The sequence below is a fragment of the Carassius auratus genome, unplaced genomic scaffold, assembly GCF_003368295.1.
Source record: "Carassius auratus strain Wakin unplaced genomic scaffold, ASM336829v1 scaf_tig00021918, whole genome shotgun sequence".
NCBI lineage: Eukaryota > Metazoa > Chordata > Actinopteri > Cypriniformes > Cyprinidae > Carassius > Carassius auratus.
In genome coordinates, this window is record NW_020525144.1 from 443,742 (window position 1) to 515,830 (window position 72,089).

General features: G+C 39.5%; 1 protein-coding gene across 1 annotated transcript; it reads right to left on the reverse strand.

Moving 5' to 3' along the window:
- Positions 1-12,594: 12,594 nt before the first annotated feature.
- Positions 12,595-41,145, reverse strand: LOC113077177 (zinc finger protein 525-like). The gene is made up of 2 exons (XM_026249639.1): positions 40,489-41,145; positions 12,595-13,916 (listed from the first exon to the last, which is right to left on the reverse strand). The coding sequence occupies exons 1-2, from the start codon at positions 40,736-40,738 to the stop codon at positions 13,027-13,029; spliced, it is 1,140 nt and encodes a 379-aa protein (XP_026105424.1). The 5' UTR covers positions 40,739-41,145; the 3' UTR covers positions 12,595-13,026.
- Positions 41,146-72,089: the final 30,944 nt, after the last annotated feature.

A 72,089-nucleotide genomic window follows, 5' to 3' on the forward strand; every position in this document is an offset into this window, starting at 1 on the left:
GTCTAGGCTCAACGTGAACGCGTCTATATGAATAGAGAGAGTGGATTATTTACTTTATGGCGCATTTGTTATCATCTGTACATTAGCACTTATTTGCATTGTAAATGCTCCATTTCTAGCAATCTCAGGAATTTCTGTAATTGGAATATAAAGTTAAATCTTTTTTTTTTTATTAATATTATTTTCCTTATATTATTCTTATTGTATTTTTGTAGTGCTCAATTAAATCGCTTATATGATGTCCAAGTTTCTATCTAGGGTTTTATAATTGAAAAAACAACAACTACGCAGTGGTGTGTTTAATGACAAAATAATTTGTAGAAGCCTTATGGACATAGTCTCATAAAAATAATTGCAGGAGCCACATTTTTCATGATATCATATTCAGATTTGAAATAGAAACTCATGAGACATGTGACTTTAAACCCATAACTTTTCAAAGATTGCTCCAGGACTGATTTAATGTATTTTTATATCAAATAAAACAATATTTAAGTGTGGTAAAAAAAAATTCAACATTTAACATTTTAATATATTTGAACATTATCAAAACTGGTTGATGAAAAGTAAAGCCCAAGGATCTTCTTTCCAAAGACACCAAAATTATGTTTGTAACACACTGAAGTAGGAAACTGTTACAATTATAAGTTAGGTAGAGCACTTTCAGTCAGGTCAAGTCAAGTCACCTTTATTTATATAGCGCTTTAAACAAAATACATTGCGTTTGAGCTACTGAACAACTTTCTTTAGGAAAATGCAAATAATAATGCAAAATGATAGTTAAAGGCAGTTCATCATTGAATTCAGTGATGTCATCTCTGTTCAGTTAAATAGTGTCTGTGCATTTATTTGCAATCAAGTCAACGATATCGCTGTAGATGAAGTGAACCCAACTAAGCAAGCCAGAGGCGACAGCGGCAAGGAACCGAAACTCCATCGGTGACAGAATGGAGAAAAAAATCTTGGGAGAAACCAGGCTCAGTTGGGGAGGCCAGTTCTCCTCTGACCAGACGAAACCAGTAGTTCAATTTCAGGCTGCAGCAAAGTCAGATTGTGCAGAAGAATCATCTGTTTCCTGTGGTCTTGTCCTGGTGCTCCTCTGAGACAAGGTCTTTACAGGGGATCTGTATCTGGGGCTCTAGTTGTCCTGGTCTCCGCCGTCTTTCAGGGCAGTAGAGGTCCTTTCTAGGTGCTGATCCACCATCTGGATACGTACTGGATCCGGGTGACTGCAGTGACCCTCTGATCTGGATACAGACTGGATCTGGTGGCTACGGTGACCTCGAAATAAGAGAGAAACAGACAAATATTAGCATAGATGCCATTCTTCTAATGATGTAGCAAGTGCATAGGGTGTTAAGGGAAGTGTTCCTGGTTCAGGTTTACCGAATTAATGCAGCCTAAAAATCCTTTAACAGATTTGGATATTAAAAGCATATTAGTATGTTATGTGTAAGCCAGGTTAAAGAGATGGGACTTTAATCTAGATTTAAACTGCAAGAGTGTGTCTGCCTCCCAAACAATGTTAGGTAGGTTATTCCAGAGTTTAGGCACCAAATAGGAAAAGGATCTGCCGCCTGCAGTTGATTTTGATATTGAGTCTTGAGAACGTAGCGGACAGAGGATTATAATGTAAAAGGAGCTCATTCAAATACTGATTGTTCAAGTCTATGCAAAAGAATGTTGTGGTCAATTGTGTCAAACGCAACACTAAGATCCAATAAAACTAATAGAGAAATACACCCACGATCAGATGATAAGAGCAGATCATTTGTAACTCTAAGGAGAGCATTCTCAGTACTATACAGATACGGTCTAAATCCTGACTGGAAATCCTCAAAGATACCGTTTTTCTCTAAGAAGGAATATAATTGTGAGGATACCACCTTTTCTAGTATCTTGGACAGAAAAGGGAGATTCGAGATTGGTCTATAATTTACTAGTTCTTTGGGTTCAAGTTGTGGTTTTTTGGTGAGAGGCTTAATAACAGCCAGTTTGAAGGTTTTGGGGACATATCCTTATGGCAATGAGGAATTATTAATAGTCAGAAGAGGATCTATGACTTTTGGAAGCACCTCTTTTAAGAGCTTAGATGGTATAGGGTCTAACATACATGTTGTTGGTTTAGATGATTTAACAAGTTAATACAATTTTTTCTCTCCTATAGTAGAGAATGAGTGGAACTGTTCCTATAGGGAGGTCTATAGTGCACTGATGCGATGCTGTAGCTGAGGCTGAATGGTTGCAATTTTATCTCTAATAGTATCAATTTTAGAAGTAAAGTAGTTCATAAAGTCATTATTGCTGTGGTGTTGGGAAATGTCAACACTTGTTGAGGCTTTATTTTTCATTAATTTAGCCACTGTATTGAATAAATACCTGGGGTTATGTTTGTTTTCTTCTAAAATAAGAAAAAGTAATCGGATCTAGCAGTTTTTAATGCTTTTCTGTTGGATAGGTTACTTTCCCGCCAAGCAATACGAAATACCTCTAGTTTTGTTTTCCTCCAGCTGTGCTCCATTTTTCGGGCTGCTCTCTTTAGGGTGCGAGTATGCTCATTATACCATGGTGTCAAACTGTTTTCCTTAACCTTCCTTAAGCGTAAAGGAGCAACTGTATTTAAAGTGCAAGAAAAGAGAGAGTCCACAGTGTCTGTTACTACAAGTTGTTCTGAGGTTTTGGATATGCTAAGGAATTTGGATACATCAGGAAGATAACTTAAAAAGCAGTCTTTTGTGGTAGAAGTGATGGTTCTTCCATACTTGTAACTAGAAGTAGAATTTACAATTTTGGCTGTATGAAGTTTACACAAAACCAAAAAATGATCTGAGATATCATCACTTGGCTGCGTAATTTCAACACTATCAACATCAATTCCATGTGTATAAAATCTAGATTATGATTTCGACAATGAGTAGGTCCTGAAACGTGTTGTCTAACCCCAATAGAGTTCAGAACGTCTATAAATGCTGATACCAATGCATCTTTTTCATTATCAACATGGATATTAAAATCACCAACTATTAAAACTTTATCTGCAGCCAGAACTAACTCGGATGTAAAATCACCAAACTCAGTGGCCAGTACAAACATAACGGGATTTATCATTAACATTTGTTTCTCTGGATAATGTTATATGAAGCACCATTACTTCAAATGAGTTATACTTGAAGCCTGCCCTCTGAGAAATCCTGAAAACGTTGTCATAAATTGAAGAAACACCTCCCCCTTTACCTTTTAGCCGAGGCTCATGTTTATAACAGTAATCTTGGGGGGTGGACTCAATTAAAATAATGTAATCATCAGGTTTTAACCAGGTTTCCGTCAAACAGAGCTCATCTATACTATGATCGGTGATCATATTATTTACAAAAAGTGTTTTCTTAGAAAGGGATCCGATATTCAAGAAGCCAAGCTTTATCATTTGTTTATCCATATTGCATCTGTTTTTTATTTGTTGAACCTCAATTAAATTTTTAATCTTAACTTGGTTTGGACGTTTTTTGTATTTTCTAGTTCGGGGAACAGACAGTCTCTATAGTGTGATATCTAGGTGAAAGAGTCTCTAAGTGCTGACCTCTGTGATGTGAGGCAGCTAGCAGACGGTCGGTTTAGCCAGTCTGTCTGCTTCCTGACCTGCGCCCCAGTTAGCCAAGTATAAACACTAAGACTATTTGCCATATTTCTAGAGAGAGGAGCGGTGCCACCCCAGGAGGGATGAAGACCATCTCTTTTCAACTGGTCAGGTCTGCCCTAAAAGCTCGTCCAATTGTCTATGAAACCTATGTTATTCTGTGGGCACCACTTAGACATCCAGCCATTGAGTGATAACAATCTGCTATGCATCTCGTCACCACAGTAAGCAGAGAGGTGACCAGAGCATATTACAGTGTCTGACACTGTACCTCTAAATACCTCTTACTGTATTTACGTATAGCATTAGTCAGCACTTTTAAATTTGCCAAGATGTCAGTCGATCTGGCTCCCAGTAAACATTTGACTATGGTGGCTGGTGTCTCTATATTCACGTTCTGTACAATAGAATCACCAATAACTAGAGCACTTTCATCAGATTTCTCAGTGGGTGCATCACTGAGTGGGGAGAACCTGTTTAAGGTTTTGATTGGAACAGAAGAGCGGTGTTTTGACCCACGACTACACTGCCTCAATAGCCGCATTTCCACTGTCAGGCCAGTGCGAGCCAGGGCTTAAAGTGGCCTGGGCCGGCCAGTAGCACAGAGGCCAGAATAGCGCAGGGTTTCCACAGTGGAGCCTGAAGCTCCGCTGCACGTCACTAAACACGCCCTTTACACGCCTCTCAGAACAACGTCATGCAACCTCAGCATTTCACAAACAAAGAGAAGTTATCAGAAAACTAAGAAATAAGTCACTGGAACATGCGCTATCGCAAAACAAACATGATAAAAGCAGCCGTTTGTTTGCATGCTTTGTTAAAGCTATATTCAAATTCAAAAGCATCGATGTTTTAACTATAGAATTGATTTAATTTATCACGACTCAAAATTAATCACACATAAATACACTTATTTCTATTTCATTTATTTATTTTTAACGCTCATGAAAATAGCATGCTCAGTAGCCGTCATATTTAGAATGAATGATAATATCTCTATTTTTATAAAAGCTCCTGAACAAAAAACATTATTAGGCTATATTCTTTTATGATAGGCAACGTGAGATAAACTCTCAAAAGGCTTGTGACAGATAATAGAAGTTACTTAATAAATACACGATTGTGATAGAGAATAAGAAGCTGACGTCTGATTTCTTCAAGCGGTCATATTTTACCATGTTTACTATGGTAACATGTTTAGCGTGCATATCTTTTTCATCGCTTATAAATATTTCTGCCTTGTATGGTGATTATAATCCACATTGGATTAAGTTATTTCAAACACTCGCTGCTGACTGAAAGAGAGTTTTTAGCTCGACTTATTAAAAAAAAAAGTGTTTAATGCTGGTGTTAAAGCTGTTATCTTTCTGAAATGATCCGCAGGGCAGACTCGCTATTTTTATAAAAGCTCCCGAACAAAAATCATTATTATATTTTGATGATATGCAACGTGGAGCTAAACTCACGAAACGAAACGACAGATAAAATGTTACTTAATAAATGCACAATTGTGATAGAGAATAAGAAGCTGACGTCTGATTTCTCCAAGCGGTCATATTTACCATGTTTACTATGGTAACGTTAATGTTTAGCGTGCATAGTCTTTTACATCGCTTATAAATATTTCTGCCTTGTTAAGTGATTATAATCCACATTGGATCAAGTTATTTCAAACACTTGCTGCTAACTAAGAGTAAGTTTTGAGCTTGACTTATTTTAAAACGTTGCTGCTGTTAAAGCTGTTATCTTTCTGAAATGATCCTCGCTGACGATCTCCAGACACGGAGAAACTCCACCTTTGTTCATAACCCCTCCTCTAGCCCCAGCTGGCCCGCTTTGGCCCAAGGTTTTCGTTGGGCCAAAAAACCCTGGCCGTTGGCCCCGAGGAAGCCCCGGCGAGGCACGATCAAGCCCCGGAAGTGACAGTGGAAACGCGACTGGCCCTGGCATGCACTAGCACGCCCGGTCTTAGCTCGATAGTGGAAACACGGCTACTTGCCCTGCTGCAGGGGCTCTGTTGCCGGAACCGAACAATGTACAGGACAATGTACAGGAATCCCTGAGCTAGACGCATCCAAAGCCGTATCTAGAGCCCTAACATTCTTACTGTCCTCAAAGTTTGGATGCGTGTCTCTAATTCTGAAATCTTCTCTGTCAGCCTAACTATTTCCCTGCATTTATCACATGTGAATCCCTCATCTGCGACAGAGATAGATAAACTGTACATGTGGAAAGAGGTGCAAATAACAATAGCAGGAGAAGCCATTACTCACCGTGCTTGATGAAATATTCTTACTGCGGTTGTTTGATGAACTTGTGAAAAACTGGAGCGTGAGAGAGGAGAGGAGAAAAGAAAACCACGATAGGTTCGAATGAAAACGCTAATGACAAGCTAACGAGTGCTAACGCTTTGCAGGTGTACTGCACTCAGGAATATAAAAGTGAATGATCAAAATTAATCTGATAAGATTGATCGATAATATCAGAAATATGGTGTGAATTAAGGATATTATATCAATATCCTGTTAATCTTGAGTACCTATAGAGTAGTACTGCATCCTTCATAACTCCAAAAAGTCTTTAGTTTTATTATATTCATAAGAGAAAGATAGTCTGTACCAATTTTTCCCGGAAAAACACGAGCGCCTAGAGGCGTGACGTGTGGGCGGAGCTAAAGAATCACGCATCCAAACTTTAATCGAGGATAGTAAGAATGTTAGGGCTCAAGACTTTGGATGCATCTAGCTCAAGGAGTCTTGTACATTATTCGGTTCCGGCAACAGAGCCCCTGCAGCAGGGAAACTGGGTGACAGTGAGGCGACATAGTCGCGAGTTAAAACACCACTCATCTGTTCTGATCAAAACATCAAACAGGTTCTCTCCACTCAGTGATGCACCCACTGAGAAACCTGATGAAATTGCTCTAGTTAATAATAATAATAATACATTTTATTTAAAGGAGCCTTCCTCAAGGACACCATACAGGAATGAAACAGAATTTGACATCACTGAATTCAAAGATGTACTGCCTATGACTGTCACTAATCAACCTCAAAATAGAATATAAAAATTTTTGAGATACTGAATTTGTTTATTTTCTTAAGATGTAAGTCGTAACAATGAGATATTAAAACAAAATATTTTTGAAATATTTCAGATTGTGTGCAATTAATCTAGAATATAAGAAAATGTGCTTTTTTTAATTGTTACAAAAATAAAGACCTTGTCTATGACTGAGCTGATGATTTTTCTGGACTGAAAAAATTTGGCTGCTGGACAGCTTGGTCCCCCCCAGTTAAAAAATCCCATCTGCGCCCCTGGTCTTGAAGGAGTTCCCCGAGAGATGCTTAGCACTTGTTGGCCCTTTTGCCTTCTGTCTGCGGTCCAGCTCACCCCTAAACCATCTCGATTGCGTTCAGGTCCGCTGACTGTGGAGGCCAGGTCATCTGGCGTAGCACCCCATCACTCTCATTCTTGGTCAAATAGCACTTGATGCCCTTCAGTGTGACTCTACAATTTCATAGTCAGGAAAATAAAGAAAACTCTTTGAATGAGAAGGTGTGTTCAAACTTTTGATCTGTACTGTATATATATATATATATCATTTCTGTCCCCCTCACTTCTGAAAAGATGGCTACGCCCCTGCACTGAAGCATTAGAGACAGGACCAGCTGGATGATAACAAGCCTCATGAGACAAGACGCAAGTCAGAGCAACAGTCAAAAAGAACTAGCCAAGATCACCAGCTCCTTAAGCCACACACTCATCACCACCCACAAGCTGTGCGCAATGATCAAGGAGGAACATATAGTTTGTTGTAAACAACCCCTACATATACTCCTCCACAGCACTACTAGGACCAAACCCTAGTGGAGAGGAGTTGCTCAACACATGCAACACATCGGTCACTGTTGGACAGTGTTTTTTCTTTGCTTCCTGCTGGCCTTGCTGCTTCTAATAGTAGCTCCGTGTATTTTTATCTTACAATAACTCTCTGTTGTTTAGTGATAAAATATAACTTTATTCCCACCACATTTCTCATATTATTGATCAATCTTATCAGATTACTTATTTTAAATCTGTGAGGGCAGTGCACCTCAGCCCCTGCAGCAGGGAAACTGGGTGACAGTGAGGCGACATAGTCGCGGGTCAAAACACCGCTCTTCTGTTCTGATCAAAACATCAAACAGGTTCTCCCCACTCAGTGATGCACCCACTGAGAAGCCTGATGAAAGTGCTCTAGTTAATAATAATAATAATAATAATAATACATTTTATTTAAAGGCGCCTTCCTCGGTATTCAAGGACACCATCCAGGAATACATAAAACATAAGTCAGAAAAAAAAACATATACAGAGATATCATTGACTTGATTGCAAATGAATGCACAGACACTATTTAAACTTAACAGAGATGCCATCACGCAGAACCTGATTTTACCAAGTGAGACATGTTCCTGGGACAACATCGTTGTTGACCCTGGAACAACATTGTGATTAACCAATCAGATTTGAGAACCAGTTTATAGATTTTGTGAAGTTTATGCTTAAAATCAGTGTTTGGTGCTTGTACATCAGAGTCATTCATCTATCATTTCCTCTGATTTTAGGGATTACTCATGGTTAAGGTTAGGTTTAGGTGTAGGGATATGGTTAAGAATATATTTTTGGAGTAAAATGTTGTTCCAGGGTCAACAAAATATGTTGACCTAGGAACACATCGAACTTGGCAAAATCAGGACGTGCATGACATCACTTCAACGGTGAACTGCCTATAACGGTCATTTTGCATTATTGACGCACTGTTTTCCTAATGAATGTTCAATTAATTCAATTCAAGTTTATTTGTATAGCGCTTTTTACAATACAAATCATTACAAAGCAACTTTACAGAAAATTATGTTTCTACAATATTTAGTAATAGCTGATAAGTGGTGATTGTCATGCTGTGTTCACACCAAACGCGAATAGAGCATCTGGCGCGAATGATTTCAATGTTAAGTCAATGCAAAAGCGCGTTTACGTGCGTCTTGAGGTCTCGCGGCGCGAATGAACCGTTTGGCGCGGCGCGGAAGACGTGAATTTGCCTCACTCGCGCATCTAGTTCGTAAATTGTGCTTTTGTGCATTTATGTGTTTGACACGAATTCACGTCTGCCGCCCGAGTTAAATTTTTTTAAATTTGGCATCAATTCACGCCACGTTAAACAATCAGGAGCATGCCCAGGAGTCACTCATTCAACATGTAGGAACGACTGATGTTGTCAGTGAGCAGTCAACCGGAGCTTTATGACACAAGTATCACACACAAGTTCATATTTCAGGAATAAAAAGGACCTCGCTTGGAAGAGTGTGTTGTAATACACATTTAACTTTTGAGTCACGTACTCAAAAAAATGTTGTCACGTTTTTTTTTTTACAACTATTTTCCCCCTACAGCTACTTTTTCGCTAACAAGATAATGCGTTTATTCAGAGGACGTGTGCAGGAAAAAGTGGAAAAGACCTGAGTGCTCGATCAACATCAGCCATCTTGCGAACAGACAACCGCTAGCACGCGAATGCATTCAAAATGTTCAAGCGGCAAACTAGACGTGGTAGGTGCGAATTTGACTCTCTATTCGCATTTGGTGTGAACACAGCATCAGTTTGTGCATGTATGACAGGATTTTTTTTAAATTAATACAAGAAGTAGACAGCCAGACGATGAACATTATCAATATTATTAATAATTATTATATGATGCAGTCACAATTGTAGCAATATTTGTTGGTTCTGTTTGTTGATTCAGGGATAGCATCATCTGTGGTCCTCTGAGGGTCAGCATCATCTCTTCTCAGGTGTTCTGGATCCAGACTGGAGCTTGTGTAAATCGTAGTGGCAAACATAGAAACAAATAGAGACATCATTAGCATAGCTGCTGATCCAACAAAGTAAAATTAATTAGTTTAACCCAAGCTAAAGAATAAAATGTGCATTTGATCAGATGCAACTACACTCACAATTTAAGATACATTATTCAAATGCTTGGCGAAAGAAATGCGTTTTTAATCTAGATTTAAACAGAGAGAGTGTGTCTGAACCCCGAACATTATCAGGAAGGCTGTTCCAGAGTTTGGGAGCCAAATGTGAAAAAGCTCTACCTCCTTTAGTGGACTTTGCTCTCCTAGGAACTACCAAAAGTCTGGCATTTTGTGACCTTAGGGAGCGGGATGGATTGTAACGTGGTAGAAGGCTAGTTAGGTACGCAAGAGCTAAACCATTTAGGGCCTTATAAGTAATGATAATTTGTAACTGATACGGAACTTAATAGGTAGCCAGTGCAGAGACTGTAAAATTGGGGTAATATGATCATATTTTCTTGACCTGGTAAGGACTCTAGCTGCTGCATTTTAGACTACCTGTAGCTTGTTTATTGAAGAAGCAGGACTACCACCTAGAAGTGCGTTACAATAGTCCAGCCTAGAGGTCATAAATGCGTGAACTAGCTTTTCTGCATCAGAAACATAACATATTTCATAGCTTGAGAATGTTTCTAAGATGGAAGAATGCAGTTTTCATAACATGGGAAATATGATTTTCAAAAGACAAGTTGCTGCCTAATATAACACCCAGATTTTTGACTGTAGAGGAAGCAACAGTACAAGGAAGTAACAGTACAACAGTACATAACAGTACAACACTGAATGTTGTTCAGTTGCTTTGACACAATGTATTTTGTTTAAAGCGCTATATAAATAAAGGTGATTTTACACTAGGGGTTGTTAACGACTAGTGATTTTTTAAAATCAACTTTTAGGTGATGAAAGTCAAGTCGAAGTCGACTAGTCGCTGATGAGATAAGCTTGGAGCTGTAAAAATTATCTTTACACAGCTATGGTATTTGACACAGAGCTGCATACATGGTTATTTCTCTTATAACAGCTCATTTTTATCAGTTCATTTGTCTTTTGAGTGGTTATATTTCTCACAGATTTCTACTCATTCTAAATCAGATACAGAAAGTAGCACAGTAAAGATCATTCATATGAATGCATTAGTAAGAGCAATTGTGTGTGTGAATTCATTCTACCTGGCAGTGTCTCTCTACTAGTGAAGTTGTGGGATTTAGTTGAGACATAAATTCAGAAATTTTCAGTTTCTAAACTATTTTATTGAGCAATCATAGAACAGTGTTTACAGTACATTTCCACACTGAATGATTATGTGCGCGAGCGATCTGTGCGTGACGTATGAGCTACTGTCTGTAGCCTATGTGTGTGCGTAACAGTGCAGCAGCATATTCGATTAGAACAGCAATTAACTTACCTTTATGATAAGCGGTTTAGAATGTGTGTTCTCCCGTTCAATTTCCAGTGTCCAGTAATATAATCAAACATGCATGTGGAGTGCTTTCATAGTATGTATGTATTTGTTATTTTAACTGTTTGTAAATGGAGCATAAATGTGGAAGTCCTTAGAAGATTTATCCTGTTGCGCCCTCTATAGGACCGGCGACTAGTCGACGTCAAGTTTAAAGCGTCATGGCAGACTATTGAAGTCAACTAGTGGACTAATCGAATTGTCGGCGCAAACCCTAATACACACACACACACGTACATACAGATATGCATTCTCCCCCCACCCCTCGCTTTTGCCGCTTTGTGCCGTCAGTCTGAGAAGCGGGTCTGTGACCAGCGCTGTAATGGCAAATGGCTGATTGCCTGCGCTGGATTACCTCGACCCCCCAATTTCCGTCTCCAGTTGTAAAATTGTGTGTTTAAGGTGTATTGATTATGTGCTTTTGTGCTGCGGTGTTTTACCTGTTCTCACACTGCTCCCAAAGGAGCATAGTGTGGGTATTGTTTTTATTCTCCTCTCTTTTCTGTTATGATGTATCACTTTTCCCCTGTACTACTGTACTTCATTGCCTTGTACCCACGTGCAATGACAATAAAGTTGAATCTAGTCTAATCTAATAAAAATATGCATAATGAATCTACATTTTCCCCTTACTTCAAATGAAGTCTTAGTTTGTGGCTCATTATTAGCCCATTATATTTAATAACAAAACATGCTAAAACAGTACGATGACAAATTCTCTTTTATTAAATTTAGAACTTTTATTAATATTATAAGGAAAATGTTTTATTTGCATTGTAACACTCAAAAAAAGTATTTGGGTTTCCCTTTTCTTTAAAACTATAGTAGTATGTGGTTCATTATTAGTCTATTAATTAAAACACAATCCATAAAAAGTACAATGGTACAAATTCACATTGGCATTTAAACATTTGAATTTTATTAACAAAAACTAATAAGATGGATATTGTAACCAAAATAAATAAGGTATTTTCCCCCTTTTAAAACAAATGCTTAGTTTGTTGTTCAATGTTTTATTTATTTTAAATGGAAACAGCAACAATAATGAAAAACTCGCTTAGCCTATATTACAGGAAGAAATTAAACTTATTAACAAAACTTGTGCTTTTGGATCAGTATCTCGCATCAGTCTCATCATGCAACAAACTAATCCTTGTTAAAGCCTAAATAGAAGCTCTGCATATGCTTGCACCTGTTAATCGTTTATGTTTCATAGTTTATTTTGCTTTGGTGCAATAGATAAATAATTTATTTGTTTTAGATTTTTTATGTTTAGATATTTTTTTTTTTTTTCCTGTGTCCTGCACACACAAGTCTTGTCCTGCGCCGCTCTCTGTTGCATCGACTTGACTTGACAGTGCGTGAGCTACATCCTCTTTACGATCTCTAGATTATAAACACTGCATTCTGTCAGCAATGTAACGCAGCAGTTATGTATTAGACTTTACTGTAACAGACAGTAACAGTTGGTCTTACCTGAAGAATACAAAGCATTTTTTTGTTTAATTCGTATAATTTATCTATTATATTTATCTGTTTGTAATTTTGCCTATTTTCTTAGCTGATTTATTCACCTACAAAATCACCCCAACCAAATAGAGCAGTTCAAGTCATCTGTTTATTTTTTTTTCCATATTGCAATATACATCGTTAAAACAAATAATGACAATGTGAGTTTTTTTTTCCAATATCAGGCTCAGTAGTTTCTGCAGCATGAACACAAACATGTAGTTCTCCATTGTTGTTGGTGTTACATGATGTAGCGGTGTCTGACAATAGTAGAGAAGTGGGGTGATGACATTGTTTCACAAAATATATGGATTGGCAGAACACAAAAGACGGTGTCAAAGGTGTCATTTTCAGATTTATCCACTCTGGGACCCAAAGAAATAGTGAATTCATTCTCCCAAAATGCTGGATCCGTCTGGACGAAACACATATACCTAACAAAATATTTACATAAACATCTAAATGCATCTCCGCGTGTACGGGCCAATGTACGCTTCCCACGTACATTGCGGTGATGTGCTTTCTATCCAGTGTGAAATCTCTCATGTGTTTTGAGATTTGCTAAATGACGGAATCTCCTGTCACAGTGTGAACACTTGTAAGGTTTCTCTCCAGTGTGGATCCTCTCATGTGTTTTGAGACTTGATGATTTACTGAATCTCCTGTCACAGTGTGAACACTTGTAAGGTTTCTCTCTAGTGTGGATCCTCTCATGTGTTTTGAGACTTGATAACTGACTGAATCTCTTGTCACAGTGTGAACACTTGTAAGGTTTCTCTCCAGTGTGGATCCTCTCATGTGTTTTGAGAATTGCTAAATGACTGAATTTCTTGTCACAGTGTGAACACTTGTAAGGTTTCTCTCCAGTGTGGATCCTCTCATGTGTTTTGAGATTTGATGAACGACTGAATCTCCTGTCACAGTGTGAACACTTGTAAGGTTTCTCTCCAGTGTGAATCCTCTCATGTTTTTTTAGACTTGATGAATCACCGAATCTCTTGTCACAGTGTGAACACTTGTAAGGTTTCTCTCCAGTGTGGATCCTCTCATGCGTTTTCAGATTTCCTGAATGATTGAATCTCTTGTCACAGTGTAAACACTTATAAAGTTTCTCTCCAATGTGAATCCTCTCGTGCAGTTTTAAACTGCTTGCTGAACTAAAAGTCTTCTCACACTCAGAGCACACGTACTCTCTTACACCAGTATGTATTATCTGAAGATGTTCTTTCAAACTTTGTACATGCAAAAAACTCTTACCACACAAATGACATGAATGTAGCTTCTTCTTTGCATGAACTTTCAAGTGTTTCTTCAGAAGTGAAGCCCATAAAAACATTTTATCGCACTGATCACATGCGTTCTGCTTCTCTTGAGGGCTTGATTCATCATTTTCCTCTTTTTCTTCAATGAACTCTGAAATAAAGGTAAAATGATTTATTTTTGGTATATTGTTAAAAGCTGAGAACATCTGTAAATACACAATTTACTTTTTTTGCTTCAGATTTATTGACTTTTACTAATTTAATAGGTAAACTGGGTAAAACATTTTTTAAAAATCATTGTTTTGGATCAATTGACTCAAGGGTTTTTGAGCTGTATAAAACAAGAAATATATAAATTTTACTAGGGATGCGACGTTGGCAGATTTTTACCACTTTACCACCATCACAACCCTAGTAAAATTAATATATGTATATATTTTATATACATATATACATTTATATACATATATACAGTAGGTAGACAACCAGAATGGGTAATACCGCCATGTGTACAGGGCTGCGGCGTTAACTGCAAGTCAGTCGCGTGTTAAAACCATTCACGAAACTACCGCCAGGTGGCACAAAGGGATGAATTGCAAAGTTAATGTAATTGTAAAATGAGATAAAAGTAAAACAACAATAACATTATGATGTAACATTGTAACATTTAAAAAAAATTTTTTTTACAGTGAGTTAATTTCAAAACGTAAGATAGTCTTGGGCTACAGTCTACTCATCAAAAATTAAAAGACCTTTACACAAAGGATCTAATGGGTGCTACTGTTATTAAACAGACATTAAATATGATCACTGGTCATAATTTAGATGTGCTCTGTTTGATAGACACCTGGCTAAAACCTGATGATTACATTATTTTAAATGAGTCCACCCCCCAAGTTTACTGTTATTACCATGAGCTGCGTCTGAAAGGCAAAGGGGAAGTGTTGCTACAATTTATAACAATGTTTTTAGGATTTCTCAGAGGGCAGGCTTCAAGTATAACCCTTTTGAAGTGATGGTGCTTTACGTTTTTCCAGAGAAACAAATGTTAATGATAAATCCCATTATGTTTGTACTGGCTTCTGTATACAGGCCACCAGGGCACCATACAGACTTTATTAAAGAGTTTGGTGATTTTACATCCGAGTTAGTTCTGACTGTAGATAAAGTTTTAATAGTTGGTGATTTTAATATCCATGGTGATAATGAAAAAGATGCATTGGGATCAGCATTTATAGACATTCTGAATTCTATTGGGGTTAGAAAACATGTCTCGGGACCTACTCATTGTTGAAATCATACTCTAGATTTAATACGGTCACATGGAATTGATGTTGATGATTTTGAAATTATGCAGACAAGTGATAAAATCTCAGATCATTATTTAGTTTTGTGCAAACTTCATATTAGGACTGTGCAATTAATCGAAAAAAAATTATTCAGTTTCGATTTTGGCCTCCAATGATTATGAAAATCCAATAATCGAGATAAAACGATTATTGTGCCCCATTCCCCCCACTTTTGCAGTGCTGCACTTTCGTTCCTCCATAAAAGCCCAATTTCCTGTGCAAATCAGTAAAATCATGTAATGTGACATTTGCAAAATGGGACGTGCTTGAATTATCGAAGTATATTTAGGGCCCGAGCACCGATGGTGGACCCTCTTGTATCGGCTCCGTTTATTAGGGCCCGACCACCGATGGTGCGAGGACCCTCTTGTATCTGCTCCATTTATTTTTAGGGCTCAAACTCGAAGGGGATTATTCTTATTAGGGCTCAAGCCCATTGGACCTCTTGTTCCCCTAAGGATTATTCTTACTATTATTAGGGCCCAAGCACCGATGGTGTGAGTAGGGATGGGCATTTTGGGAAATTTCTAATTTCGATCATCGATAGGTTTCAAAAACGATTTATCGGGGGTGGGGCTTATGCGGGGGGGCGGGGGATGGCAATAATGTATATAATGAAAAAATCTTGTTATGAAAATGAAAAAATAAAAAAATAAAAATCTGACATGAAAATCTGTCTATGAAAACATGAACACATGATTAGGACAGGTTAGATTATGATTATGATGAAGCAATGTTATTAATAAAGGAGCAAGAAATATCTGCCTGAGGTGAAGAATATACCAATAAACGGAAGCTAATTCTATGACACAGCCTATGTGTAACAATGTTCGTATGACAGAGAAGGAAGGAGACCAGGGTCGGCTTACTGAGGCTCGTGGGAACTTTATTGTCCGTAAATAAAGAATACAAAAAAACAAACTCGCGCCACATGCGCGTCAATAAATAATACACTTTCACTTTGGAAAGTGTAACTCACACACACAAAAAAGGGGAGAGAAAAGTTAGGAGAGTGCAGGAGCGGTCCACCACACAGGGCAGCCTTAACCTGGGTAAAGGCCTGTTGGCACCGCTCCGTCCATTGGACCGTATCTGGTACCTCCTTTTTAGTGAGGTCAGTCAGGGGGCTAGTGAGGTCCAAATAACCAGGAATAAACCTTCTATAATATCCCGCCAGCCCCAGGAACTGCCTCACCTCCTTTTTGGTCTTAGGCCTGGGGCAAGTCGCAATAGCTGCCGTCTTGTCAATTTGGGGACGCACCTGCCCGTGACCCAAGTGGAAGCCCAGATACCTTACCTCCACCCGCCCAACTGCGCACTTCTTCGGGTTGGCCGTTAGCCCCGCCCGTCTCAGCGCCTCAAGGACAGCCCTCACATGCTCCATATGCCGCCGCCAGTCCCCACTATAAATGATAATATCATCCAAGTAGGCGGCGGCATATGCAGCATGCGGACGCAGCACTCGATCCATGAGACGCTGGAACGTAGCGGGGGCCCCGAACAAGCCGAACGGAAGCGTCACAAATTGGTGTAAGCCAAACGGCGTGGTGAAGGCTGTTTTTTCTCTAGATATGGGAGATAAGGGGATCTGCCAATATCCTTTTGTCAAGTCCAATATCGAATAAAAACGAGCCGTACCTAACCGATCGAGCAACTCGTCAATCCGTGGCATTGGATAAGCATCAAATTTTGACACTGCATTCACCCTGCGATAGTCCACACAAAACCGCACCGAGCCGTCCGTTTTTGGGACCAAAACAATCGGGCTCACCCGATCACTGTGTGACTCCTCGATTACTCCTAACCCCAGCATCGCTTCTAATTCTGTCTGAACCACTTTTTTTTGTGTTCAGGTAATCTATATGGCCGGCTGCGAACCACCACGCCCGGCTCCGTCTCAATATGGTGTTGAATCAGATTCGTACGACCAGGTAGAGGCGAAAACACGTCTGCAAATTCGGACTGTAATTGTCCAATGTCAGTGAGCTGCGAGGGCGAGAGGTGATCCCCTCCCGGGGCCAGGGCGAGGGATTTTTCTTTGATGACCGCCTCTGGCCCAAGATCCTCCTCTCCGCTCACCGCCGTCGCTAGCAACACTGACTCCTCTTCGCTCCATTTTTTAAGGAGGTTGAGGTGGTAAATTTGCCTGGAGTCGCCTCTGTCTTTTCGTACTACTTCATAATTGAGATCTCCTTTTCGCTGTGTGGCCTCAAAGGGTCCTTGCCACTTTGATAATAATTTGGAGCTGGATGTCGGCAGTAATACGAGCACTTTATCTCCCGGTGCAAATTCTCGGAGCTTAGTTCCCTTGTTATACTGCTGGCTTTGTCTGCCCTGGGCCTGGAGCAAATTCTCCATTGAGAGCCGCCGCAGTGTATGGAGTTTTGCCCTCAGGACCATGACATATTGAATTTCGTTTTTGCTATCTGAACGTCCGTCCTCCCAAGTTTCTTTCAGGACGTCCAACACCCCGCGGGGCTGGCGTCCGTAAAGAAGCTCGAAGGGGGAAAACCCCGTGGAGGCTTGGGGGACCTCGCGCACAGCAAATAAGAGGGGCTCTAGCCATTTATCCCAATTTTTCGCGTCTTCTTGGACGAATTTACGAATCATTGTTTTCAAAGTGCGATTAAATCGTTCGACCAGTCCGTCCGTTTGTGGGTGATAGACGCTGGTCCGTACCGCTTTAATGCCCAATAATTCGCATAATTCACGTAACGTGCGTGACATAAACGCGGTGCCCTGGTCCGTGAGAATCTCTTTTGGGATTCCCACGCGGGAGATTAAGCGAAACGGGGCGTCCGCCACACTCTTCGCCGAGATGTTGCGGAGCGCCACTGCTTCGGGATATCGTGTTGCATAATCCACTATGACTAACGCAAAACGATGTCCTCGTGGGGATCGTTCTAATGGCCCGATGAGGTCCATACCAATTCGTTCGAAGGGGACCTGCACTAGAGGTATAGGGCGCAATGGCGCTTTTGGGGTGGCCGGTGGGTTCACCAACTGACATTCCCGACACGACGCGCACCATCTGCGGACGTTCTCGTGAATGCCCGGCCAAAAAAATCGGGTCATTAGACGATTTAGCGTGGCTGTCATACCTAGATGCCCTGCCATTGGGTTACAATGTGCCGTCTGGAAAAGCATTTCCCGACGGCTCTTAGGTATTAATAATTGGGTCGTATCTTCCTTTGTCTGAGCGTCATGGGTCACTCGATACAACCGGTCTTTAATAACGGCAAAATACGGATAGGAGAGTGGGCGGTCAGGATGGAGGGCCTGCCCATTGATGGAACGGACATGCTCGAATGCATGTTTAAGGGTTTCATCCTGGGACTGCTCCAGAGGAAAGTCATCGCGATTGGAAAGGTTTAGCCTGGCCAAATCGCTCGGTTCCTCTGAAGCTTCCCCACTGGGTCCTGGTACAGATTCTCCTACCTGAGCGCTCGCCCCTCCCTCCGGGCCTCTCTTCTTCCCAGAGGCATCCACTGTTAAGCACCCCAATAATTGTTCAAAAGCTGGCCAATTGGTCCCCAAGATTAGTGGATGCCGGAGGCGCGGACTAACGGCCACCTCCACATAATGTTTTTGTCCCCTAAATTTGATGCCTATGGTTTTTACAGGGTATTCCACTATATCCCCGTGCACACACCTCACCTTAACCACGCGGCCCGTATCCAATGCCCCGGATTGTATCAGGCTTTGATGGATGGAGGTCTGGTTGCAACCTGAATCCACCAAAGCCTGATAGGTACCCACCTTAATACTCACAGGTATTTGATACAACCCGGCTTGATCGGGGGCAGCCTGTGGGTCCAATGTCCCCACCTCCATGACCGGGCACCGGTCCACGAAATGGCCCGGATCTCCGCAACGCCAGCAGGCCGGCCCAGGCCTTCCCGCCACCCTAGTGGTTGGAAGGGGGTCAGGTGATTGACGTCAGGAAGCAGTAGGTAGCTCAAACAGACCCTCCCCGTGTGGCGGCCCCATTCCTCTGGTAGGACCCCGTGACATCGTTGCCGACTCCGCCCCTGTTCTCCAGCGGGGTGCAGCCCTTGGTGGACCCGCAAACCAGGACAGGCTTTGCAACAAGAGGAGAGAGAGGGGGGGGGGGGGGGAGAGAGAGAGAGAGACAGATGGAAGGGGTTCGCCGACCCCGGAACACGCCGCCAGCTGATCCTCCGCCAGTTGGATGGCCAGATCGAGCGATGCTGGCCGGTGGCACTGGACCCACTGAGCAGTCCTCTTCGGGAGTCGGGAGATGAACTGCTTCAGCACCACGGTGTTGATAATGGTCTCGTCGTCGCTTCCTCCGGCCAACAGCCATTTGCGGCATGAGTCCCGGAGCTGCTGGGCTAAGACAAAGGGCCGGCCAGCTTCAGTCAGTTCTAGCGACCGGAAGCGTTGACGATGCTGCTCGGGGCTGAGGCCGACCCTTTGGAGCACTGCTCTTTTTAAGTCTGCATATACCAGGAGGTTCTGGACGGGCAGTTGTTGAGCAGCCTTCTGGGCCTCCCCAGATAGCAGAGGAATTATTCTGACCGGCCAGCTGTCCTCTGGCCACCCACATGCCTCGGCCGTCCTCTCAAAAAGATCGAGGAACGCTTCCGGATAATCCGTTGGCCCCATCTTTGTCAGGGGCATGTGGGCAGCAGGGCTGGAACTGGGGGAGGCTGACCTCGTCCGAACCTACCGGTCCAGCAGGCTCCGGAACAGCTCGCGGTCCTCCCGCTGGACCTGCATCATTGCATGGAACCGTTGTTCGTGGTCGGCTCGCAGCTCCAGCAGGGCTTGATGTTGTTCCTAATGCAGGCCCGGGAGTGATGTAATGAGCTCCGCAAACGGCGTTCCCGATGTTCCTGACGGGGTTTGCATGGCGGCGGCGTTCTCCTTCCTTCCCGGGTTTTCGGCACCAGTGTAACAATGTTCGTATGACAGAGAAGGAAGGAGACCAGGGTCGGCTTACTGAGGCTCGTGGGAACTTTATTGTCCGTAAATAAAGAATACAAAAAAACAAACTCGCGCCACATGCGCGTCAATAAATAATTACGCCCACGAGCCCTCAGATCTCTCTCCCGTTTCTGGAAAGTGGCCGGCTTAAATACTGCTTCCCCACGCCCATCACTGAAATGAGAAGCAGGTGTCACTTGTCTCTCACTTAACCCTCTTACCACCGCTGATCTCTTCACCCTCTCTCCCGTAGCAGACCTCGCTAAACCACGCCTCCCCTGCCACACTATGATAAATCAGTTAACTGAGATTCATATCAGACGTAACATTACAACTTGTATCAGCACAATAGGATGCTAAGTTATGCGATAGACAGAGAGAGAGAGAGTGCGCGAGCTTCCGCTGATGAGTTTTCATGAGCGCTGAAAGATGGGCAAAGACAGATTTTACTATGGCTGTGTCCAAATTCAGGGTCTGCATCCTCCTTAGGATCCTTCCTACCCGTTGAAGGAGGAGGGGTCCTCCGATGACCGCAAAAACCGGAAGTCGGTGTTTGTGAATTTGGACAGCCTACCCTTCTTTCAGTTTCCTCCCCTACCCGTTGCTCATATCCTGTCGCCTAGCAACCGTGACAGCGCTAAGCAAGACGCGGGTGAAGAGCTCATCGTTCTCTCCCCGGAGCTTTATAAACACTTCTGTCTGCTCTTTCGTCCTTAGAAGCGTTTAAAACAGCTTCAATCACCAACAAATTAGCTGTGTGTAAGGGGATATTCACACAGGCAGTAAGGAAGAAGCTAGTTTACGAAAGTAAAAGTTTTTTTTTTTTACATATAAACATACAAATGTAAAAAAAAAAAATGCTTAACGCTAAAACAAAATGACTAACTAGACAACCACTGAAAATATTTATTTTTGAAAAGCCAGTTTTTAAAAAACTTCGAAACATCAAAAATAATACACCTCCCCCACTCCTCTACCGCTCGCTTCGTCCTGCCGAAAAGAATTATGGGATAGGTAGGACAGGAAAGGATCCACCACACCCATCATTCCAATTCGGGGAAAAGGAGGATGTATTTGTGGGCCGCATTTGAAGGATCCTACGAATTTGGACGGCCTTAGTCGCGGCGCTGTGACGTAACATCCTTCAAATGAGTACTCCGTAGGATGTAGACCCTGAATTTGGACACAGCCTATAGATTCCTATAAAGTTCTTATTATAAATGTATGGCAGATTTGTGCTATATTTTCATCTACATTATTAATTGTAATAGTTGTAATAAAGTTTTATTTTTAAGTTAAGTTTTATTTTCCATAAACCACCTGCGGGTTTTCAAAGCCATAATAATTGAATTAGGCCTATGCCCACAAATATGAAAGAAAAAAAGCTTGACTGCATTATTATAACATCAGTAATAAAATATCAATAATAATAGAAAAATTAAACATTTAAGATCAATATCATTATCGGGCATTGCTTATATGAGCATGAAATGAATCGATGATATGCAGTATAATTGTTCATGTTAAAAATTCAAAAAAATTCGCTGATGCAGATGTGAACTTGACCGAAAGTGTAACTCGATCTGATTGTGCTTTACAAACACGAAAGTACAATAATTTCACATTAGTGTTACTATCGTAATTTTTTTATTAATTTGATTGTATTAAATTTGCACTTCCTGATCAACCAAAATATTATTTAAATATTATTTAACAGCATGGAAATCACTGATTATTGTTAAATAATTGAATAAGATTTAAAATATATTTAAGATAAAAACTATGACAAACAAATAATTTAGATTTTCGTCATCTTTACGAATATAATGTAATTAGGCTACAAATATATCCAGTGCATTTTTATTTTATAAAAACCATTTCATTATTTGTCTGTGATTTAAAAATTAACACACAAAGGATACTTTTTCTTTTTTTGCTACTTTATTCAACGGTATTTTTTTTTTTTTTTCAAAACATTGTCTTCCAGTATAACTTTAGCAGCATATTTTGATCCAGCGGTGAAATGTAGTTTTTAAAAGATAAAGAAAAAAGTTCACCAAGTTTAACCAAACAACTATTATAAGGTATAAAACAGAGACCAAATAGCCTAGATATTTTAACTATGGCTAAAACTCAAAACTAAAATAATAATATTACATAAAAAAATGATATTATATTTACCACGACTGGTGAAACATTCAAATGTCTATTCAAAAAGATAAGTCGGTCTACGTGCTCAGATGAGAGCCACGTGCGCAGCCTGTTTACATTTAGTGGAATAAATTTGCTCCGCTGGAACAGATGTTGCAGGAACAGCAAGGTACCACTGGACAAGTAAACCTTCTCTGTCCCTGAAACTAATGGGCAGCAAATCTTTCACCACCATTTCAGCGAATAGCTTTGTCGTCTTCTCGGTTCTGCCTGCGTTGCATTTACGTCTTACGGCAGGTGATTCAATGCTCACCTGAGTTGCCGCTCTGTTATCGGCAGATATTTTATGTCCAAATTTTAGATGATAGCGCATTGTATTTGTTGTAGATTTGTGTGACAGCTTGGCGCTGTACAGCTTACCCTGAACTTTTTTCATCGCTCTTCTCAAAGGGAAGCCAGCCATCACTACGTGACTTTGAGGCCATAATTATGTCTTCTTACGTCTTCTGAGGCATCAAGTGGGAAGCTAACCAATCAGAGACCAGGGCGCCGCCCAACGTGCTGCCATAACCAAAAAAAAAATAAAAAAAAATTCGATCATCGTTTACGTGATCGATCATCGCTGTCGCGGTCGAGTACTCGATCACTGTTGCACATCCCTAGGTGTGAGGACCCTATTGTCACTGCTTTGTTTCTTATTAGGGCTCAAGCCTGAAGGGGCGAAGAGCCCTATTGTTCCCCTAAGGATTATTATTCTTCTTTTTTTTTTTTCTTCATTAAACCTTCCGGGGGTTTTTGGTGGCCTTAACATGCTCAAAAACTCTTGAAAATTGCCACACACATTGGAACCTGCGGCCATTAGGACGCCACAGAGGCTGGGACCCGGCGTGGCACAGGGGCTCTACAGAGCCCCCTGGAACACATTCTTGAACCATAGCTCACACGTACTTGCATGTATTTATATGAAACTCAGTACACTTATAGATCTCATTGAGCTGAACAACTTTCATGATATATGTCATCGGCTTCGCCAAACAGGAAGTCAGCTATTCAGGGCTGTTTAAAAAAAGCATGCTCTGGAATTTGAAATAATCCTCTGAAGACTTTCAACTGTTTACCTAAATTGTTCTTATCAAGATGGACAACTTTCTAATTCACAGTCATAAGCTACGACCAACAGGAAGTCAGCTATTTTGATTCGAATATGTATCTTGGGGAAGATACCGTTGTGTATTAATGCATACTCCTCACAGGAGAAGTACACTATACACACCAAACTTTGTCTACATGATGCCAAGACATTGAGGAACATAAACTGCGAATGGATTTTGGATAAGTTGAATGGTTTTGCCATGGTGATTTTTTGAAATAACAGTAAAAAGGGAAACATTAATTGTCTTGTATTTTTAAATTACAGCTTCCAAACATTTCAAAACTATTTTTCATTTAGAGAACATGTGATAGAGGAAATATGCATAGTTTCATGACTTTACAACACTTTATGATTAAAATGTAAAAAATTATCAGACATCTGATCTCACGCTGTCACTCTGTGTGAGTGCTGACTGAGTGTGTGTGTGTGTGTGTGTGTGTGAAAGAGAGAGAGATGGGCATGAGCCGATTGGCAGACAGAGAGAGAGAAAGAGACTAAAACATCTCTTTAATCACCAGAAAAAAAATATTTTAACATTTTTTTGTTTTTTTGTCTTTGTTGCTAATTGTGCTGTTTTCATTACATCTTCAGACATCTATTAGGCCTTATCCTTTTCTGAAAGTTTCAGGAATTAAATTCTAAAAATACTTATTTGTGCTCCAAATAATAATTTCAAACTCATTTGATACTGACCTCTGACACCCTGTGACATGACATTTATCTGAATTTACATAAACTCATGGATGTAACAGTAAATCTGTTCACCTCACAGATGAAGACTAAGCTGTGATGCAAGCACAACTATTTCACAAATGCTTATGGGTCAATAAAATCAAAACACTTTAAAATTATTTAAGGATTTGGTAACACTGTAAAATAATGTCTAATTTGTTAACATTATTAAATGCATTGGTAACACTTCATAAAAGCTGCACTCATCTAAGCATTAGTAAATAATCAATTCATGCTTTATATAACCTCCCAAAATTAAGTAATTACTTAGCATTTTATAAATACAGCTATAATTAAATTGTTCATGGTTTATATGCACAGTTATTTTGAGGAGATTAAAGGCTATATATATTAGGGGTTTAACGGTAACTGTATTCGTACCGGACCGTTTCGGTACAGGGCTTTCAGTGCGGTGCACGTGTGTATCAAATGAAGGAATGCAATATTTTGCGCACGGAAAATAAGTACATTTTCGTGTTTCCAAACGAACATATTAAGTGGCGGAAGTCTCCACGTTCAGCGCAAATTCCGCCCTGCAGCTGATTCTAAGGACAGCGACACACTGGATGCGTGGCGCAAGCATCTCAGCTGCGTGGCGTGTCCGTTTTTAATTCGGCTTCCATGTTAACAGGTTAGAGCTTGCAGGCTGCCTGCGTTGAGACGCGTTTCTCAGGTGCGACTCGAGCAGCGCGGAAAACGCGTGCATGCTAGAAATAGAACCGACGCCCTATTTTTCACGTGACATGCAAGCACGTTGGAAGCCTTTCCAGGCAAAATAGAATAGGAAAATGTTTATGTCATTTTGTACACAAATACATATTAATGACACATTGATGTTTGAAAGTCTATAGGTTGACATAAATTGAGATATAAATGTAATTTAAAAAATAAAAATAAAATATAATTATCGCTCTTCAAATATTGCACCTGTCAAACAGTCTATTTTGCCGTCAATGTTGACGGTGTCCTTTATCGGTAGGTTTTATATTTATGCTCAACATAAAGTATTAGATATTGTTGTCATGAAGACAAAAGCCTGGTCTGTCAGCAGTCTCCCTGTCACCTACAGCAGCAGGTGAAGCAGGCCTACAAGCTGGGATTGGTAATGCTGCACTGTAATCATTTATTTATATTTTTCATTATATTTTATTATATGATATTGGTTTGAGACTGAGAGTATTTAATTTCGTGGAGACCTTTGCAGCAGCATTTTATTTCTTATTCTTTTTTTATTTTATATATATTTTATTAAAAAGTATTTTTTTTTAAAAAGTGTATAGTAATAAACAACCTGCAGTTTAATGTTTGCATTTCTTTCCCTTACTGTAACGAAAATGAACCGAACAGTGACTTTAAAACCGAGGTACGTACCAAACCTGATTTTTGCGTACCATTACACCCCTAATGTATATATATATATATATATGTATATATACACACATACACACCCACACACACAGGTCCTTCTAAAAAAAATAGCATATTGTGATAAAAGTTCATTATATTCCATAATGTAATGATAAAAATTAAACTTTCATATATTTTAGATTCATTGCACACCAACTGAAATATTTCAGGTCTTTTATTGTTTTAATACTGATGGAGAAGGACCGATTCCAGACCTTGGGGGACCTGCGGAAGCAGTGGACTGAGTCTGGAGTAGAAACATCCAGAGCCACCATGCACAGGCGTGTGCAGGAAATGGGCTACAGAGAAGCAGCACTGGACTGTTGCTCAGTGGTCCAAAGTACTTTTTTCGGATGAAAGCAAATTTTGCATGTCATTCGGAAATCAAGGTACCAGAGTCTGGAGGAAGACTGGGTAGAAGGAAATGCCAAAATCCCTGAAGTCCAGTGTCAAGTACCCACAGTCAGTGATGGTCTGGGGTGCCATGTCAGCTGCTGGTGTTGGTCCACTGTGTTTTATCAAGGGCAGGGTCAATGCATCTAGCTATCAGGAGATTTTGGAGAATTTCATGCTTCCATCTGCTGAAAAGCTTTATATAGATGAAGATTTAGCTTTTAAGCACAACCTGGCACCTGCTCACAGTGCCAAAACCACTGGTAAATGGTTTACTGACCATGGTATTACTGTGCTCAATTGGCCTGACAACTGACCTGAACCCCATAGAGAATCTGTGGGATATTGTGAAGAGAAAGTTGAGAGACGCAAGACCCAACACTCTGGATAAGCTTAAGGCCGCTATCGAAGCATCCTGGGCCTCCATAACACCTCAGCAGTGCCACAGGCTGATTGCCTCCATGCCACGCCACATTGAAGCAGTCATTTCTGCAAAAGGATTCCTGACCAAGTATTGAGTGAATAACTGAACATAATTATTTGAAGGTTGACTTTTTTGTATTAAAAACACTTTTCTTTTATTGGTTGGAGGAAATTTGAGATAGGAATTTTGGGTTTTCATGAGCTGTATGCCAAAATCATCCGTATTAAAACAATAAAAGACCTGAAATATTTAAGTCGGTGTGCAATGAATCTAAAATATATGAAAGTTTAATTTGTATCATTACATTATGGAAAATAATGAACTTTTATCACAATATGCTAATTGTTTTAGAAGGACCTGTATGTATGTATGTATGTATGTATGTATATATATATGTATGAAGTATAAACATGCGCATATATATATATATATATATATATATATATATATATATATATATATATATATATATTTATTGCATAAGTTCATATTTAATTTTTTTTAACAAGTGTAAAAATATTTCTGTGTTATTTGTCCCTCTGTGTTTTATTTAACTTTTCAGTTTGGAAGATCAATGATTCTTTAAATCTCCTTTTTTGAATGCTTTAAAATGTATAAATATTCCTCACTTTAGATGAGCTCACAAAAATAGATATTTTATAAAAACCTGACTTCATCATGAATTACAGCTGGAATATATGTCAATAAAGCAGTTATTAACAAACCGAGCAACTATTATCGTGTGTCTAAATAATAAGATTTATACATATGGGTCAGTGACGTGCCGCACAGTTTTGGACTTCCAGGAGCAATAAATATTATATATTTATATAAAATAGGTTTAAAATTATATTTATGCTTTAATCTCACATCATTTGTCCTCCTCACTGTTCATAATTGTGTGAAAAATTCTTTTAGACTATTAATGTGGTCAAATGTCATACGGTCAAACGGAATTCACTTAAAGTTATTTGAGACAATTGCATTTAAAATGATTTAAAATATTTAAAAATGATAAAACTTTTCATTTGGCATATTTTTTCAAGTCTTAAGATAAGCATATTAAAGTATCAGTTAGATAGACTTTTAAGAAATGTCATTAGTATCTAAAACAAATTGTTCCGCAAAGACACATTTTCCCTATGTCATACGGTAAAACAAAGTTTGGAAGCCATTTTGGAACTGAATATTAATGACTTAAGTCATGTGACGTGATGACATCACTCAGAGGACCCCTGAAGACCAGCCAAGTTGAAGGTAAGGTTAAGATTTTGCTCCCAAATTTCAGGTAATTTCACCTTTTCCAAGTGTGTTACCATGTGTCACAGATTAGGGTGTCATATGGTCAAACGTCAAAAAAGGGTTTAATACATTTGAAATTAAAAAAAAATATATTGATTTGCAGGTGAAAGATAAAGTTTAAAAGTCAAGGTAAAGTGTAATGGTGGAAGGAGGTGGCCAAGCAACTGCCTGTTATAAATGACAAAGCATGAAACTGTCATAAGGGCAAACAAAAAATGTCATACGGACAAACGATTTTACCGTATGACATGTTGTTATACCATATGACACAGAGCATTTAACTGAATTATTTAGTCATTTCTTAATTTTTTTATCACATATATAGTTTGTACAACTACTATGAATTAATATTAACATATATAATATATTTTTGCCTGTTTCAAGCATTTCTTCACATCATTACAGATGCCTCTTTCTAGTAAGGAGAGGGGTGCACGTTTCCGTGCAAAGCAAAGGGCAGATCCTGCAGCTTGAGAGGAGAACCTAGCTAAGAGGAGGGAAAGGTATAACTGTGAGAGTATATGATGTCAGTAATGTCAGGATGTGCCAGTTTTGTCAGTATAGGCAGTATCTTATCTATAGAACTGAGTTGAAGTCAGCAGCACAATGTTTCTGGAAAGTGGCTTCATATATATAGATATATTATTAATGTGTGTGTTTGTGTGTGTGTGTAAATATACATATATATAAATGTATGTTTGTGTATTTGTATGTACATTTATGAATAAGTATCAATAAATGTACGTGTACACGCAGGCAACGGCAGAGGAAACAGGCTGGACAGGGTGATTATTATCGTGCTGTCAAAGAGTTGACAGTAGCTGCACATGCAAAGAGGACGGAACAGTGGAGGCTCAACCAGAGACGATGCAGAGAGAAAAAGAGGCAGGTGGAGGCATTGATGAATCTGACACCAGTGTCTGAGGACTCTTTTGTGGACGAAAACCATGACCATCCTGGGCCGTCACTCCTCACCACCTGGGCCGTCTCAACACTACTCATCACCTGGGCCACATTGTTCAACTCCTCATAAACCCCTTAAGAAAACAACCTCCAGCAGTCGAACAGGGGTAAGTATAAAGAAACTGAGGGAGGAGATAAAACAGCTAAAAAAGGATGTTGTAAGAGAAGAGAGAAGAGCAGATAGATTTCGCAAGAAAGCCAACAGGGTGATGACAGCAAAATACAGAAAAGCAAGAAAAAACATGAAAAAACAACAAAGGTTTTCAGGAAGGGGCCAGCAAGAAGACAGAGTGTGGTGGAGTTCCTCACTAGAGATGAGAACAGCCGTCTCCTAGCTGGAAAAAAGGACACAGTATCAAAGGATAGGGTCAAAGAACAGCGTCGGGTGTTGACAAAGTCTTTAAAAGAGCTTCATAAAGACTACAATGCAGAGGCAGGAGAGGGACGGGCAGTGTCATACCGGCAGTTTGTCCGCCTCCGTCCATTTTATGTAACTGAGCCAAAGGCTATTGACCGAAACACCTGTGCCTGCCTAGACCATGAGATTGTAAGCCTTCTACTCGAGAAACTATACCAGAGTGGCCTTGTTGCCAGTAGAAGTACTCCTGAAGCACTCGTGCACATTGTGTGCGATTTGAAAAGTAGGGCGTGTATGTTTAGGCTGTGTGCGAAGTGTTGCTATAACGATATGGAGCTACTCCTACCAGACAAAACCCGCCAGGTGTCATGGAGTCAATGGGAGAGGGAGAAGGTCTGCACTGAAGGTAAAACCTATTCACATTTTGTGAAAAAAACTCTGACTGGGATGTGGGAGGATCTCATGAAGAGTTTCAATGAAAAACTTGATGGATTAGCCAAGCATCAGTACACATGGATACATCAGGTGGAACAATGCAGGGCCCTCAAGAACAGTCTCCAAGACCATGAGGCTGTAGTCCACATGGACTTTTCTGAGAACTACGCTTGTAAATTGAATGTTGAGGTCCAGCACTATCATTGGGGGGGGGGGGGGGGAGTCGAAAACAGGCCACTGTCCACACATGCATGGTTTATACGGCAGAAGGGTCACAAGCTTATGCCACAATCACTGACCCTTTAAGACATGACGAGCAGGCAGTATGGGCACATCTGAAGCCTGTGTTAGATGAAGTTCAGTTCAATCCAAGAATTAATACTGTGCACTTCATGAGTGATGGCCCACTAACGCAATATAGGAATAGGAAAAATTTCTACTTGATGTGCACCTTGCCTTTTCTCCGTGGCATTAAGGAGATAACATGGAACTTTTCAGAGAAGGCACATGGAAAAGGCGCGCCAGATGGTGTTGGTGGCTCAATGAAAAGGATTGCCGATGCATTTGTGCTTCAAGGAGGTGATATTCAACAGCCTGAAGAGTTGTTTTCCTTTCTGACAAAAGCAAATTCGAGTGTGAAATTCCATTGGGTGTCAGAGGCTGACATCACCAGGGTGGATGAGGCTGTGCCAGGTGCTTTGCCAGTAGTCGGAGGCACTTTGGGTATTCATCAAGTGACAACAAACACCCCTGGCAAGATCTTCTACAGAGAACTGTCCTGCTTTTGCCATCGAATGGGACTTTCCTGTGAATGTGAATCACCCTCAGTCTTAGATTATAATGCTGAAAAAGCTGCACCCTCCACCACCATTCCGGCACAAGAGGACATGGCTGGAAAGATGTTGAAAGGCAAAAAACTGTGTGAGGAGTTATACATTTGACGAAAGATAATGTTACTGTCTGTCTCCACAATGTTACTGTTACACGTTAAGAAACTGAAAAACTGAATTTTCCAAAAGTTATCTCATTTTTGTAAATCTGACTAATATTGTCATGTATTACATATAGCACGTCCTATGTGTTCCTTGTACTGAAAGAGAGTTGAGAAAAGAAATGTTCCAAGTGTTGGGAATATATATTCTACTGTTAATAAAAGGTTCACTTGAGATGCCTTGTGTTTCTTTGAAATCATTCTGAATTGGCCTACATCAATTTATTACATAGTACAATTTCAATGTTTCATTGCATTTTTTATGTCATACAGTAAAACAAAATATGTCATATGGCAAAACACTGGATTTTAAAAGAAATAAAAATAAACACTTTGTTTGTTTACATGGTTCATGAAAATAATGGAGGAGAGCTAGTATGATATATATATATATATATATATATATATATATATATATATATATATATATATATATATATATATATATATATATATATAACTTCAAGGCATTTTTGACTAATTTCTAGCAAAAAAAAAAATAGAACAAATGTCCATATATGACATGCTTTAGTCTTTAAAATACAAAATATGTAGTATTTGTGGTGTAGGTGTTTATATTTTGCAATTTGTTATAAAATACTTACAGATCAACTATTACATTATTGGTTATATTTAACCGTGTCATGAATAACAATATTAATTTATTTCTAAAAATCACTTTGTTTTACCGTATGACATTTTCAAGGACTGTATACAAAGAAACACATTAAAATGTCATATATTGTTATTTTTTATAAAGGGCACTTATAAAAACAAAAAATATACACACAGATTTACACAAAAAATGCTAGATTTAATTTGTCTTTTCATTTTTATTTTTGTACTGTTTTGAAATTCTAAAACGTCACTGACCCATTTACACTAAAATAGTTAATTAATAATTTAATTTCACTTTCTTAATGATCTCATAAACCACTGACAACTCCTAAATAAGTGGTTTGTAAATGATGCAATAATTTATAAATAATAAATTGATCCTTAAAGTGTGAAAATACAATGATTGAACTTTATAGATATGCTCAATAACAAAAATATTTATAGCTGTATTTATGAACTGCTTAATAATGCCTATTAAAGGAGTGCTATTATGCTTTCACTTTTTCAACTTTAGTTATACTGTAATGTTGCAGTTTCAGCAAAAAAAATTCCACAAAGTTACAAAGCTGAAAGTCCAATTGAAAAGGAGATATTTTATTTAACAGAAATCACTTTTTAAAAACTACAACAAACAAGTTGTTTTGACTACAACAAGCATTTTCCAGGATTTGTGATATGACAAATATTGACGAATGGGATGTGGTTTGATTGAGCTGCACTAGAGTGTGATATATATGTAGTTGACCATGATGAGTGGAAGAGAAAAAAAACCTCCTTTTATATATTATATATATATATATATATATATATATATATATATATATATATATATATATATATATATATTCAGGTGTGCAGAATTATTAGGAACTTTTTCCTTGACTGATAAAATGAGCCAAAAAAAGACTGAAAAATCCAAAATTATTAGATTTTCCTGAGAAAGTCATGAAACTTTGCACATGCGTCAAACCTGGTGAAACTTTTTGTCTGATATAGGATTCAGAAGAGAGTGTGGCAAAATGGCTCGACAGCGCCACCTATACAAAAAAAATCAGCAGCCTTCCAGCTATGTTTCACGTACATGCACGAAAATTGGCACACATATGTAACACACCAATACCTACAAAAAAGACTCTTGGAGCAAAATTCTAAACCCAACAGGAAGTCAGTTATTTTTAATATTATGAGCAAACTTTGTGCAATTTTTGCCATTTCCATGCGTTGTATTTTAACAAACTCCTCCTAGAGATTTATTCAGATCAACACCAAATTTGGTACGCCTAATCTAAAGGCCTTTGCAATGTTAAATTGTGAAGATCTTGAGTTTTCGTCGAAGGGCGTGTCCGTGGCGGTTGAAAGTTTAGTTTTTTTTTGTTTGAAAGCAAATTGTTTTATCAAATTGTAACTTAATTTTGATCCATGTTTTATCAATCAGTGAATTTAATAAATAAGAAGCAAATATATAACCTAGCAGACAATCTAGTAAGGCGAGGGCATGATCACTTGGACTGCATGTGAACTAAACTCCTCTGAGGACTTTCAACCTTTCAACCTTGATCTCGACTTTCAAACATGATCTCAAGACATTGGGGATGCAAAACTGCCAAGGGATTTTTGATATCTCGAACGGTTTGCCCGCATACATTACATGAGTTTGATCAAACTTTATCGGTTTGTTCGTTGTATGATACCAATCGTATATATGTGACTATTAGGAGTCAAAGTTATAGCGCCACCAACTGGCAGCAGGAATTGGGTCATTTTCAAATCCTTTGTATTCAGCATCTTATTTTTTATCTTATTTTTTACGTAGTTATCACTGAACAAGTAGGCCTATGTCGAGTTAAACAAATAATTTCTAAAATAATATTTATCATGCAAGCAGAGAGATGTCACCACAAACGTTTAGTGATAATTTGAACACAACTGAATCAATTCAATGCAAACCAGCAAAAGGTAAAGATGCAAACATGTAGGACAAGTAGAAAATGTATCTATATCCAAGTTGATTTTTAGCCTGCTCTTGAGAGAGAACTGTTTTGGTTTTTGAGAGACTAAGTGCTTGCATAGAGAGACTAAGTGCTTGCATAGACTAGCACAGCTGTTTGATTGGTGAGCGCTCTGTGCTTATTCCATTAATTCGCATCATATCGTAGCCTAAGGTTTAAATAATTGCCTTTTAAATATTTACAAATAATATAACGTGTATGATGTATTATTATAGGTGAAATTAATTCTCATTCCTGAGAGATGCACTAGACGCAACAGCAATGCGGTCGGTGTTTGATTTGTGCTCTTTTCATTTTGTAAAGTTTACATTCATTCACTTCACACTCGTGACTATAGAGTTCTGTGTATAATATTGCGCTGAGCCCCTGGCTCAACTGTTATCTAGTAAACCCCGGACTGTGTCAGCTTCAGCTGAGTACTCAGGCAGAATTATTCCTTGTCCGTTATTAATTTGAAGCCAATATCCGTGCCATTACGAATAAGGTATTCGGCTTCAGGCCCAACCCTAATTATTACATTAAATATTTAATTTTTTACATGCAACACAAGGTCATAGAAAGTAACAGATCCACGCAATATTGTAACCCTTAAATTCACGTCTTACTTGCAAACACTTTGCATTATGGTTAATACATGCTCGAGTAGTCAACTGTTTCTGACAGCGCACAACTAGTCTATGCAATCACTAGTACAGTATGACAAAAATTTAGCTGCATGTCCGCATGCCAAGTAGAGCCAAAATATCCCTTCTAGCTGCATTGTGGCACGAACACTCATATAAACAGTAGCTATGAAGATACACAGAGGAACACAGAAACTAGTTGTCAGTGCTGTCCTGTGATTTATCACTAAAGTAGCTTAGAATCTCAAAATTTATTATAGCATGTTTGTGTGAAGCGCACATGAAGCACAAGCGCATGCATAGAGAGCAGTGGTCTGTGGTCGCGCTGCGGGTTCCCGGTTTGTGTCCGTTCTCGGACTGTTCTGTGTATTTTAACTGTAGAAAAGGTTGTTCCGAGTCGAAACTACGATATAGAAAACTACATCAGTATATCATCATAAACGCAGCCGTTTTTGTCTTATGTGAACGTAAACAGATGAGAAAACGAACGTGCAGTATTTTTGCTTAAAGAGACAACAGCCTAATAAATGCGCTGCCTGTCATTAATGTTAATCAAAGAACAAAAGAAAATCATTCACTGATCTTGACTGAATATATTTAATAACTTGATTAATCTTTATTTTATTTATAAAAAGAAAACTATGCAGTGTTTTTAAACTTTTAATTACAGTTTACAGTTTAATTACAGAAATTTAGTTTAGTTTTATTTATTTAGGATATTGCTAATTGATTTGTTTGTTCCTTTCTTATTACTTGTCTTTAACACTTTAATATTTAACATTTATATTAATCTAGTTGTTTTTGCTATGGTATTTTTTTTAATCGCAGGCAAAATTCCTCTTGCAGTCTTTTGTAGGCTGCTGATTTTTGCTCATGTTATTCAGCTGCAACAGAATGCTTTGTAATAATGTTTGACATCTAAATGTTTGACTTAATTTTTTTTTATATTGGATTTTTTATCTTATTGGAATCGATAAGAATCGGATTCGATAAAATTCAAATGATACCCAACCCTAGTAAGAAATGTTAAGAACATAGATAAAATAACTGCTGATAGTCAATCATATTTACAGTACAAACCTTGTCAGTGAACTATGAGGGCAAAAAAAATAAAAAAAAAATAAAAAAATAATCCTAATCGAGGTAAAATGTTCAATTAATCGAGGTTTTGATTTTAGGCCATAATCGTCCAGCCCTAGTATACCATACATACATTTTCAATGGAGGGACAGAAAGCTCTCGGACTTGATCTAAAATATCTTAAACTGTGTCCCGAAGATGAACGGAGGTCTTACAACATGAGTCATTAATGACATAATTTTAATTTTTGAGTGAACTACCCCTTTATACACGTTTAACAGCCATTTAAACTCATTTTAAATGGCTGATTTAGAATCAGACATTTACGAAGCATTTGTGAATCCGAAGGAGAGTTTTTGTGTAGTTCTGATTTACGCGCAAATTAGTTCCATGAATGATGCTTATATATGCTATATAAAGGAGGAAGTCATGGCCTAGTTGTTAGAAAGTTTGACTCCTAACCCTAGGGTTGTGGGTTCAAGTCTCAGACTGGCAATACTACGACTACGGTGCCCTTGAGCAAGGCACCGAACTCCCAAATGATCCCCGGGCGCCGGAGAATAAATGGCTGCACGCTGCTCCAGGTGTGTGTTCACTGCTGTGTGTAGGGTTAGGTACCGAAACCCAGTACCAATATGGCACCGGTACCTATGGAACTGGTATGCATCAAACCGAATCAGCGCACAGATTTTAGTGCCTCATTTCTGTGCCTCTTAAATGCCTGAGCGATCTATTGAAATATTTGTCCATATTCTCTGAAATGTACACATGAAGCATGGGCGTCACTAGGCTTTTTTAGCGGGGCTTTATAAACTGTACACAAATTCACAATCGCCTCAAAGTCTGACCGCTTAAATGTTATATGAAAACAGCAGCAGACCTGTCTCCTCCTCGTCTTTCAGCACGCTCTTCAATCAGCAGATCGCGCGGAGCAGTGTGAGCGGACTCAAACACAAACAGAGGACAGAAGATGTGTGTTTATCAACAGATTGTTAGAATATCTGTGTCTGTGCAGTTGTTCGTCATAAATACAGTTTACAAAAGGTCACGCAGGAGCAATCGGTATCTCATCTACTTTAAAGCTTTCGCTCCGTTCACCGATCATCAAACCACAGCTGTTTCCATCAGTGAAAATTTAGCCCTCAACACATATGAATGAATACTTGAATTATATTCAGTTTAAATATTCAAATATTATAGTTTACGTACTTTATGCATAGGCCATATGCACCGGTACCATTTTTAAAGTATCGAAATGGCACCGGTATCTAATTAAACCCAATCGATACCCAACACTAGCTGTGCATGTGCACTATGGATGGGTTAAATGCAGAGCACGAATGGGTCACCATACTTGGCTGTATGTCACTTTCACTAACATGTATTTTAAATCATTTTAAAAGGCTATTGTTTACTGTCTATTTTTATTACCCCAAAAATTGAATTATAAATAGAGGGCACTATGGAATCCATTTTAAAAAAAAAATTCATATTAATTTACATTTAATCATTTAGCAGTATATGAAAGACAAGAAAAGTGATAAAATTCAGTTTAAATTTTTATATACTTATTAAATAAAATAATCGAAAAGCATGTCTTAGTAATTAAGTTATACGGTTTTATTTTTACCAAATTCTGTTGTCCATTACATTTGTGCATTCCATTTTATTGGTTTCTTAATTTTTATAAATCAAAAGCATCTCAAATTAACAGATTTTCTTTTTTTTAAAAAAAGATACAGGTGAATGTCAAATTAGAAAATCATGAAAAGATTCATTTATTTCAGTAATTCAACTCAAATTGTGAAACGTGTGTATTAAATTCAATATAAACAGACTGAAGTAGTTTAAGTCTTTGGTAATTGTGATGATTTTAGCTTACATTTAACAAAAACCCACCAATTCAATGTCAGGGACATTTACCCATCCCTGAGTTTAGCTGCAGCTATAGTCCTAACATCACCTGTCCAGACTGTGGATGTAGAGAGGCTATTCTCACCCCTGAAATTGGTATTTTTAAATTTGTTAAAATGTTGCTTATTTAGAGTTAAATATTTGTGAGAGATCTATGTATTCTATTCCATTACAGGTGGAAACGGCTTTAAGAAACAGACTGAAGGACCAACATTTAGACGCATGCTGCAAGGTGGATGTGGATGTGCCCCATCAGGATGAAATAGACTATTCGCTTGTTAAGTCTGACGTCACATAGCAGTGCTTCCGTGTCCAAACGCTCTATCAGTTACCACGAGAAAACAACAAAAGGTGCTAATATAAACTCACAAAGTGATAGAATACTAGCGAAAAAGTTATAATCTTAACCTTTAACTCCATACTGAAGTCCAAGATAGGCAGACAATGAAAATATAAATATTTAAAAAAAATATATAAAAATAATTTGTGTTTGGGACGCTGTGAGCACGGAGACTGTAGCATATACCGTAAGTTTGAAAGCGTTTAGCTTAAATTATCAATATGAATAAACAGTGCTCATAAACGGCTGCTGAAGTCGTATTCTCAAGTGAAGCAAGTTGAGGCTTGGACCCGGAAACAGCGCTTCCTACGTCATCACTTAACAACCGAATTGAGAGGGAGTTGTCATCGCCATAGTACAGTGTACACACGATACATATGGAACACATAGGAACAATGGAATACAGTTTTTGAGGTTACACCAAGTGCAAAACAGAGGTATTTGGAGAAGCTCTCAGGCATCCAGAATATCGACCCATACGAGCTCCCTGCAGCGGAACGCCACAGAGACCTGGACCATACATCCACGCACATATGGACATTGTGAATTATCTTGTTTTTGGTTTAAGTTACTACACGATTCAGGAGTTTAAAAGCCACAAGTCTTTGGAAAGTTACTAGTCTTTCTGCTGTGGCTGGGTCCATCTACAAGCCTCCAGGTGATGAAAACAGTGTTGTACTGGCCAAAGTAAGTTTTCTTCACATGTATTTTAGCGTGTTGTAATTACACTGCATCTAGCAGACACTTCTTGACCAAAATGACAAAGTAATTAACTGCGGCTGTTTCGTAAACACTAGATTGTAACGAGATGTTCAATGGTCAAATTAGAAGCACTCACTTCCTGGGGGTTGAGCGTACTGCGCAGACTCAAACTGAGCTTCATGACGTAGATGTCACGTGAGCAACCTGTAAATTTTCTAATCGCTGTGCCAAGAGAAATCTGAATCACCCACCGAATCTTCCAGAGAAGGTGTGCGTGAACAGGAGCAAATTTTGGTAAGTGTTCTGATTAATTATCTCCCTTGACCTCATGTCTCCATGCCCCCCCGATAGCCTCATAGACAGTAAAAGATTGTCTGCGAGCTTCTCCTCCTGTCCATACGGTAATTTATCTACTGTGCCACAGAGAGTCGCTGGTTATGACGCAATTGTTAGCCTATTTTTTTACAAAAACTGCTTCTACGGGACCATAACATAATATACAAGGTAATGGAGCGTTTTATACATTTTCGTGTTTCTTTAGGAATAATTGTTATTGAATTGGAATTTCCACAACAAAGTGCACACAGTTTTGTTGTTATTATGTCTGTATACAAAAAAATAGTCCCTTTATCCTCAAGCGCGACGCCTCAGATGTTAAGTTATTCGCTGTCAAAGTGATGCCAAAATGAATGGGAGTCAATGAAATGCTAACAGCAGGTGGGGGTCCGCTAGCCAATGGCGGCACCCAGTGGTGCTTCAATAAAATATGAAACCCTGCCCCCCTGCTCAGACCCCTCCCAAATCAACATGTGACTCCTCACTCTCAATAGAGATCTTGTAAAAAGGTTCTACATTGTTAATAAAAAGAGACAATTTAGAGGGGGGAAGGGGGGGGTGAAATGCTCGTTTTCACTCAATATCCTGTTAATCTTGAGTACCTATAGAGTAGTACTGCATTCTTCATAACTCCAAAAAGTATTTCGTTTTATAATGTTCATAAGAGCACCCGGAAAAATACGACCAGCTGGAGGCGTGACGTGTGGGCGGAGCTAAAGAATCACAAGCGCGAGTAGGCTTTTGCGTTGAGAGCGTTTGGAAGCTGTGACAGCTGTGAAGGCTGAAACTGAACGAGAGCAGCAGCAGCAACGACTCGCTCCGAGCGGGGCTCAAATCCCGGTCTCCGATGGGAGGCGGACGCACTAACAAGAAGGCAGAGATATTTTAAGCAGTTTTACTCACCGCCTGTGGCTCCAACACACAATCGTGACCCTTTTTCGTTGGGATTGCATCATCCTTAAGAAATAAACGATACGCAAATCCGGCGTCAAACTGGGCCTTGTTTGTAAAACAAGCATTTTAGAAATGCAGGGAACAAACACAAACACTTGCACAACTCCGTTGATGCTCTGTAAAAAATAAACTCCATCCACTGGTCCCTTAATGCTGTTTTTTCTTTGGTAATCTGTGCAGTGTTGTCTTGCCCTGGCAACCAAAAACACACTTCTTTTGTGACATTTCGCGACGCTCTCACTCTGATCAGTGATTGTCTGTGCTCAGCCTCACATTGCTCTGCTCTACGAGAGCGCCCGCTCTTCCGGCAGACGCGCCCTTAGCACCCATATAAGGAAATTCCGCTCCATCTAACGTCACACAGAGCCATACTCGAAAAAAACTTTCTGAAACTTGTGACAAACCGGAATTTCTGGAACAGAAATACTCCTTCAAATGTACAACTTAATTTTTGAAACTTTGTCCATGTTTAGCATGGGAATCCAACTCTTTAACAGCGTAAAACACTCAGTATGCATGAAATAGCATTTCACCCCCCCCCCCCTTTAAATGTTCATCTGCGGGCTTTGATATTTGTAAATAGATAATATTGTGATACCTTTGACATTTCAAATATACTTTGGTATTGATGATGTTTACATGTAAAATAAATTGCAATCGCTTTCTTTTACCATCTAGCCTGACAGTGATCGTTTTTTCATGAATAAATAGGAGAAGAAGAAAAATCACAAACCGTTTCTTAGTATTCATCTTCAATTTAACATTTATTGTCAATATTGGGCTTGCGGTTCATGTGGATAGATGGTTGGCATCGGGTCTGGGCTCCCGCGGGACTGATGCAAATCTCGCGAGAGCGGCCGGTTTTACCTTTGGGCAGTCAGAATATTTCGCAGGAGACCCGCGGGGAACGATGGTGTGTAGTAGAACTGGAGTGCAAAATGCATTTTATTTTGAGTATTCCCGCCAGAGCATGTGAGCGGAGTCGTAATATTTCCTTAAGAGCGATGAGCGGCTTTGTGAAGATTCAGCTCCTCATGCTCAACCCAGTCCAAAATCTAAGCGTTCTTTATGTGCATTTCATCTTGTGTGTGGTTTACACATGCTTTATAATCTATTTGTATTTAGTAAAGATCTACGCACATTTCAGCTCGTGTGTTTGTGTGCATTTGTGTTTTAATGAGCCTGTTTTGAATATTCTATTACACAACAACGGCAGCTATTTTCACGGAAATTAAGTGAACGAAAATCAAAACTTCATCAGTTTTTGCACTTTAGGTATGCTATGTTTGCAAAGGTTAGATTATTATATTGAATACATTTTAATTAGTCTAATACAGTTAATAAAATTAAGAAATTAAGAATTGCCATTTATCAGCATGCATTATTTTAGACAACTATCCAAGAATTTCAACATAAAATGTATCTAGTAGGCCTAAATGTTTGTGTTTATATATATATATATATATATATATATATATATACACACACACACCCAGGAAAAACCCTATCATTAAAGATGAATGAAGAATAAACACCAACCTCCTTGTTCCTCGTGTTTTATTTCTGGTTCCTCGTGTTTTATTCTCAAGGATTCTTTTTCCTCGTGTTTTATTTTGCAGGTTTCTAGTTCCTCGTGTTTTATTCTCCAGGTTCCTGGATCTTCGTGTTTTATTCTCAGCATTTCTGGTTCCTCGAGTTTTATTCTCCGGGTTTCTGGTTCCTCGTGTTTTATTGTGCTGGTGTCTGGTTCACTCGTGTTCTCTTCTCTCTCTTCTTTCACAAACTGCATCTTCACAGCAGCAGATCTCAGTTCAGATGAAAAACTCCTCCAGATATTCTTGCTCGCTTCAAAACTCAGTCACGATTGTTAGGATGAGAATATTACAGGTATTTTACTGAACTGATTCAAAAACTAAATTTTTCTCTTAGAAACGTGTCTAACCGTTTGTATTAAGGCAGCACGCCGACATAACAACAACAGAGAGCGTGGCGAACAGACATATAAATAACTAGACGCCTCATTGGCCGCTCTGAGCCGTTGCTGCGATACGTCAACGCGTCCGCCATGTTAGTGAGGGCAAGACTGCCTTAAAAATACATGGAAGTAAACGGGGAGCTGCGTTTTTTTCTGAATAAAAACACGATAACGTTCACATTTATCAACCGATTTCAGGTTTGTGATCTACGTGCAGTTAAAAAAAAACTTTGCCTCCAGTTATTTAGTTAGGTTTGGAAAATTATTAATTTTCGTAAGGAATTGTGAAAGCTCACATTTGTCTCACTTGTTGATTTCGTTTATTATTTTCGGTTTACAATTCTAATGTTAATTTAGTAAAACTGTGACATATGCATGTAATGTAATTTGAATGTACATTCAATTACATTTAGTTGTTTTATTGCTTTCTCTGTGTTCAATCCCAACATTTTCTTTCTTTCTTGTGTCTCAGGTCAAAACACAGCTCATTCCTTTTGAAATACTGGGGACAAAATCGAAATAATACATCTTTAAACACGAATAATTTGCTATTACTGAGAAAACTGATTAAAACGTACATACAAATCAAAAAGTGTCACACTTGTAGTCTGCTTTTCATTTGATAGCACTCCATAGTCTACAGATAAACTCCACAACAAATAATAACACATGTAACTGATGAGCCTTCATGGATCAAGTGAAATTTAAATATCATGCACTGATACAGTGCACAGTAAAAATATAGTAAAAGTGATATGTTATATTAAAAAGTATATGTAATACACCTTGAAGTAAAGTGAATAATATGAAAAGCGAGTACAATAATGATATAATGGATTTATAATAGCACAAATTATATGCATAATATGAATAATACCATAATAAATAACAGAACAACAATAGATTAATAATAACAAGAAGAATATGTAATATAAAGGGTGGAATAATACAGAATAGACAAAATGAAAAATAAATGAATAGTTAATTATAGAGTAAAATAAATAATTGTGAAATGTAATTTTAAAATACTATTTGTGTAATAATTATTAAACAAATTAAGACACAGCTAATGACAGAACACCAAAAATTGTGGACATGAGTTCTAAATTGTGTTTAATTAATGAGCTCCTTAAGTATAATATTAACATGTACACACACACACACACACACACTCTCACACACACACACACACACACACACACACACACATATATATATATATATATATATATATATATATATATATATATATATATATATATATATATATATATAAAATAAAAATCATATGAAAAATCCTCAAGAAACACATTTTATTTCAGTTTTCAGTTCTGACACAGTGGTTTGTTTTTGTTATTACATATGAATGTTTGGGTGTGAGTGTGTGAGGTTTACCTTGTACAACAAAATCTCAAAGTATAGTTATGTTTATCACAGACCAGAATATGAGATGCTCCCCTCAAAAAACTTTATATTAATCAAAATTAATAATCATTATAAAAACATCACAATGATTTCATTAATGATATTGCAGCTGGACTCACTATGAGTTCCTGTGTTTTTCATTTCTTGGCTATTTTCATCATGTAGTTTTTGTTTAAAGACACACGCAGTACATGATCAGCATTAAACAGCCTGTGCAAAGCTTTTTAAATGCAGTCTATAGTATTGTGATCGACTGAGGATGAGGAAACTGGTTATATTTAGTTATTAATAACTAATAATTCCTTACATTATATAGCTCTTTTCTGGGCACTCAAAGCACTTTACATAGCAGGATGAATCTCCTCAAACACCACCAGTGTGCACATCCACCTCCAAATATTTGACAAAAACTACAAAAACATTTAATAAGGTCATTATATTATTTATATTAAATTATATTGTTGTAAAAATTATCTTTACAGAGAGAAACAGGGGGGGGGGGTGGAATATGAGCAGGGTCATTCTGTCGATTCATTCAGGGCTGCTCTGGGTTTAGTACAAACACAACACTAGTCTGTGGAGGTATAGTCTTGTCTCTTGGAAATGCAGAGAACAGCTTTCCTTGTCCTGTTTGCAACTGGCTAAAAGGGAAGAGAAAATAATAATAAAACACATAGAATCAGTTCACAGTTTTATGAAAAGCTATAAAATCCTTAAAATTAAGTGATGATAAACTTAATCGGTAACACTTTAGAATAATGGTCCATTAGTTAATGTTAGTTAACTACTTTAGTTAATATGATCTAAGCAAGAACAATACTTCTACAGCATTTATTAATCTTAGTTGATGTTAATTTCCACATTTACTAATGCATTATTTAAATCAAAAGTTGTGCTTTTTAACATTAGTTAATGCAGGGTGAATTAGCATGAACTAACAATGAATAACTGTATTTTCATTAACTAGCATTAACAAAGATGAATAAATACAGTAATAAATGTACTGTTCATTGTTTGTTCATGTTAATTAATGGATTAACTAACATTAATGGACCATGATTCTAAAGTGTTACCACTTAATCTTTGTAAATAAGTAACGGTAGTGATGCTATAGCTCCATCACTAATCTAGACAGTCAAAGTGCTCACTGTACATATTGTGCTCATAACACCATTTAGTTTATGATATAAACGTAATAAGAATTAATTTAAACTTTGAATTCTTATAAAGTCTCAGCTTTCACTGCTAACTACGTTAGCGATATCGCTATTATTAATAGTCACTAGGTTAACTAGGTTAGGACACTAGGTTAATTAAGCTGTCAACAAAATGTTAAAAATGACCAAAAAACATCGAGAAATAACGGTTGAGTCTTACCTATGAAACATAATACCCCGAGATCTGTTTTTATTATCGTGTGACGGTTTGTACCCTTACGAAAAATAACCATGGATTTATTATAGTAAAACTGTAGTAACCCAAGGTTTTTTGGCGTATTGACTGCCATTTGTAAAACCACAGATTTACTACAAATACCATGGTTAAACTATGGTTAATATAGCAAACCATGGTTAATTTTGGTTACCATGGTTTAACTACAAAAACCATGGTTTTTTGGTTTTATTTGTAGTAAAACCATGGTTAATTTTCGTAGGGGTAGGTGTCCAATCTGCAGATGGGTCAGATATGTTTTCTTCTGTCCTGATGTGAGAGTTATGAGAGTTGCCCGCTCCAATATGGCGGCGACGTTGACGTGCGGTCGAGCGGCCAATGGGGCGTCTAGTTATTTATATGTCTATGGTGGCGAAAGTGAACTTCTTCCCCTGAGGTTTAATGGTGTTTGTTAAACCAACGTATGTGTTTAGCGCCTCCCGCTGGACTGGAGCGAAGCGCGACAGTAGTGATGTGTCCTTCTGACAATTGTGTACGACTCGGGAAGAACGAGTCGTCTCGGGGAGTGATTCGTTCCATCGCGCTTGAGGATAAAGGGACTATTTTTTTGTATACAGACATAATAACAACAAAACTGTGTGCACTTTTTTTTGTGGAAATTCCAATTCAATAACAATTTGTAGAGACTTAGAATGAAAAACCAAACAGAGTTTTGTCTTTGTATTGCTTTAATTCTCTGCAGAGAATGATCTGGTTTACACACAGCTTCTGAGTCTGTGTGCAAAGAGATAAAACACAGACTCACAGACCACTTTTTATAGTATGTAAAAATATACATTGAAGGACAGTTTAGGACCTCTAAGCCAATCATGTTGCTCAGTGCACATCACCCCATAACACATGCACATCTCATGCACATTACATCATAGATGCCCGGTAACTCTCAAAAACTGCCCATCCCTGTTACACAGTTTCCCCTCAAATGTTGTTTTTCAACCTAAAGCAGTTATGTGCACAAGTTACATAAAATAACTCAATGTCCCTATGGACTATATATACTACCTTATTCATTGTATGTTTAAAAAGATACTTAAATGAGATTATTGCAATCAATGCCAAATTAACAAAACTAAACATTTCCATAACAACTTATAAAATGAAGATAACAAACTAGGTGTGCTGTCTCTGCAGGCTTTGTCTGCACTGATTTTCATTTACAAACACGTCATTAAAATGAACTGTAACTCAAAGAATACTCAACGACGAGACATGTTAGAGATATCTATAGAAAGCCTGACATGTCTACTTTTAACTAAACAAGTGCTGCCGAAAAATATGGAATGATATTCCGGACATTATTCAAAAGGGATTGCAAATTGTATTTGCAATTGCGTTTTCAATTTGTGGACGCATAAAATGTGACATTACCATTTGCATTTTCGTTTAAGCGAACGCACAGTGTCTGCCACATTTAAAATGGAAATGCAAATTCCGTTTGAAATTGTGTTTCCCATATCTTACGAGCTGAGCCTGTCATTTTTAAATAGCAATATTAATTACCACATTTGCTTTTTCATTCTCTCTGCACTGCGCATGTAAACTGCCAAAACTCAAATAGATTTGCAATTCCTTTTGCATTTGAATTTCCGACATCTACACAGAAACATGTCAATCAAGTGACAGGGGTGGGGCCATTTATTGGGTGTGTTTGCATTGGGAAGTTACGTCACTCACAGTTGACGGTACTAAACAATTATCAATAGACAATTTTGCAGAATGTTTTGAAAAAAAGAAAGTAATTGGTGAAATTGTGCAAGACATTTTGACACTCACGCAGGAAGTTGATGACAGTTCATATGGTACAGATTTCCTTTTACTCATAAGCCATTTGGTTTTGGACAGGTTAAATGAGTTTGTGGCCTTGACGTACAGCATCATCAGTAATGATGTCAATCTAATGCTGCGTTTCCACCCAAATTACCCGGAACAATTGTACCAGGAACCTTTTTTCCCCAGGAACTGAGGCTTGCTCATTGCATGATTCTGATATTCATGTAAAGATTACAAGTTGTTGGTATGATCACCCGTTGCGGCTGAAGTAGGATAAACAAAAAAATGAAAATAAACTAAGTCTGTGTTGGTGCGGGTTTCGAACACACGCTAAAAAACAGTCACGAACCACCAAGCTACTGATTTACATCGAAGCAGGTCCGGATCTCTGGATTCAAGAGAGGACTCTCTGTGTCACATTGTGCAGCTGCTTAAGTGAAATGTGACCATGTTAACTTGTGATCTGTGTTTACCTATTATGAAAATAAACCATAGCAGAGCGATGACTACATTTTATGGTAAATGATGTTAAAGAACATTTAATGTTTCCCGCTAAAACAATAAAATTATAATAATAAAAATTATTATTATTATAACAATACATGTTTTTTTGTAGAAAATAAGGTTGTTAAAAGGATTTCTGAAGGATTGTGTGACTGGAGTAATGATGCAAAATATTCAGTTTGAAAGTCAGCTTTGATTGTTCCTAATAAACTGTTTAATTGCACTCGCCAGTGAATATTATATCATGTTGTAGGATAATTAAATATATTCTAAATAAACTTGTTTTATGGTGTCTCCTTTATCTATACACCTTTTACCTATTTATTTATTATTCTCAGGTAGGTAATGAAAGTCAACTCTGGACAAAACTATAAGCATTTCTAAAATACTTACAGTTTGCTCAGCAGACTTCCCTGTGGTCAGTTCTTACTTATGGCTCTTAAATTACTACTCTTCCAGACCATAACTTGTCAATAATAAAATTCAAGTTTTATTAAAGTTAACAAAAGTTGCATCAAAGTACAATCAGGCGTCGAGGGATACTGTGCTTGTTCAGTATCTGTCCGTCGAGTCTCTCTCTCAGTCTTTTATACACAGATGTCGAACGCTGGTTCTTCTGATGTCATCACCTGGAGTGCTGCCAACTCCTCTGCCGAGGCTTTCAGTTGTTTACGGTGCATTGCTTTAGTCCTTTTCCTCTTTTTCCTCTTAACTGTCTGTGAAATACACCTTAACTACTATATTGTCCATTTATCATAACAACTATTTCTAATACATAGTTTTTACTCTAAATCAGTCACTACATACATTTCATGCAAGTAAGCAGTTTTCTTAATGTTAGTGAAGTTACACAATACATTTTCCATATAGCATTAATCACAGGGCTACAAGAGAAACAGCATTAAGGGACCAGTGGATGGAGTTTATTTTTACAGAGCATCAACGGAGTTGTGCAAGTGTTTGTGTTTGTTCCCCTGCATTTCGAAGATGCTTGTTTTACAAACAAGGTCCAGTTTGACGCCGGATTTGCACATCGTTTATTTCTTAAGGATAATGCAGTCCCACTAAAAAAGGTCACGATTGTGTGTTGGAACCGCATGCGGTGAGTAAAACTGCTTCAAATATCTCTGTGTTGTTAACTTAGCTATCGGCGTGTAAGCACATCAAGTAAACAACATGCGATTTTGTTATCAAACTGCACTTTCCACATGTACAGCTTAAAAAAAAAAAAAAAAAAAGACGACAAAGTGGAACTTTTTTTCATTTTCCAAAACCGCTAAGCAAATATATACAGTTTCATACTATATATCATATATACAGTACATACCACATAGAGATGTCTTTGCTGATGCTGCTCTTGTTAAATTTCAGCCTCTGGATCCAATTCTGGATCATAAATATACGCCGAATCTGACTGGTAGTCATGGTTTGTTTTGGTTGGTTTTGTCCTCACGGTAATGTCACAGCTTCCAAACGCTCTCAACGCAAAAGCCTACTGGCGCTCGTGATTCTTTAGCTCCGCCCACACATCACGCCTCCAGCTGGTCGTGTTTTTCCGGGAAAAATCAGTACAGACTATCTTTCTCTTATGAATATAATAAAACTAAAGACTTTTTGGAGTTATGAAGGATGCAGTACTACTCTATAGGTACTCAAGATTAACAGGATATTGAGTGAAAACAAGCATTTCACCCCTCCCCCCCCTTTAAATTTATATAGATTTATTTTGTCTTCACATTCTTTCTTGTAACTCCTCCCTCACAGTGGCACAACTGACTGAAATGGAGTTAATTGGTATTAACTAAAGTTCGGGGCTGGGGCACGCCCAAACAATCACCTGACTTCCTAGAACCTCCATATATACCGGGCCACATCACACCGCACTGCTTGTCTCGTTCTCTCGAACCCAGCCTTCCCTCCCTTCTCATCCATTTAGTCAACCTTCTCCCTCATTTTATCTCTATAAGGTTTTATGGGGGGGTCCTCATTGTCTGGCCTAAATATACGCTAGAGACGGTACCCCCACCCTGAGTCTCTCTGAGCCCTCAATTCAAAACGCCCTGATCAACCTGACCTTCATCCCATTCCCTCGACCCCTTCATCCTCTTTCTACTTTTCCCCAGTTCCTTAGTTGTTTGTGGCTTGGTCCTAGCTTGTGAAATGCTCATTATGCAGCGTATTATGCTGGCCTTTGTCTTCTCAGGTGTAAATCACAATGATATTCATAATACCTACATATGACTTTTACAAACAAAAAGTGTCTTAGAAAATTTAAATCAATATATTGTTTTCTGTGAGTAAACAAGATGATATTCACATAATTTACAAAGAAAAATTTGCATAACATTTTTTTTCTCAAAAACACAATCATGTACATACATGCTGCTCACATATTATTATAGCCAAGTTTGTGCTAATTACAGTGAGATTAGACTTTAGCCATTTAGATGTGTATAAGAAACTGAAAAAAAAAACACAAATGTCAGGGCATGACAAAACTTCTCCCGGCCTCAAAAATACCCTTAGACTCCAGAGGGTTAATAATTAATAGTAATTAATAATAATAATTCATTACATTAATATAGCGCTCTTCTAGGCACTCAAAGCGCTTACATTGTCGGGGTATCTCCTCATCCACCACCAGTGTGCAGCATCCACCTGGATGATGCGACGGCAGCCATATTGCACCAGAACGCCCACCACACACCAGCTTACTGGTGGAGAGGAGACAGAGTGATGAAGCCAATCAGCGGATATGGGGATTGTTAGGAGGCCATGATGGTCGGAGGTCAATGGGCGAATTTAGCCAGGATGCCGAGGTCACACCTCTACTCTTTTCGAAAAACATTCCTGGATTTTTATTGACCACAGAGAGTCAGGACCTCGGTTTAAAGTCTCATCCGAAGGACGGTGCTTGTTGACAGAATAGTGTCCCCATCACTATACTGGGGCGCTAGGACCCACACAGACCACAGCTCCATGTAGCTGTTTTTATTTTATATTTTTTCTCTATAATCTTTCTTACTATCACTGTCACTGTTTTTTTTAATTGTAAAATATAACTTAATTCACACCATATTTCTGATATTACCGATCAATCTTATCAGATTAACTTTGATCGTTCACTCTTCCGTGACTGCAGCACACCTGCAAAGCGTTACCACTCGTTAGCTTGTCATTAGCGTTTTCTTTTCTCCTCTCCTCTCCTCTCTCACGCTGCAGTTTTCCACAAGTTCATCAAACAACCGCAGTAAGAATATTTCATCAAGCACGGTGAGTAATGGCTTCTCCTACAATTGTTATTTGCACCTCTTGCCACATGTACAGTTTATCTATCTCTGTCGCTGATGAGGGATTCACATGTGATAAATGCAGGGAAACAGGCTGACAGAGAAGATTTCAGAATTAGAGACACGCATCCAAACTTTAATTGAGGACAGTAAGAATGTTAGGGCTCTAGATATGGCTTTGGATGCGTCTAGCTCAGGGATTCCTGTACATTGTCCGGTTCCAGCAGAGCCCCTGCAGCAGGGCAACTGGGTGACGGTGAGGCAGCGTAGTCGTGGGTCAAAACACCGCTCTTCTGTTCCGATCAAAACATTAAACAGGTTCTCCCCACTCAGTGATGCACCCACTGAGAAACCTGATGAAAGTGCTCTAGTTATTGGCGATTCTATTGTACGGAACGTGAATATAGAGACACCAGCCACCATAGTCAAATGTTTACCGGGAGCCAGAGCGCCTGACATCTTGGCAAATTTAAAAGTGCTGGCTAATGCTAAACGTAAATACAGTAAGATTGTTATTCATGCCGGCGCTAATGATGTTCGACTTCGCCAGTCGGAGATCACTAAAAATAACTTTAAAGAGGTGTGTGAACTTGCAAGCACGATGTCAGACACTGTAATATGCTCTGGTCCCCTCCCTGCTTACCGTGGTGATGAGATGCATAGCAGATTGTCATCACTCAATGGCTGGATGTCTAAGTGGTGCCCACAGAATAACATAGGTTATATAGACAATTGGACGAGCTTTTGGGGCAGACCTGACCTGTTTAAAAGAGATGGTCTTCATCCCTCCTGGGGTGGCGCCACTCTTCTGTCTAGAAATATGGCAAATAGTCTTAGTGTTTATACTTGACTAACTGGGGCCCAGGTCAGGAAGCAGACAGACTGGCTAAACCGACCGTCTGTTAGCTGCCTCCCGTCACAGAGGTCAGTTAATTCTCAGCACATAGAGACTCTTTCACCTAGATATCACACTATAGAGACTGTGTCTGTTCCACGAACTAGAAAATACAAAAAACGTCCAAACCAAGTTAAGGTTAACAATTTAATTGAGGTTCAACAAATAAAAAACAAATGCAATATGGATAAACAAATGATAAAGATTGGCTTATTGAATATCAGATCCATTTCTACGAAAACACTTTTTGTAAATAATATGATAACTGATCATAATATAGATGTGCTCTGTTTGACAGAAACCTGGCTAAAACCTGATGATTACATTATTTTAAATGAGTCCACCCCCCAAGATTATTGTTATAAACACGAGCCGCGTCTAAAATGCAAAGGGGGAGGTGTTGCTTCAATTAATAATAACGTTTTCAGGATTTCTCAGAGGGCAGGCTTCAAGTATAACTCGTTTGAAGTAATGGTGCTTCATATAACATTATCCAGAGAAACCAATGTTAACCCTTAGGGGACTAAGCCCTTTTTGGTCCGTTTTCTCTATTTTTACATTTCGGCTTATAAACCATATGTAATGAGGATGGACCACCATGTATTTGGTATCAATGGATTCAGAAGACCCTAAGCTACCATAAGCATATATGCAATATGTCTATAAAGGAAGTATGAGTGAAAAATTGTACAATAAACTAGAGAATTTCAAAGACGAAAATGAGATTTTTGTCATTTATTACTGAAAATCCTACCTCACACAACAATAGTTAAAAGTTTTTGACCCAAAAATATATTTTTCAAACTCTTTGCTTGACAGAAATGGGTTAATGTTCAATCAAATGTGTAAAGATCAATTAAATAATTAACTTTATTTACAAACAGTCCTAGGCGTTTTTTTTTTATTTTTGGGACTAAGCCCTTTTTGGTCTGTTTTCTCTATTTTTATATTTGGGCTTATAAATCATATGTAAAGGAGATGGAACACCCTGTGTTTGGTATCTATGGATTCAGAAGACCCTAAGCTACCATAAGCATGCATGCAATATGTTTATATAAAGGAAGTATGAGTGAAAAATTTTACAATAAACTAGAGAATTTCAAAAAGGAAAATTAGATTTTTGTCATTTATTACTGAAAAACACACAATATAGAACAGTTTTTGAACAAAGAAAATATATTTTTTCAAACTCTTTGCTTGACAGAAATGTGTTATTGTTTAATCAAATGTGTAAAGAACAATTAAATAATTAACTTTTTTAAAAAACAGTCCTAGGCATGCCAGTGAGCAAAGCAAGGCCTCTCCAGGCCTTTCCAGTAATTGTTCCAGAGCTTGTTCTGCCGTAAATCTTTTACTGCTTGCCATTTTGATAAAACAATTCTGTAATAATGCTGTATCTCTCTCGAATTTATCTCTTTGTGCTCGCTAAAACTCTGATAGCTTTCTGCTTTCTCCACGTGATGCTGATTCTCCGATCGCTCAAATTTAGCTCTTTGTGCTCGCTAATACTCCGATCGCTCTCTGTAACACTCCGATCGCGTTCTGCTTTCTCCACCCTGATGCTGATTCTCTGAACGCTTATTGATTACATGTCTTTTACTTTAGTCCAGCCAGCTTTTACAAGGCTACAGCAGAGCTACAGAGTCCTCTGAATCGCTAGAAGACATAACCTTCCTCTGATTGGGTTAGAAAAAGACTCCTCCCAGCGGCAATTTTTCCATTGGCTGTTGCGTGTTGAATCTGCCTAGCACAATCGTTTTCATTGGCCTGTTTACGCAGTGGTATTGCGCAATAAGGGAAGTCTTTAATATACAAACTGGACACCGCTGTTTTCAGCGGAGTCTGAGGAAGACGGCAAAAAAACCCGCATCTCTCTAGCATTAATAGTTTTTGAGATAACTACACATTTGTAAAAGTATGCCATTTTGGGCGGTACCGCCTAATCCGTCCCCAGAGGGTTAATGATAAATCCCCTGTTATGTTTGTACTGGCTACTGTATACAGGCCACCAGGGCACCATACAGACTTTATTAAAGAGTTTGGTGATTTTACATCCGAGTTAGTTCTGGCTGCAGATAAAGTCTTAATAGTTGGTGATTTTAATATCCATGTCGATAATGAAAAAGATGTATTGGGATCAGCATTTATAGACATTCTGAACTCTATTGGTGTTAGACAACACGTTTCAGGACCTACTCATTGTCGAAATCATACTCTAGATTTAATACTGTCACATGGAATTGATGTTGATAGTGTTGAAATTATTCAGCCAAGTGATGATATCTCAGATCATTATTTAGTTCTGTGTAAACTTCATATAGCCAAAATTGTAAATTCTACTTCTTGTTACAAGTATCGAAGAACCATCACTTCTACCACAAAAGACAGCTTTTTAAGTTATCTTCCTGATGTATCCGAATTCCTTAGCATATCCAAAACCTCAGAACAACTTGATGATGTAACAGAAACTATGGACTCTCTCTTTTCTAGCACTTTAAATACAGTTGCTCCTTTACGGTTAAGAAAGGTTAAGGAAAACAGTTTGACACCATGGTATAATGAGCATACTCGCACCCTAAAGAGAGCAGCCCGAAAAATGGAGCGCAGCTGGAGGAAAACAAAACTAGAGGTATTTCGTATTGCTTGGCGGGAAAGTAGCATATCCTACCGAAAAGCATTAAAAACTGCTAGATCTGATTACTTTTCTTCTCTTTTAGAAGAAAACAAACATAACCCCAGGTATTTATTCAATACAGTGGCTAAACTAACGAAAAATAAAGCCTCAACAAGTGTTGACATTTCCCAACACCACAGCAGTAATGACTTTATGAACTACTTTACTTCTAAAATCGATACTATTAGAGATAAAATTGCAACCATTCAGCCGTCAGCTACAGTTTCGCATCAGACAGTGCACTATAGACCCCCTGAGGAACAGTTCCACTCATTCTCTACTATAGGAGAGGAAGAATTGTATAAACTTGTTAAATCATCTAAACTTACAACATGTATGTTAGACCCTATACCATCTAAGCTCTTAAAAGAGGTGCTTCCAGAAGTCATAGGTCCTCTTCTGACTATTATTAATTCCTCATTGTTATTAGGACATATCCCCAAAACCTTCAAACTGGCTGTTATTAAGCCTCTCATAAAAAAGCCACAACTTGACCCCAGAGAACTAGTTAATTATAGACCAATCTCGAATCTCCCTTTTCTGTCCAAGATACTAGAAAAGGTGGTATCCTCACAATTATATTCCTTCTTAGAGAAAAATGGTATATGTGAGGATTTCCAGTCAGGATTTAGGCCGTATCATAGTACTGAAACTGCTCTCCTTAGAGTTACAAATGATCTGCTCTTATCATCTGATCGTGGGTGTATCTCTCTATTAGTTTTATTGGATCTTAGTGCTGCGTTTGACACAATTGACCACAACATTCTTTTGCATAGACTTGAACACTTTGTTGGCATCAGTGGAAGTGCATTAGCATGGTTTAAATCGTACTTATATGACCGCCATCAGTTCGTAGCAGTGAATGAAGATGTATCATATCGATCACAAGTGCAGCATGGAGTACCTCAAGGCTCAGTTCTAGGGCCGCTACTCTTCACGCTTTATATGTTACCCTTGGGAGATATCATCAGGAAACATGGTGTTAGCTTTCACTGTTATGCTGATGATACGCAGCTCTATATTTCCTCGCAGCCCGGTGAAACACACCAATTTGAAAAACTAATGGAATGCATAGTCGATATAAAAAATTGGATGACGAGTAATTTCTTACTGCTAAATTCAGAAAAAACAGAGGTGTTAATCATAGGGCCTAAAAACTCTACTTGTAATAACCTAGAACACTGTCTAAGACTTGATGGTTGCTCTGTCAATTCTTCGTCATCAGTTAGGAACCTAGGTGTGCTACTTGATCGCAATCTTTCCTTAGAAAGCCACGTTTCTAGCATTTGTAAAACTGCATTTTTCCATCTCAAAAATATATCTAAATTACGGCCTATGCTCTCAATGTCAAATGCAGAAATGTTAATCCATGCATTTATGACTTCAAGGTTAGACTACTGTAATGCTTTATTGGGTGGTTGTTCTGCACGCTTGGTAAACAAACTACAGCTAGTCCAAAATGCAGCAGCAAGAGTTCTTACTAGAACCAGGAAGTATGACCATATTAGCCCGGTCCTGTCCACACTGCACTGGCTCCCTATCAAACATCGTATAGATTTTAAAATATTGCTTATTACTTATAAAGCCCTGAATGGTTTAGCACCTCAGTATTTGAATGAGCTCCTTTTACATTATACTCCTCTACGTCCGCTACGTTCTCAAAACTCAGGCAATTTGATAATACCTAGAATATCAAAATCAACTGCGGGCGGCAGATCCTTTTCCTATTTGGCGCCTAAACTCTGGAATAACCTACCTAACATTGTTCGGGAGGCAGACACACTCTTGCAGTTTAAATCTAGATTAAAGACCCATCTCTTTAACCTGGCATACACATAACATACTAATATGCTTTTAATATCCAAATCCGTTAAAGGATTTTTAGGCTGCATTAATTAGGTAAACTGGAACCGGAACACTTCACATAACACCGTACTTTCTACATCATTAGAAGAATGGCATCTACGCTAATATTTGTCTGTTTCTCTCTTGTTCCGAGGTCACCGTGGCCACCAGATCCAGTCTGTGTCCAGATCAGAGGGTCACTGCAGTCACCCGGATCCAGTACGTATCCAGACCAGATGGTGGATCAGCACCTAGAAAGGACCTCTACTGCCCTGAAAGACAGCGGAGACCAGGACAACTAGAGCCCCAGATACAGATCCCCTGTAAAGACCTTGTCTCAGAGGAGCACCAGGACAAGACCACAGGAAACAGATGATTCTTCTGCACAATCTGACTTTGCTGCAGCCTGGAATTGAACTACTGGTTTCGTCTGGTCAGAGGAGAACTGGCCCCCCAACTGAGCCTGGTTTCTCCCAAGGTTTTTTTCTCCATTCTGTCACCGATGGAGTTTCGGTTCCTTGCCGCTGTCGCCTCTGGCTTGCTTAGTTGGGGTCACTTCATCTACAGCGATATCGTTGACTTGATTGCAAATTAAAACAGACACTATTTTAACTGAACAGAGATGACATCAATGAATTCAATGATGAACTGCCTTTAACTATCATTTTGCATTATTGAGACATTGTTTTCCAAATGAATGTTGTTCAGTGCTTTGGCGCAATGTATTTTGTTTAAAGCACTATATAAATAAAGGTGAGCACCCACTGCTGGCCTTACGAGCACCTCTTCCAGCAGCAACCTAGTTTTCCCAGGAGGTCTCCCATCCAGGTACTGACCAGGCTCAGCCCAGCTTAGCTTCAGTGGGAAACCGTTCTTGGGTTCCAGGGTGATATGGCTGCCGGCCTTCCATAATGCTTCAAATCTGTTCTGAAGATGTATAGGGGGTGGGAGAATACCAGTATATCCAAGCCTTGTCATAGTCGAATATGGGGTAGAGAAAGCTAAAGCAGCAATATGAGAAACTCGTGACAATCTGATGTCTCGTGTTACTTTGGGTCTCGCTCGCTTGTGCCATTGATTATTGTGGCAATCAGTTTCGCATTTATTTTTTTTATTTATTTAGTTTATTTAATAGGGACCATGCATGTTCATGTACATTGTTGTATGAAAATACACCATGTAAATATGCCAGAATTAGTAAAAAGATACTATTTTTCATCTGCAGTCCCTAGGCCGGTGACATAAAAACGAACAAAATAAAAAAAATAACCAACAATCATATAACATTCAATCATTATGACAACAATACACAAAAATAAAAATATACATCAACAATACAAACAAACAAGACAAAAATTCATAATAACATAATAACAATTGCGACCAACCACATCTAAAACAATAGTCCGCGCCCACACAATACACATGCATGCACCATGCACAATCATCCCGCATACATAAATACACACACACGCACATACACACTCAAGATCTTTACTTATCCATGCGTAAATTATTCACACCTATATACAACATAGACAATGTATAAATGTACATACAGTATATGCATGTAAATATTTATTAAATAAATGCATATGTGTGCATTCATATACACAAAGCAACTACACAGAGCACACACAAATACACCATGCAAACACAAACCTCCATTCCGGACGCAATCAATCGCGACCAGTTCCCCCAGCATTAATGACTAAAGTTACAGTTAAAAGTGAGTACATGTCTGATTATCTAAGAGCCACTGTTTTAATTGAGTTTTAAAGGAGGTGAATGAAGGACACTGACGTATCACAAGGGGCAAGCTATTCCAAATTTTTCCACCTATTATTGATATTACATTTTGTCCAAAGGTGGTACGTCTAAATGGTATCATACAGTCCCCTTTTATAGAGGCCCGTGTGCTACCTCCGCTTGCAAGCCTTTGAAAAAAGGCATGCAGTGGAGGTGGAGCAAGATTATTTAACACCTTATAAACTAGACAAATGTACTTGAAACGTTTGAAATTGTCAAAACTTAAAAAATTATGTCTCTCTAAAATATTGCAATGGTGAAATGACAATGCCTTTTTATCAAAAATTTTAATGGCTTTCTTAAATAGAGATTCAATAGTTTTAAGACTCGATATGCTAGTTAATGACCAATTTATGAAACAATACTCGATATGTGAAAAAATCATAGTATATAAAAACAACTTGGCTGCTTTGGTGTTAAGAAATGGCCTGACTTGTTTAAAATTCTGCAAACTGAATTTAACTTTATTTGCCACCTTTTTCACATGATATTTGAATGTTAAGGTGGAGTCATATATAACTCCTAAATACTTAAATTCATTGACAACATCAAGCTCCTGTCCTCTAAGAAACACATTAGAGTGTGACACCTTCATACATTTTTTGGTGAACACCATACAGACTGTTTTTTTGGTGTTTAAGTAGAGACACGACCTAGTGAGCCAGTCATCAATGTGAACCATCGCTGATGTAAGTGTAGATGCTATCTCTGAGTAGTTCTTATCATGTGTAAAGATTACAGCATCATCTGCATACATCTGGACATCAACATTTTTACATGCCTCTGGCAGGTCATTAATATAAAGTGTGAACAAGATCGGACCAAGTATAGAGCCTTGGGGGACCCCTACTGGACATTCACTAAATGGAGACTTTGAGTCATTAATACAAACACATTGCTTTCTACAGGACAAGTAAGATTTTATCCAGTTGAGAGCTTGCTCAGAGAAATTAAAATATGCCAATTTAGATAAAAGAACTTCATGATTTACAGTATCAAAAGCTCGCTTTAGGTCTAGGAAGACAGCACCAACATAAGAACTCCTATCCAGGTAGCCTTTAACCTTTTCCAAAAACAAACAATTAGCTGTTTCTGTTGAGTGCTGGGCCCTGAGTCCAAATTGCATAGGGTGGAGTAAATCATTGCTTTTATTAAGATGTTGAATCAGTAATTTAGCCACCCATTTTTCAAGGATTTTAGAAACAACAGGTAGAATACTGATTGGCCGATAATTGTCCATATCCGATCTTTCCCCTGATTTAAAAATGGGTGTGACCAGGGCCATCTTCCATGCTGATGGCACGATAGATTGACTTAGAGACTGATTAATCAGATGAGTAATAGGCTGTATAAGGACCTCTTTATGCCTTTTTAAAAAGTTCGTATCAAGGCCATAGATATCCATGGACTTTGAATTTTTTAAGCTATTGATAGTGTTTAATACCTCTAATTCAGTTATTTGTTGTAAGTAAAAAATCGGCTGTGCACAACTAATGGAGCGAATAGAGTTGCTAGGTGAATTAAAAAGTTGAGTTATTTCATAGACAGAGTCTAAAAAGAAAGTATTTAGTTCAGTAGCTATGATAGTTGGATCTGTAACTAATTCATTGTTAATTTTCAACTCTAAAACTTTGTTATAATTCTGTTTTCTGCCAATCAGCTTGTTGATGGTTTGCCATATCCTCTTCCCATTTCCTCTAGCCTCTTTGATAGTATCTATGAAAAAGTTACATTTAGCTTGTCTCAGCGTTTTTATTACTTTATTTCTTAATGATGTAAATTTTTGTCGGTCTGTTGTAAGACCTGATTTTAAAGATTGTTTCAATAATTGATCTCTTTCCTTCATAAGTTTCCTACATTCTACATTTAGCCAGGGCAATGTGTCCCTGCTTTTCTTATGGCTCCGCTTTCTGAGATAGGGTCCCATAACTTTATTAATTGTTGACGTAAACTGATCACAGTCACTCTCCAGATCTCCTTTAGAGAGGACCCCGTTCCATTCAATCTCTCCTAATGCTACCCCAAGGTTTTCCTGTTGACCAGTTGGAACTGATTCATATTTACATATTATTTTGGCTGAAGGAAGAAATCGATATTTTTTTAGCTTCCTGGCAAAAAAAATGATATTATGATCTGACAGCCCTGTCACTAAATTTAAGGTCTTAGTAATGCGTTCTGGTCTATTTGTGAATAGTAAATCTATTTTAGATTCTGATCGATTAGTTATTCTTGTCGGTTGTTCAATTAACTGTGTAAGATTAAAATAGTCTATAATGTTTTTGAGCTTTTTTCTACCACCCTTAACACTCCAATTGACATTAAAATCCCCCATCAATATAACCTCCTTGTTAAAATCCAGACTATGGAGTAAATTTTTTAATTGATCATAGAACTCAAGCTTCGCTGAAGGTTTTCGATATAGACAGATTAAACTAAATGTCATTTCAATTGAAAGTGAAATGTTAACACCAACACATTCAATATCAGTTTCGCCAAACCATTCAATCTGTTTGCAGTTTATAGTACTTTTCACATATAATAAAACTCCCCCTCCCTTCCCATAATCTCGGTCTTTCCTAAAAACATTATAACCTGGCATAACAATAAGTGCCTCCGGAGATGAACGAGTTAACCAGGTCTCTGACAGTCCAAGAAAATCAATATTGGAATTTACAAGCAGGTCTTCCAGTTGTTCACGTTTGTTTGCCATACTCCTAATATTTAAATGTCCACCAAACAGCCCTTTAACTTTACATCGAGGATCCCACACAGTTCGAGCCTGATTAAGCGTTTGGAAAAACTTTGTTGTGCGATGTTTTTTCATCACAGGATTCCTAGATCTAGTTGAAGGCATAGTCAATGTTAAACCTACATCACGATCCGGAATGTTTCGGGACTCACCACTGGATATGTTAATATTCCGCTCTTGAAACGATATGGCCTTCTTCACATTGCCACTGAAGTTTGTCGAGCTAGACCTAGCCCTCAGCTTTAAGCACTCCGAGCCAGTGGTCAACGCCACCTCAGAAGACTCCATCACAGCCCGCAGCCCTTGGCCGGTTGCCACAGACGGCGCCATCCAAGCGAATCCCGCTAAACAGCCGTCAGCAAAGGCACCCAGCTGCGCGACCGGTATAAACAAACACGGCAGCACAGGTGGTGAGTGGAAACAGCAGGGCACTGATCGAATAGGAAACAGGGACTGCACTGGTAACGCCAGGGGAGTGTAGGGCAGTAGTAGTCCGGGCCTTGAATTGGCTACCAGCAGATTGTTGAGGAGAGTTATGAACAGGGTGCATTGGAATACGCCGATTTGTGTTACCGCTGTCTGTTGCGGTCCAGGATTTCGCTCAACATCACCAGCAAGTAGCAACAATACGGTGAGTTGAACGAGCCCATGGCGTGGGTTAGATAGCATTTCACGTGATGTAGAACCCACCTTTGGCTTTGAATATCCATTGATGTTAATTTTGGAGTACAACAGGTGCTGGCTGCTGCTAACACAGGTGTTTTCTTTATTAAAGCAATGTTGCACAGACAGCAACAATAGCGCCACAATGTATGGAACTATGATCCAGTGATGTAATGAAAATTTGGGCTTAGATGGTTTAGACAAACAGCGCAAACAACACGCAGCACCTGCCAAGCTACATGCGTGCACGTCCGAGTCCGCCATCTTCGTAGCTGCCATCTTCCAACTTCCAACCAACTGCATTGTTCCTCTACAGTTGGTATAAACTGTTGAGATTCAGAAGATTCATGGGACTCACCAGCTGTATGCTGAGGGGGTCCATGATGATGGTCTGCTGAGTGTTCCGCCTGTTTTGGAAGTCCAGAAAGGAACTTTGTTTCAAGAATCACAATCCTTTGTAGAAGTTTGCAGAAGTTCATGCAACAAGTGGATCCAACAGGAGCCATTTTCTCTCTCTTTTGTTTGAATGTAGGCAGTTGTTATCCCGTCTCCGGAATGTAAGCTGCTGGCAGTGGGAGGCAAAGTCTTCCTAAATAGAAACTCTGCATATACGCTTGCAGCAGTTAATCATTTATATTTTATATAAGTTCATGTTGCATTTGTGCAATAGATGAATAATCTTTTTTTTGGTTTGGTGCGTGTATGCCTACTACATCCTTTTAATCATCTCTAGAATATAAAACACTGCATTCTGCCTGCAATGTAATGCGGCAGTAACATATATCTCGGCTTGTAACTATACTCTAATTACTATTTAGAAAATTATAACAAGGTAAATTACTCGGATTTGGCGGGCTGACGTATTTTTTTTTTTTTTTTAAGCGTGGTCGTTGACCAGGAGATTTCGCGTTGCCTCTGACAGAAGCGGAGGAGCAGGCAGGTCCTATTGGTTAATAGATGAGGAAGAAGCGGTTACGATGTCGGGAAGACACGTTCTACTGTCTGCCTGTGAGATGTCCCCTGAACTCTTAAAATGACTCTGTCAATATCAATGTGGAATATTCAAGGATTGAATTCAGCAGCCTTTGGGCTAAAGAGCTCAAACATTGAATTCCAGAAAAGCATCAAAGATATGGATATTATAATTCTACTGGAGACATGGAGCAGGGCAGACACCATCACCCACTGCCCACCCAACTACAGAGAAATCATCCCACCATCACAAAAACTCAACACAGTCCGACAGGGAAGAGACTCAGGAGGACAAATAATCTGGTACAAATCAAAACTCCACAACCACATCAACACAGTGAAGCAATGTAAATACTACACCTGGCTTAAAATCCACAAAGAACTGCTCCCATCGAGAAAGATATATACCTGTGTGCCATATACATCCCACCATCGGAGTCCCCCTACTACAGAGAAGACATGTTCTCCATATTAGAGGAAGAGACAAGCCACTTCCAGGCCCAGGGAAATGTGCTCATCTGTAGAGACCTGAACGCAAGAAGAGGACTACAGCCGGACTTCACTGACACACAAGGGAGCAAATACATCAACAACAAACTGACTGTTATTTATAACACATTCTCCCATATCCACAGAAATAACCATGATCATATAGCGGGTCATCATATAGCGGGATCATATAGCGGGTCCGCACCCCAGCGACGGGGGAGTGAAGACCCTCCAGCTGCTTCCACATGTCCATCCCCTGAGCCACTTCCCGGCACTAGGGCAGCGGGGAGACCCGGGCCAGCCTGCTGGCGTTACGGGGATCCAGGCCACTTTGTGGACAGGTGCCCGATGATGGAGGTGGTCTGGATCCCGGACGACCTGCAGGCTGCCCCCGATCAAGCCGGGCTGTACCAAATACCCATGAGTATTAAGGGGGGTACCTATCAGGCTCTGGTGGATTCGGGTTGTAACCAGACCTCCATCCATCAAAGCCTGATACAATCCGGAGCATTGGATATGGGCCGCATGGTAAGGTGAGGTGCGTGCACGGGGATATAAGGGAATATCCATTAAAAGCCATAGGCATTAAATTTCGGGGCCAAAAGCATAGTATGGAGGTGGCCGTTAGTCCGCGCCTCCGGCATCCGCTAATTTTGGGGACGAATTGGCCAGCATTTCAGCATTTACTGGGGTGTTTGACAGCGGGTGCCATCGGGGAAAAGAACCGGCCGGGGGGCGGGGCGAGAGCTCAGGTTGGAGAATCTGTCCCGGGACCTAGCGGGGCGGTCCCAGGGGAACCGAGCAGCGTGGCGAGGCTAAACCTTGCCAGCCGCGATGACTTTCCCCTGGAACAATCCCAGGACGAGACGCTGAAGCATGCCTTCGAGCAGGTCCGCTCGATCGATAGGCGGGACCTCCACCCTGAGCGTCCGCTATCCCACTCGTATTTTGCCGTTATTAAAGACAGGTTGTATCAAATGACCCACGACGCTCAGACAAAAGAAGATGCAACCCAGCTGTTAGTACCACGGAGCCGTTGGGAAATGCTTTTCCAGACGGCGCATTGTAATCATATGGCAGGGCCCTTAGGAGTAGCAGCAACACTAAATCGTCTAACGACCCGATTCTTTTTGCCGGAAGTTCGTACAAGAAGACGTGAAAAATTGGGACCGTTGGCTAGAACCCCTCTTATTTGCTGTGCGCGAGGTCCCCCAAGCCTCCACGGGGTTTTCCCCTTCGAGCTTCTCTATGGACGTCAGCCCCGGGGGGTTCTAGACATCCTGAGGGAAACTTGGGAGGACGGACACTCAGATAGCAAAAATGAAATTCTATATGTCCTGGATCTGCGCGCAAAACTCCATACACTGGGGCGGCTTTCTATGTAGAATTTGCTTCAGGCCAAGGGCAGACAAAGCCAGCTATATAACTGGGGAACTAAGCTGCGAGAATTTGCACCGGGAGATAAAGTGCTCGTATTACTGCCAACCTTTAGCTCCAAATTGTTAGCCAAGTGGCAAGGACCCTTTGAGGAAACACGGCGGATAGGAGATCTCAATTATGAGGTAGTACGGACATATAGAGGCGACTCACGGCAAATCTACCACCTCAACCTCCTTAAAAATTGGAGCGGGGAGGAGTCAGTGTTGCAAGCGACGGCAGTGAGTGGGGAGGAGGATCTTGGGCCAGAGGCAATTATTAAAGGAAAACCCCTCGCACTGGCTCTAGGAGGGGACCACCTCTTGCCCTCGCAGCTCACTGACATCGCGCAGTTGCAGGTAGAATTTGCAGACGTGTTTTCGCTCCTACCCGGTCATACAGACCTGATTCATCACCACATTGAGACAGAGCCGGGTGTCGTAATTCACAGCCAGTCATATAAATTGTCTGAACACAAAAAAAGGTAGGCCATGTTAAATTTCAATATCATCTCTGCCTCATCTCCGCTCTGATTTACTGTTATTTGTCTTCTAAATGCAACCGGCAGTGGAGTTGATTTATGTTTCATAAACATGTCACGACATACTCAATGCTTTAGACTGATATTGTGTTTAATCAGTGTATTGTGTTTAAATTGCGGAGTGTCTGTACTATCGGCAGACTTTGTATTATCCGCAATTCTGGGATAGCTGCTGCAGTATTCGCAGCTCATGTAATTCAACTGCTTATAGTACCTCAGCCAGCTGAATTCTTTCAGCCAGTCTTCTCGAAAATGGTGAGTGCTGACTTTTTTCGCCACACCAATCTCTGACTCTGTATCATCGTCCGACGGTGACACTGTAGACTCTGGTACTGGTACACTAGCCGCAGGTCGGAAGAACGAATCAATAGTTTGCTTGCTCATAGCTCAGACGCACGCACATATCAGGTTGTGATGATATTTGTCTCCGTTTCCTTCCCACAGATGTTTACGCGCGCTGGGTTATCTCTAGGCCCCTCCCCCTCTACACATTTTAGCCACTTACAGTGGCCATTCCCTATTCTTCTCACACGCATTGGCCGCTTCACAGACATGCATCACTCAATGAGACACGAGTGTAAATTTCAGTCGCACACTCTCAAATTTTGGTCGCAGTCTGGAGCCCTGTATACATTTGTGTTTATCCATCTAGCAGCAAGGTATAAATGGTACTTTATAACAGACTTTGATATGATGTTTGCGAGGTTTTCCATCTGAGTGTGCTACACATGTAATTTACCTCAATTAATCCGGGTTCAAAAATCCCTATTTTTGTTAGCATGGACCAGCAAGGGAGATGTACGTTTACTGTCTCATTGATACAGTAAATATGCCGCAGCTAGTAAGTTATGGTACATCCGATAAGATGCTTAGCATTCATTCAAAACTTACTTTTCTTTGTGCAACTTCAGGTGTCAAACAAAGTTGGACGTTGTGGCAGCTCCGTCTGTTATCTTCGACCTGCATGTTTTGCAAATTGCAACTCGTTTTTTGTCCACTACAACGTAATTTTTATAGCCAAACGAAACTACCTTTGGTATCATTTTGCCAACTGGCGCGTTGATGTCTTGCAATGTGCCTACTTAGATGCTGTCGAATCAAACCAATGTGGGACTACAGTGATTGGATATCGTAAAGGGAGCGCGCGTACAGGTGGTGCACATTTTTTTCACAGATGCAGTCAGATACACTGAGAGCGGTGCAGCCGTTTGAATTTTTTTTTCCTCAGGTTTTCATGGGAAATAGCAAGTCATCTCGAGTCAAAAGGCGCAAGTCCAAGTGAAGTCAAAAGTAATTGATGTTAAAGTCCAAGTCGAGTTGCAAGTCTTTGTACATTTTGTCGAGTCGAGTCTGAAGTCATCAAATTCATGACTCGAGTCTGATTCGAGTCCAAGTCACATGACTCGAGTCCACACCTCTGCAATGCACTGTTGCATCGTTGTCGCAATGCACCAGAATGCTGCTAGTGGTCCATTCTTTTTCCCACACAAAAGCTGCTACTACTATAGGGTAAATCTCAAATAATGCGGAGGACAGAGGTATGTCCTGTAATTGTGGTGGTCAAGGAGACGCGAACCAGCGACCTTGGTAAAATCCTCAGAAACCAACTGAGGGGGCGATGAGGGTAGATGACACTAAGATGATTCGGTCGATTTTCTCTTTGGGCAGGGATGCTTGGAATTTGTCTGAATCCAATTTCATCCAGAGAAACTCGATGGATTTGGCCGGACCCATCGTTTTCTCTTGTGCAATAGGAATTCCGAGTTCGGATAAGACTTTTTGGGCCGTAAGGAAATGCGCGGCTGGGATGGCTTCGGGGGGTGAAATTATAAAAAAAATCATCTAGCAGGTAAATGAGGAGGGGAATGGCGTAATTGTTCGACAAGATCCAGCAAACTGCTTCTGATAGCATGTCGAAAATTTTGTAGTAGTATTTCCCACGCCAGCGTACTCCAATAAGATGCCATGAATCCGGATGGATAGGCATAATTTTGAAGGGTGAAGTAATGTCGATTTTTGCGAGCCAAGCGCCCCGACCTGCGGACGTTTTTTACTCAAAAATTTTCTTGTAGCCACTACGATGGGGCTGATACGAAATGTGTTGAATGGGGGAGTGTCGAAACGGCCGATCATGAAACCAGATTCGACTTATTTTTTAATCAGATTGTCAACGACTGCAGGTTCTGTTAGGGCGGACTGAAGATTATTACAGATAGTGTTCTGTGAGAGCGGGCATTCTTCGCCGGGTTTAAAGCCATTTTCGAGGCCCGTCAGGTATTTGGTAAATTCGGGGTCCAGATGATGAGCTAGTTCGGCGTACATGCGTGAAATATTTACAGGAGTCGATAAGCAATTTTTTGCATTTTTATTAGCAGATTTGTACTCTGGGCACACGAAATGGGCATGTGCGCCGCCGCAAAAACTACAGACATGTAGGTACCGGCAGCGCGATTTGGTGCATTTGCCAGCGTTAAACTGATTGCAGGGCTGCCTGCTTCCTTCAAAGGAGGGAATTTTAAATTTTTGATTTGCTACGGCTGTTGCAGGATGTGGCACATAGCTGGTGGATCTCACTGGGCTGGTTCCTGGGTAGGGTGGAACAGAAGGATTAACTTGGGGGCACAACATGGTTGAGTGTGCCACTGACCTGCTGACTGCACAGGAAATGTTTTTACAGCCCAGAAACACCCTGCTGTGGAGATCCTGGTCGACAGCCCCCCAGTATGTGCACTGGTTCCACTGGGCGACTCGCACTGCACTCTTAGCTGCAAAGAGTTTGTGATTAGTGTATAAATGCCCGCCCCCATAGGACAGCGCGAGCTCTGCTATTATTGCCAAGTAATCATTCAGTTCGCGCTGCCTGTGCAGAAGAATCATCTGTTTCAGGACTTGTCCCAACTTCCTCCATTCCTCCATTGTTTTGTTTACATACACCTATAGATAGTGCTGTATTGTACTATGTTGGTGAATCAAATGTTTGCCAGATGTGTACCATTAAAGAAAAGCAATTTTAACAATCTAAAATATTTATTTTCCAAAAGCCTATTGCTTTCTTTCAACAATAACGCTTAAAAAACATGTAGATGTAATGTCTTTAATGTACTGAAACATTCAAAGTAATAAATAGCCAAATGAATGGACAACAGTTGACATGAATACGTTGTTTTAACTGAAGCAAGATGTTTACCACATTTAATTAGTTTTAGCTGAAATCTAACCTTTCATTTTACGCTTAGAGCTGCGTTTTGCATCTGGAGGGAGAGAGAGAGGAGGACCCAGGTGGTGGACGGAGAGAGGAGTCAGCATAAGGCAAAATTACAAAGATATAACCGTCAGTATTTGTCAGTGCTTGAGAAGTGGTGGTGATCGCACTCAGCTGGTGGAGGAGAACTCAAAGAAGTTTACCACATTTAACTAGTTTTAGCTGAAATCTAACCTTTCAGCTAAAGTGGAGTGGAGGACCCAGGTGGTGGAGGGATAGAGGAGGACCCAGGTGGTGGGGGGAGAGAGGAGGACCCAGGTGGTGGGGGGAGAGAGGAGGACCCAGGTGGTGGAGGGATAGAGGAGGACCCAGGTGGTGGGGGGAGAGAGGAGGACCCAGGTGGTGGGGGAAGAGTGGAGAAAATAAAATCCTCATTAATTAACACTCTCTCCTCCACCACCTCCTCCTCTGGAGGGTTTGATTCCACCACCTCCTCTTCAGATGCTGGATGATCCCCCACCTCCTGCTCTGCTTGGTTTTCCTCCTCTTGCTCTACTTGGTTTTCTTCCTCTTGCAATGTCATTGTCATTTTTGTGAGATACAGTAGGTTAGTTTGTTTTGCCACCTCAATGAGCTATACTAACATAAAGGTAGGTCTGACTGAGAAGGGTATGTATAATCTTATCTCACTTTAAAGATTTTAGGGTCACACTGTACACTAAGTAGACATCGAAAACGCCTCTTTTACAGCCGCCGCGCCGTCTATAAAGTGCATTTGCAGCTTTTGACCGCTGAGTGGCGCTTTAACCACAAGTTATGAAACAAGCGTATCAAAGCACATTTTCGCAAATAGGCGTCAGTTTTGCCTTGCTGATGTGTTAGATTTGACTGCTTCAGTCACGGAAAATGAAAGAAAAACACTATAGTTTAAATATTTACTATATTTAATATTTAATATTCACAGATGAGATTTATGAAGTTATGTGCATTTCTTAGAACAAATTCAAGCAGGATAAATGTCAAGCCTGTGCCTGAGTCTGTGCTTATATTTTCTAAGCTACATGGTATTAAACCATATTTTAGATTGGACACTTTTTTTTCACTTTTATTTTAAATTTTTGATTTACAGGATGAACAATTAATGCAAAAACAATATTTACAGAAGGGAGGAGAAGGAATTAAGCATGAATACATCACAAATGTATGCTACATAGCATAGACAGCTTTATACCTATACATATCCATGCATATTCTTAAATATCAATCATAATATATCTGCATACTGTGGTATATTTTGCCGGTTCTCCAAAGAATCGAACTCAGTCAGGGATTTTTCTCTCAGAAGAAAATACTTTATTTTAAGCAAAACAAAGCCGAGAGGTCCTTGCAAGGAGATCTCCCGAAATGCTAGGTTGCATCTCATTATATACCATATACAGTCTGTTTCCAAATAGTCAAACTTTTCCTTATGCTTGCAATTTTGATCCCTCCCTAGAAAGGAGAGGCCCCTACTTGTTTTGGTATAAGGAAAGGCCCTTGTCTGACCATATGTTTCTCATTAGTTCTGAACATTCCAGCACGTAAGCATATTCCTTTCTATCCATTACCTACAGGATTATAATGGGAAAACAACTAGCAACAAAAATGGCTAGATTCACATGGATTATTCTTGATTGATTAAAATCTTACTAATAAAAATCTTCCACAATACCTAAAAAGCTATGCATGCGCATTTTTGTTATTAGTTACCTGTCCTTTATTTTGACATAACTCATTGGGAAAAAGACATTTGTCTGTAAACTGATTAAGAAATTGTTGCGTGTTTAAATGTGAAGCACTGTATAATTTCGTTCCCATTATTTAGGCCTAATTTGCCTAAAACAAGAAACGAATAAAATTAAACTGGCACGATTAAATCTTTGAAACTCTAAAGAATTAATATGGGCTGAAACATGCCTGCACTCAGCAGCACTAGGCTACTACTTGTATTCATAATTTTCTCGCAGCCCATATTATTATTTTCACAAGACCATAATGATAATAACAAATCATCAATTAATAATTAATCATAATTTTACGAAAATCATTGTTATTTGTGGATGTTTGCGGAAGGCTTTAAGACCAAGCGGAGTCCTCTGTTCCCGCCTCACAGCGCGTGGGTCTAGAGGCTTCACTGTCTGCGGTTTGACTTTACTGAATCAGATTGAGGCGAACTTATTAATCATGAGCCCAATTTAGCAAGGCAGGAAAATTCTAACGGAAGGAAGACGTATATCATTGAGCTAATGCTGTTAAAGAGAGAGAAACTAGTCTAGGGCTATTCTTAAACTTGGAGCTCATTATATTGAAGTTCAAATCCAAACACCAGAAACGTTATGCATTTTATTTATTCACATGCTGTATGGTTGAAATAATAATTTAGTTCACAACTTTAAGTTCTGTTGTTTAAAAAGAATTGCTTTATTGGCTAATGTTTATAAACCTTCAGTTGTTATGCTCTAAAATCCATGCCATTATTAATTTTACAGTATTTTTACCACCTAAATGACTAATCTTTAAAGTCACAGTTCTATAATGGTGAAAATTACTCAGGCCAATGGAATTTTTTTATTTTATTTTATTTTATTATTATTTTTTTAATAATTGCAGCCTACATAAATAGGTAAAGCAAAACAAATATTCGCATTGGCCCTTATTTTTCCCCTTGTTTTCTTAAGAATAAACACGTATTTTTAACAAGAATAAACATGATAACATATTATTAATTAATATAAAAAATTTTAAGCAATTAAAACCTTTTTTTGATTAAATGAACAATTCCTGTATAAAATGGGACAGCAACCTAGTGGTTCTCAACCTTTTTTTCCAGCGGGCTGCACTATGGTCTAAGTGCAAGTCGCATATAATTTACATATTATGTCAGCAATACAAACCAACCTGATTTATAATATTATAGCCTAACTATTATGATATATAATCTATTACATTCATTGAAATAAACAATTCTACTCCCCATTAATAAAACACCTGATGCTGTCGGGAGCTGACCAATTTTGTGAGATTCAGCTTGAAAGGAGTAACACAAAGAAGTTGCGATTGTAAAGCCTGTGTTATACTCTCCGCATGAGCAATCCGGACGCGTACACGGCCAGCGCGGACGCAAACTTCTTCAATTTATACTTCTGAATGCGCAGCCTGATGGCCAGCTCTGCAATTGCCCAGAATTATTGCACATCTGACTGTCTTTATATTCTTTTATTGACGGATTGCACAGGTTCGAGTAGCAATGAGCTTCTTAAATCTGCCTGCACATGTGCAATTTTGCTTTTGAAGCCTACTGACCAGGCACACCTGTCCGCGCGGTCGTCTGCTAGAGCCTCTGCACACACTCTCCAATGACGATTTTTACATCACGCCTACCGAAAGTATGACAGAGGCTTTAAGATGCAGGCTTGCATGACCTGACGCGCAACATTTCAGAAAATGTGCGTTCACAATTTTGATCCAAATATGGAAAGCACTTTTGAATTTAATAATATGAGGTTCTCTCCAGAGATGTTTTGCCACATTTCTTCAGTTAAAGATTGCTACATAGTGTAGGCTATGGTGTTTCTATTTGCCTGAACTTCCTCAAGTGAGTTGCGGGGCAAAAATTTTTTAAAATCCAGCACTTCTCCTTCAATACTGATACTGCGACTATTCACAGTTTGTACATGTTCATTCGCTGGCATTTTTTGAATTTCTTTTTTGAAGAAAAAATGAAAGGTACACTGGCTCCCTCAAGCCAGTGTCGCCACTCACCTAGCGCCAGACGGATAGCCAAGAGTTCTCGATTACCCACGTCATAGTTGCGCTCCGCGGGCGAAAGACGGTGGGAGTAAAATGCGCAATGGTGAACCTTGTCATCCTGGGAAGAGCGTTGCGACAAGACAGCTCCTATCCCAATTTCGGAGGCATCGACCTCAACAATAAACTGACGTTCTGGATCAGGAGTGATCAGGATGGGCGCAGAGGTAAAAATCCTCTTAAGATGGTCAAACGCATCCTGAGCAGTCTCAGACCAAGCAAATTTGGACTTGGACGAAGTGAGAGCGGTAAGAGGAACATAACCTGGCTAAAGTTACGAATAAAGCGCCGGTAAAAATTTGCAAACCTCAGAAATCGCTGGAGCACGACTCGAGAATCGGGAACAGCCCAATCAAGAACTGCTCGAACCTTGTCAGGGTCCATACTAATCCCCTCCGCTGAAATGACCGAACCGAGAAAAGTAACCGATTGGGCATGAAAAACGCATTTCTCAGCCTTGACGAATAGGCGATTCTATAATAAGCGCTGCAGGACACGGCAAACGTGTTGAACGTGTACCTGGAGAGAGGGTGAGAAAATTAAGATGTCATCCAAGTAAACGAACTCAAAAACGTTTAGCATGTCTCTTAAGACATCGTTTACTAACGCTTGAAATACAGCGGGAGCGTTGACCAAACCAAAAGGTAGAACCCGGTATTCAAAGTGACCGACAGGAGTGTTGAACGCGGTCTTCTACTCGTCTCCCTCCTTAATACGCACTAAATGGTAGGCGTTGCGCAAGTCTAACTTTGTAAAAACCCTTGCGCCCTGTAGGATCTCAAAAGCCGACGACATAAGGGGCAAAGGATAACGGTTCTTGACTGTTATGTCGTTCAGCCCTCGATAATCGATACAAGGACGCAAAGAACCATCCTTCTTCTTTACAAAGAAAAACCCAGCGCCGGTGGGAGACGAAGGAGTAATGATCCCTGCGTCGAGAGACTCTGTGAGATATCTTTCCAGAGCCTCTTGTTCGGGGGCCGAAAGAGAGTACCGTCTACCGTGAGGAGGCGTGGTGCCAGGAAGGAGCTCGATAGAGCAGTCATACGGACAGTGAGGCGGTAAGGATTCCGCCCGGGAACGACTGAAAACCGCCCGCAGATCATGGTACTCCTCCGGGACACCAGACAAAATCATCAGGCTCCTCCTGAAAAAGAGGAACAGAAGACACGGGATAAACTGCGGAAACCAGACAATTTACATGACAAGTTAAACTCCATGAATGAATAGACCCCTTAACCCAATCAATGTGAGCCAGGGATGTCCTAAAACAATGGGGGTAAAGGGAGACTGTAAAACATAAAATGAGACTGTCTCATGATGATTGCCGGAAACAGTGAGACTAACCGGACTGGTGACACGACGAACAGAAGAAAGCTCTCTGCCATCCAGGGCATAGACAGTGGCGACATCAGTCAAATCAACTAAGGGAATCTTGTTCTCACGAGCCCACATCTAATCGATAAAATTGCCCTCCGCACCCGAATCGACGAGGGCAAGACCGGTAACCGAAAAACCAGCCCAACGGAGAACAGCGGATATAGTGGTTCGAGACCTTGGTGATGAGGAGATGACAGAAGCGCTCACCAGTACTCCTCCGTCTACTGGCGAGCTTTGGCTTTT

Coding starts and splice junctions, on each gene's coding strand:
- LOC113077177 (XM_026249639.1), bottom strand. CDS start 40,738: ATGCAGTTTGTGAAAGAAGAGAGAGAAGAGAACACGAGTGAACCAGAC. Junction 13,917..40,488: donor AAAACACGAGGAACAAGGAG/GTTGGTGTTTAT, acceptor CCTTTATTTCAG/AGTTCATTGAAGAAAAAGAG.